The sequence below is a fragment of the Moschus berezovskii genome, chromosome 2 (assembly GCF_049115385.1).
Source record: "Moschus berezovskii isolate FMDL1 chromosome 2, NW_MosBer_1.0, whole genome shotgun sequence".
NCBI classification, from domain to species: domain Eukaryota; kingdom Metazoa; phylum Chordata; class Mammalia; order Artiodactyla; family Moschidae; genus Moschus; species Moschus berezovskii.
In genome coordinates this window covers 118,814,709-118,886,797 of record NC_142461.1, presented here as the reverse complement: position 1 = coordinate 118,886,797, position 72,089 = coordinate 118,814,709, and positions in this window count along the sequence as shown.

Genomic DNA, 72,089 nt, shown 5'->3' with positions numbered 1-72,089 from the left:
ATGCTCTAAGACAAATAAATCTAATTTGACTTATAAGTTGATCATAGTATTGTATTTGTCTCTGAATCCCTTGATACGCCCCTGACTCCATTAATTGTTTCATAGCAATATTAAGAGGAGGATTAGCAGCTGTATTTCTTTGAGCCTGTTGAGAGGCTTCATCTTACCATCATGTTCGGAACTGTAAAAATTCTGAAGTGGATAAGCAAGTTCTAGCAATCATTTCCAATCATATGGAATAAGTCGTTCAGACTGAGCCAACCCTTGATTAAAACCTGTGGTATAAGGGGATGTAGTTCCATATTGTGTGCATGCTTGTTTAATCTCCTTAATAGTTTTTTAAAATAGAGAAATATGTTCAAATTGTATCCCACCTTATGGAAGTTGAGCATTAGGGGGCACCTCAGTCATGATAACAGGCAAAACCGAAGCATCAAAGTCACCTTCTGACCTCAATGCTCGTACAGCTTGTTGGAAAGATGAGAGAGCAAGTGCAAACGTCTTTGGTATTGTGACTGTGGCTCTAAATACCCCATAATCCCATGGTGTATCGGGATCTAGTGCAGGGGTTCCTGAACTATAGAGGGCTCTGGCCAAGGAGCCGAAGGCTGTGAGACTGGTAATAGAGGGAAAGCTTCAGGATGTCGCTCAGTACCATAGTTAACATGGGATTTAAGACTCAAAAACTGAGCCTCTCTCTCCCCTTCCAAAGGATTATATTTCCCTTTATCCAGATGTCATAAATATAAGGCAGCCGGACAGACAATTCCTAAGATGCAGGAGGAGCAGGAGTATCAGATTCTGAATCAGAAGATTCAGATTGTAAAGGAGCCAACGTAGTATAAATAAGATTACAGAAAGACCACACACTTATAGGAATGGGTTCCCCAGACTAATATGCTCTACGCAAACAATGCATCACTCCGTTCCAATCATTAAGATGCAAAGTCCGTTTTTCCTGGCTCCAGCAAGTGACAGTGCTTATGAATTGCTTGAAATAATTTTTGAAAATTCTCTTCCTTCACTTTCACTCCAGAGCTAAGTAGTAAGGTTTTCAGCATGCTTACAAGGAGATTACCCATTGTGTCCCTGATTGACAAATCCACAGGAGTGTACTCATGAAGTACCTTCACTGTCCTCTGATCTCTCAGCTGGAATGCCCTGCATCTTCTGGCACTGTCAAAAAAGAGCCTCGAAAGCTACTTGCACCCTCACGTCCCTGTTCAGGCGCCAAATGTCAGGACAAGCCCAACAACGAACTGACCCGAGGGAGCAGTGCCTCAGAAGAATAAAGAAAGAAGACTCAGAGATAAAGTGGGGAGCAGGGGGCTGATGCCATTCGCAGGCAAAAGCCCAGATCCTAATCCTCACATGCCTTTTATTGTTAACTTCTACTTCCTTATTCGTGCTCTAGAGATAGCTGTTCTTTACAATCTCAGAATTAGGGATAAAGATACACAATGCACAGTCCTCAATGTCAAACCTTCAGGCCTTTCATGACTTTGTTTAGCCTTTTGGTTAGTGACACCCTTTCTCAGGCTCTGGTTACAGGAACAGTCACTAAAGGTTTTCCATCAGTCACATCAGTACTTCAATGTCTTGTTTTCAAGATGTCTTTCCACAATGTACTTTTTACTGCTCCCAGCCCTTTGCCTGGGGGTGATGAGAAAGTCATTCTTATTTTTCAAAGAAGTCCCATTAATTATGGTACAGGCCTGTGCATAGCATATTCCCTTCAACTAATCACAGCACAGCACAGATTTTATGAACAGGTCCACATTACCTTCAGCATGAGAGCATTAATGTGATTAGAGACAATGTTGACTTTACTGAATAATTTTCCCAACTTGTAAACTTAAATTTTCTAAATATATCTCACTCTCACCTTCCACTTCCTCACCCCTGCATCTTTACTCTCTCCTTTCTATCCACAGGGATTGTGTTCCTGTTCATCCTCATCTGTGAAATCATACCAATACTAACATCTTACTGTGCTGTGCTGTTCTTAGTAGTTCAGTCATGTCCGACTCTTCACGACTGGGCTGTAGCCTGCCAGGCTCCTCTGTCCATGGGGATTCTCCAGGCAAGGATACTGGAGTGGGTTGCCATGCCCTCCTCCAGGGGATCTTCCTGACCCAGGGATCAAAGACAGGTCTCCCGCATTACAGGTGGATTTTTTTTTACTATCTGAGCCATGAGGGAAGCCTAGTAGTACTGGAGTATGTAGCCTGTCCCTTCTCCAGGGGATCTTCTGGACCCAGAAATTGAACTGGGGTCTCTCTGCATTGCAGATTCTTTACCAGCTGAGCTACTAGGCCTAGCTTATTGCCACATTGTCTGTGAGCACCCCTAACAAAGAAGAAATCACTGCTAAAACATGTAGACCTCTGGGTTTGGAAAGCTGATGTTACTCTCATCTAGAATCTGACAATGAATGCTATTTCAGAACATAGTGGGTTTTTTTGGCAGGACTGCAAAGGCCCTCACCTCCTCTGTACCCTCCCCCTCCCCACCCCTTAGGCCCAGCCTGACCATGATGGAGCTCAATAAGAACTAGGTCTCCTTTGTACATGGAGACAAGTAAGAGCATGACCCAGAACTAGTTGGGAGGCCTACTCTTGTTAGACTCTGAGTGAATGGGGACTCAGGTTCCTTCATATCCTGTTTTGTGGGCTGGCTCTTTGTTGGGCCTTCTGCCCTGGTATTTGGTTTCTTACAGGATGCTTGCAAAGATCACAGTCTAGGGTTGGCTGCTGACTGAACAGGACCCTCTACCTCTTCCTACTTCCTGCCATTGTCTTCAGTTCAGCATGGATACCAAGCAGGCAGAACACTAACTGTAGTGGCCAAGGTTCTCCAGAGAAACAGAGCCAATAAGATATATTTATGTATGTATATACAGATGGCCTCACATGATTATGGAGGCTGAGAAGCAGAATGGGAAATACTAGAGATTTCTTCTAGAAAATTAGAGATGCCAAGGGAATATTTCATGCAAAGATGGGCTCAATAAAGAACAGAAATGGTTTGGACCTATCAGAAGAAGACATTAAGTAGAGGTGGCAAGAATGCAAAGAAGAACTATATAAAAAAGATCTTCATGACCCAGATAACCATGATGGTGTGATCACTCACCTAGAGCCAGACATCCTGGAATGCAAAGTCAAGTGGGTCTTAGGAATAATTACCATGAACAAAGCTAGTGGAGGTGATGGAATTCCAGTTGAGCTATTTCAAATCATGAAAGATGATGCTGTGAAAGTGCAGCATTCAATACTCCAGCAGATTTGAAAACTCAGCAGTGGCCACAGGGCTGGAAAAGATCAGTTTTCATTCCAATCCCAAAGAAAGGCAATACCAAAGAATGCTCAAACAACTGCACAATTGCACTCATCTCACACGCCTGTAAAGCAATGCTCAAAATTCTCCAAGCCAGGCTTCAACAGTATGTGAACTGTGAACTTCCATATGTTCAAGCTGGATTTAGAAAAAGCAGAGGAACCAGAGATCAAATTGCGAACATCTGTTGGATCATCGAAAAAGCAAGAGTGTTCCAGAAAAACATCAACTTCTGCTTTATTGACTATGTCAAAGCCTTTGACTGTGTGGATCACAACAAACTGGAAAATTCTTAAAGAGATAGGAATATCAGACTAGCTTACCTGCCTCCTGAAAAATCTGTATGGAGGTCAAAAAGCAACAGTTAGAACTGGATATGGAACAGCAGACTGGTTCCAAATCAGGAAAGGAGTATGTCAAGGCTGTATATTGTCACCCTGCTTATTTAACTTATATGCAGAATGCATCATTGCAAAATGCTGGGCTGGATGAAGCACAAGCTGGAATCAAGATTGCTGGGAGAAATAGCAATAATCTCAGATATACAGATGACACCACCCTTATGGCAGAAAGAGAAGAGGAACTAAAGAGTCTCTCTTGATGAAAGTGAAAGAGGAGAGTGAAAAAGTTCGCTTAAAACTCAGTATTCAGAAGACTAATATCATGGCATCCGGTCCCATCATTTCACAGCAATTAGACAGGGAAACAATGGAAACAGTAAGAGACTTTTATTTTGGGGGCCTCCAAAATCACTGCAGATTATGATTGCAGCCATGAAGTTAAAAGACGCTTGCTCCTTGGGAGAAAAGCTATGACCAACCTAGACAGCATATTAAAAGGCAGAGACATTACTTTGCCAACAAAGGTCCATCTAGTCAAAGCTATGATTTTTCCAGTAGTCATGTATGGATGTGAGAGTTGGACTAGAAAGAAAGCTGAGCACTGAAGAATTGATGCTTTTGAACTGTGGTGTTGGAGAAGACTCTTGAGAGTCCCTTGGACTGCAAGGAGATCCAACCAGTCCATCCTAAAGGAGATCAGTCCTGGGTGTTCATTGGAAGGACTGATGTTGAAGCTGAAACTCCAATCCTTTGGCCACCTGATGCGAAGAACTGACTCATTGGAAAAGACCCTGATCCTGGGAAAGATTAAAAGTGGGAGGAAAAGGGGACAGCAGAGGATGAGATGGTTGGATGGCATCACTGACTCAATGGGCATGAGCTTGAGCAAGCTCTGGGAGCTGGTGATGGACAGGGAAGCCTGGTGTGCTGCAGTCCATGGGGTCACAAAAAAAAATCAGGCATGACTGAGCAACTGAACTTAACTGTACTGAAAAGTCCTCTAATCCACCTCTGCAAGAACGGCTAGTGGTGTGGCTCTGGTCTGAGTCCCAATATGAGAACCAGGAGAACCAGTGATATAAGTTCTGGTCCAAATCTAAGGGTCTGAGAACTGGAGAGGCTATGAAGAGTATAAGTCCCATACTGAAGGCAGAAGGCTGATCGCCCAGCTCAGTCAGAGAGAGCATGCATTTTTCCTGCTTTCCTCTTTTTATTCTGTTCAGTCCCTCAGTGGGTTGGACAAGGCTCATCCACATTAGAGACAGCAATCTGCTTTACTTAGTTTATCACTCAGATGCTAAGGTCTTCTGGAAATACCTTCACATACACACCAGAAATAATGTTTTTCCAGATTTCTGGGCCTCCTGTGGCCCAGCCAAGTTGACAACTAAAATTAACCTTCACACCAACCATTAAGCAGGAGAGATGCTGGGTAAACATTGACCATCCCCTGACCTCAGCAGACCTCTGTGATTGACCCTAAAGCATCTTTCCATATCCGAAGAACTATCCCCTCCAGGAGTCCCCACTGTCAAATTCTGCCCCATCCCACCCCTTTTAACTCAGACTCCTAATCATATCTGTCCCTCTTGCACTGGGCAGACTAAACTGCTGATCCCCTAGGAAGGGGCCAGCCTGTAGAACTCTGGTGGCCCCCTTAGTGCCTAATACATCCCACATGCCCAAACGTATTCTCTCTTCCCCACTGGGGCCTCCTAACAAGCCACATGGCAAGGACGATGCCTTTTGTTTTGTTTTTGATCGACCTTAAGCTCCCTGAGGACAAAGACTGCACTATTCACCTGTTCTTGTCTAGCTGCACTGAGCACAGTTCTGACCCTAAAGGAGGGATAGCCTAGAGATGAAAGAAATTATAACATATCAGATGATAGTCAGTGTTTTAACAATGACATTCAAGTGAGTGACAGCCTCTGGGGATCATCTAAAAGGAGTAAGGGATTAATGGGACGCAATCAAGCAACATGTTACCTGAAATGGTAGGAAATGGCAAGAGGCAGACGGTTTGCACTTTATTTAATAAACACTCAAAATGTTTACTAGGTGCCAGGCATGGTTCTAAGCACTTTTAAGATCATAACTCAATTACTCTTGAGGATACAGAGAGGTTAAATAACTTGCCTGAGGTCAAACAGTTGAGTTGTACAGTCAAGTGTTCTGGGAGCAGCATCTAGCTATTAAACAGGATGTGATGCTGCTTCATGAACCAGGAAGTTATGAGGGAGGCCTGAAGTTGGGCCAACTGGGCAGAATCAAGCTTGGGGAAGTACTTAAGAGCCTGGAGCCAAGGAGGCAGAGTGCTGGAGAAGCCAGGAGTGACCAGGACAAAGCAGCGATCAAGACACAACAGTGTCCCGGGACAGAGCAGTGACCACGACAGATGGTAGGCTGTCCTCAGCGGACATTGGGGCAGCTGGGCTCAACAGGGGCAGAGTCAAGGGAAGCAGTTGCATCATGCCAGTCCCAATCTCTTTAGAGAGTAAAAGGCAATTTGTCTATCCTTGGCATGTAGCCTGATGGCCAGGGGCATGCTCTGGAGGCAGAGAACCCTGGAATAGACCTCATTTCGACCACTGAACACCTATTGACCTTGGACGAGTGATCTAACCTTGCTGACCCTCTTGTTTCCACACTGAGGACAAAATCAGAGCTCCTCCCTCTCGAGATTTTTATGGACTATGAGATAATGTACACAGAGGGCCATGCACTTGGTAAGCACTTACTACCTGTTGGTTAATATTATTATGAATGTTGTTGTTGTTACTAATTTCAAATCCCATTTGGCTTTCTATGCCGACAAAGCCAATTGAGGATTTATAAACTGCTCCTAAATTATGTCTGGTGCTGTTCTTGGGCCAAGTATATCTTCATTATGAGGAATTAACTCATTCTCAAAAGTTTGTGTGTTCCTACCATGTGAATGTGCCAAGAACTATCTTAGATACTCAAGAGACAAAGATGAATAAGACACTGTGCTTTAAGGTAAGAAAAGAGGTTAAAAAAAAAAAAAGAACCTGAAAATTTATTGTAATAGGTATCCTAGTGGTATGAATGGGCTTTCCTGGTGGCTCAGATGGTAAAGAATCTTCCTGCAATGCAGAAGATACAGGTTCAATCCCTGGAAAAGGGAATGGCTACCCACTCCAGTATTCTTGCCTGGAAAATTCCATGGACTAAGGAGCCTGGCGGGCTACAGTCCCATGGGGTCACAAAGAATTGGACATGACTGAGCAACTTTCACTTTTTACTTTTATAGTGGTATGAATAAGCTGCTATGTGAGAGTGGAGCCTGGAGTATCGGCTGCTTGGGCAAGACCTGGAGCTTTCATATTTGAGCCGAGCCTTGAGGGTCGAGGACGAGCTTATGGTGGCAGAAGTGGCTGGCATTCCAACCACTTCCTGCCAAGGAAGGTACAGAATGGGCAAAGGCACAGAGGTGAAACAGAACAAATTTTTCTGCTGGGTTGTGAGTGGGGCTGTAGAAGGAGATGTATTTGGAAAAGGAGGCAGGCATCAGATCCTGTAGACAGTGGAACAGTACTAAGGAATTTTATGTAGAGGAAAGGATGGGATTTAATTTGATTTTAGAAAGATTATTCTGGCAATAGTTTTTAAAATTGATTAATAGTTTCAGCTTTGGCAAAAACTTGAATGATTTCCATATGCTGATCATAATTTTTGCCCTAACCATGCTCCTCCTGTACTCTAAGTTCCTTAATATTTTTCTTTAAATTAGCTTTTTTCCTTTAAGCTATTTTAAGAGAATATCATAAGCATAAATGGAAAGTCAGTGTCATTTGCCTTAAAAAATGAACACAATAAATATAATAAATATAAAATAAAACAATAAATATAAAACAAAACAACATTACAACATTTGATCCAGAAAATTTTCTTATCAAAACGGTTGAATCTAATTTTGTTAAAAACAATAAGAATGAAAAGTAGGAGGTATCAGTGAGTGCTAAGAATAGCTAGCACCAACCTGAGACGTTCTTCTTGATCCAATTAGATAGACTGGATAGAGAAATTAGATAGACTGGAAGAGAAACAGCAACAGTATTGTCATCACATGATCCAGTATCAACAGCCCAAATTGCCTGGAAGCATTTTACACTTTGGGAAGCATGGATTAGAGCAGAAGTTTTCAAACTTTTATTTTTTGTCAGAACCAACAGAAGAACCACATTTTACATCTGGAACCAATGAGAGTAGGAGTGTGCAGACACACACGTGTGCACACACACATAGTTGTCACACACACACGTGCATACACTCACAGGGCTGAAGAAGAGTGCCAGGCAAAACACTTGCCCTTTCTTTGCGCGATGTGATGCAATGTGCTTTGTCTCATTCTGCTCTGTTTCTTTTTTTTAATGTTAATAGGGGAACACTAAATTGATTTCACCATCACTAGTGGGTTGTGGAAATCTCCTACTCTGAAAAAAATCTCTGAATTAAAGGAAGCTGGACTGGAGGTAAGAACACAATAGAAGAGGTTATTGTAATAGTCTAGTTAAGGAATGATGGGTCTTAATGGACTCCAGGGCACTAGAAATGAAACAGAGGTAAACTGACATGATTGTTGTACTCACCTTGAAAAGTTGTAACATGTCACACAGGGAGGTAGCATTTATAAATTTGTTTCTTTTAAGTTGGCTTAATGTGACTCAAGCTCCCTTGCAAACAGTTAATTTGGGGGTGACTCCTGATGTGGAAGCCTCACTTCCTGGAAAACTGGCTGCTGGCATTAAGATGTCAAGCAACACATTCAATAAGCATCAAATCTGACCATGTTGGTTTTTTTCCCACATTGGAAAGTATCCTGCCTTGCAAATTCTATTCATATTATACTCTTCAGGAAATCTCCAACTATGGACACACTTGGGTTTTTAAGTCTGCACTGCAATTGTTGTCTTGGTGGTTAGCTTGTTCTGTAACCCTCTGGTAACTGAGTGTGACAGTGATGGAATTAAAATCATAATTACATTGTGCTCACATTATTTGTTCAAGCGAAGTTTAATAATTGGGTTCCCTTGAGCAAATGCAAAATATGAAAACGAATCAAGTTTATAGGACTGGGAAAAAATAGATTTTTCTGGAATGGCTCTATTTACAAGTGTGGCTGTAAAATAAACATTCTTCATCTTTAATTTACCTTTGCAACTTCACCAAGATGCCTAGGTGTTAAGAAAGGAGGCCTGTACAGCAATGTATTTGCCAGACAAAAAGCTTTCCCCATTATTAATGACTGGTGGTGCCCCAGTGTAATCAAAGGGCACGGCTGCAGTGATATACAGCAGTGACAAACCTCAGGATCTTTCCTTCTCAATGCTAACCTAACAGCTAGCAGCTGAGAACTTCTAGCACTGTATATCTACAAGATAAATTGCACAAGATACGAATATACGTAATGCTTACAGTCTTGAAAAGTATTGTTATATCCTGCCTCCACAATCATTCTAAATATGACGCACATACATTTTTCACCATTTCAGTACAATGCTTGTTGTTCATAAATGGCAATAGTTTTCTAGTGGAGATTTAAAACCCTCCAACTCTACCAGTTACTGCAGTCTGATTTGAAAACCGGTGCCAGCGCTGCTGATGGTGTCAGTAAAGCAGGCTTCCAGAGATTCATAACCTCTTTTACGCTGACAGGTGGCATCAAAAGAAGGAATCACTTCAAGAATATACCAGAAATCATTTTTATTTTTGCTCCGCGATCTTGCCAAGATGATCTAAAGAGAAAACTCATAGTCACTCATGATATGAATTTGACATGAAAGAATCCATAAGAAAAATTCACTGGTGTTTTTATTTTCAGCTATTAAGCCATTTCCCCCCTCTCTCTCCTGCTTTGAGCTTGTGACCAGTAAGTGCCATATTTTGCTTTGTTAAGGGTACAAGAAATGCGTTTAATTGGGGGTTACGGCCAAGGTAAAACACAGGCTAAATAACCAGCATGAAAAGAGCTTAGCTTTCTGCACTTAGTCAGGTGTGAATTCCGGTGGAAAAATTCTATAATTACTGATCAGGTTTCCATTAAAAATAATGTGAACAAAACCACTGAATGGACAAAGCCAGGTCTTTTCCCAGATCAATAGCAAAGACACGTCCATGCACACACAGAGGAAGTCAGTGCAGCTCCATGACCTTTTCATGAACTTTCTGGGAGACGGAAAGATCATTCAAAGGGCAGAGGTCAGCATTCATGCTGGTCACAAACAAAAATCAGATTTAGGCTTGTAATGAAGGATTCAGGGTTCTCACCTACTGGTGCAAATTAAATACTATTATTGCACATTTTCTTGCATTATCAATTGCAGAAGAAATTGCTTTTGTATTTGAAGTATATATTAACATTTACTTATCAATTCATATTGTTTTACTACCTTTATCAAGCATCACAAGATTAAAGATGAGGTTGAAAAACCAGAAACCTTCAGTTAAGATGGGCGTCTTAAGCTTATCACAAAGGACAGACACTCAAGATGGTCCTCTCTGAGTGATCTCCGCCACTGCATACACACACCAGCCCCAGCACATGCGGCACAAAGGGAAGGGTAGGATTCTTGAAAAACAAGACAACAGTGAGTTAAGGAGAGTGCTTCAGCTAGAAATAAGTGATTCAGGTCACGAGGGGAAACCTAAGCATTGCTCCTCTGTGGATCCAGACCCACCTCACCAAGAAATAGAGCAGCTCAAAACCTTAGGGATGTGCAGGGTGGAAGAGACAGAAGAATAACTAGGAATCCAGAGCATTTTACAAAAGAACTTCATTTCCAGTAGCCCGGACTCAGGTCATCATCAAGTGTGAAACTGAAAACTAGAGACGTTTCCTGGACTAGTGTTCACACAGAGGTGCCAACTGCTAGCTTTTTTTATTCTCTGACACACGGGAGCCCAAACAAAGCAAAGTCTGTTAGAATCAATTAGTGATGAGGTGTCTTTGGGGCTTTGAAGAATCACAGAAGTATCAAAATAAAGGAATCTTTCTATTCTGAAAATCCAATATCTTACCTCTCAATTAAAAAGAAAAAGCATTTACAGAGCAACTGATGAAACAATTACAGGTCACAAATGGCTCTGCTTCCCTCTCTGGTTGCTGCACAGTAGTTCAAATATCAGAGAATTCTAAAGTCTTTAATAAACGCACATGAAACATATAGTGAAATTTGGACACAAGTTTTCTTGTGTTTCAACATGTGTCTTAAGGACACTCATTATTCCTGTCTGGCCATATTCTGGGGCTTCTCGGCTGGCTCAGCAGGTAAAGCATCTGTCTGCAGTGCAGGAAACGCAGGAGACAGAGGCCCGTGTTCTACCTTCCTGGGTATCCTATTTAATTCTCTTAGTTACTTGACATGTGACATGAGCAAATTTCAATGTGTCCTGAAGCCATTCCCACCAGTTGCTTTGTGAAACTTTAGTTCTCCATATTGTGCACTAAATTGGAAATTAGCTCTTAGTGAAACAAGTATATCTACACGGGCATGTGAAGAGTGGGGTGGGCCTGGGAGGGCGGCGGATGCCCACAAAGCCTGCAAAACTTAAAATTTAGAAGGAGTCTTGGGAAGGGCATTCCAGAAAAGGAACCTGTGCTTAGTGATGGGGATGGGTGTGTGTGTGTGTGTGTGAGTGTGTACCCATGCATGTGTAGCACTAACCAATCAGAACAGAGAGGCCTTGACGAATCACAATGGATTGTGGGTCTGTGCTGGGGCAGGATCCTGAAAATCTTTTGCAGTTCCTAGCCAAATTGTTTGGCTGTGGAACAGTGGGTAAGTCGAGTATATACTAAGAAAAGGATTATTAGCTCAGGTAATAAATGACTTATAGCATTGTCCTGGGAGAAAGATGAAAGATGGTGTTTGGTTAAATACCCATCTGCCTGGGTTAGAATCCAGACTCTATCACTTGCAGGATAAATATCCTTGGACAAGTTATCTGATTTCTTTAGGCCTCAGTTTATTCATCTGTACAATGGAGCTAATAATAGTAACCTCATAGGATTATAGAGAGAAGCATATATAATGCTGCACTAAATGTTTTTAAAGCACTATATATCTACCCTCAGTGATCCCCTGAGATGGACACCTTTTATTATTTGTTCTTTACAGATGAAGGAATTGAGGCTCTGGCAGGATAACTAACCTGCCACCATCTTACATCTGGTAAGAGACAGAATAAGTGCTCAAGTCAGGAAGTCCTCCATGGAGCTCTGTGTCAACTGCACAGATTGACCCAAAAAGCTCTATTCAATGTTGGTCTTAATGGCTCTGCTTAAATTCTTCCTACTGAAAATTGTAGTATTTACTTAAATAAGGTGCTTATAAAGGGACTTAAGGTAATACATTTCTGCCTAGCTTTTTCCAGAGAGATTAGCTTGCCCACATTTGCACAACTAATTTGCACAAAATCGCATTGAGAGCCTGTCCTTTGGCCTTAGTTAGTGCTATGTTCTTTCCACTTGCACACAGCCTTGAATATAACTTTCAAAACAGGTTGTAAGACCATTCTCTGAACATGGCATAGTGGACAAAAATGTGACCTCTTGAGTCAAACTGCCTGAATTAGAATCCTGGCTCTACTGATATGACCTATGACCTTACAAAAAATTCAATGACCTCTTTGGGCCTTACCTTCCTCATCTGGAAAATGGGTATAATAATAATAACATGACTTGTCTCTTCTGTGGAGATTAAGTGAGCAATGCCCAGAGAGCAATTAGAATGATGCCAAGACATTAAAACTACTCAATAAATTAAAACTACTCAATAAACTACTCAAAAAAAAATTTTTTTTCATTCATGCAGGTAGGCTCTGTATAATCAGATCAACAGCTGAATTTCAGAAATGTCACCTTGTACTTTTCAGTTCTATGCTGGGTCAGGAGGACTGAAGTGGGTATGTAGTAGGCTGAAGTACTAAAATAGAAGACTAGGAGTGATTTTAAGTGTCCTGAAGAGGAATGGTTAAGCCTTAGCTCTGAAATCAGATAACACTTCAAAGAATCTTGGTAACACTATAGAGAAGGAGGTCTGAGAAAATATTTTAGTTAAAAAAGGAAAAAAACAGAGGGCAAATCATGAAAGCATACCATATCCTAGTGACAGTGAATTTCATAAAGGGAAGAACTGGGCTTGCAAGGATCATGGTATTATTCAAGTCAAAAGGGAGAGAGAACTCAGCTAAATAATTAGTGTGAAATATTTTATTTTAAATGTCTATTTTTTTAAAGAAAATATGACAGGGGACATAACATAGTTGCATATTGGAATGAATGGCCAATTACAATAAGCCTGAAATAAGTAGCAAATGCAACTTTTTAGGGAGAGGGAACAAAGATTTTTAAGAATCTATTTCCCTTTCATCTACTCTCATTAAAAAAAAATTTAATTCTTCACAGAGCACAGTGAGTAGATTCCTGCCTCTTCTCTCTTTAAACATGTTCAATTTGGTTGTAAGCACACATCAGAAAGCAGCTCACAAAGAAAACCTTTCGTTGTCCATAGACAAAACGTCAGAAGCTGAGTCCTGGCCAGCCCAAGGTATGAAAGAATCCCCCTTCATGCCGTCTGTCCTTCAAGGTCAAACCCCACACAGCTGCCCACTGGGGATGGTGTGGGGTCACCTGGGTAACCTCCGGGTGATGTTTGTATTTGAGATGTGACCTAGGATAGAGAAGAAGGGGAGAAATAGCAACATGATACATAACAGATTCTGGTCCCAATGCTCACACATTTGGCTTCCTGCAAGGCGTAAATCCATTATCTTCAAAACCAGGCTGCTCATAGTGCAGGCTGGAGAAGGCAACGGCAACCCACTCCAGTACTCTTGCCTGAAAAATCCCATGAGCGGAAGAGCCTGGCTGCAGTCCATGGGGTCGCAAAGAGTCAGACACTACTGAAGCGACTTAGCAGCAGTAGCATAATGCCAGCATTCCTCCTAAACAGCTGCAAATGATAAGCCTCCCTCCACATAATTTTCTTTAAAGCACCTTAGAGATGTGATTACTTATACACATAGATATGATGGACTCTATCTTCCCTGTTTCAGTATAAAAGATCTAGAGATTTCAGTGCCCCCCTCCATTTGTAATCGACCCTATAAATGGGTCCTTCAAAACCACCTCATTCTATAGAAATTCAGATTCCAATAATGATGCCATGCCTTAAAAAAATAAACTTTTAAAAATTACAGAGCTAGATCACCATTATAATCTACCATTCTATTTTTCGTCATGTAGGCAATTGTTTTCCTACAAGATTTTGTTAAACAGGGTGATTGTAACCAAGAGCTTCTGGGAAAAGACATGTGTTGGCACTGGTTTCTTGCAGTGCTTGATTAAGGTCATCACATATTAATACCTGGGGGCATGAGACACAATTGTTTTCATAGCTTCTGGATAAAAAAAATTTTAACCAATGGAGCTGTCCTTTTCCAATCTGTCAAATAATCATAGAAACATAGTGGTGTAACTTGGAGGGGTTAACAGGAATGTGTGGAAACCAGCTTATAGCTGGCTGGCAAAAGTCATTCATGCATGCATGTTCAGTCAAGTCCAATCTTTTTGCGACCCTATGGAATGTAGTCTGCCAGGCTCCTCTGTCCATGGGATTTTACAGGCAAAAACACTGGAATGAGTTGCCATGACCTCCTCCAGGGGATCTTCCCCAGGGATCAAACCCATGTCACCTGCGTCTCCTGCATTGCAGGCAGATTCTTTACCACTGAGCCACCCAAGAAGCCCCAGTCATGTGTACGTCTTCCCAAATCTTGTGAAAGTATTTACACCTTGGACACTAGCAAATGCTTCTTCTTCTACAGCCCTAGGAGTCAGTTGTTAAATACTTACCAGCACACCACAGATTTCACAGAATCCTGCTTTCAGTATTGAACCCTAAACCTGGGGAAGATTGTTTATGTGGACACCAGTTCATTAAGATACATTAGATTCTTGAATGGTGTCTATTGAATTCACGTCTTAAACAGATATCAAAGGACGATATGATGCAGAGGAGAGGGAAAATGCAAATAATGATGCTTATTTAACTAGTTTTAATAAAACTTTATTGTTATTGTTTAGTCTCTTAAGTTGTGTCCAGTTTTTTGTGATCCCATGGACTGTAGCCTGCCAGGCTCCTCTGTCCATGGGATTTCCCAGGCAAAAACACTGGAATGGGTTGCCATGACCTCCTCCAGGGGATCTTCCCAACCCAGGGGTCGAACTCAGGTCTCCTGCATTGCAGGTGGATTCTTTACCACTGAGCCACCAGAGGAGCTCTTAATAAAACCATCTTTCAATATATTAAAAAACTGCCATTCAATCTTTATATTTATTGATTGATATGGCCATGATTGTCAGCCAGATCCTGTAAAAGTGTAGAAAAGTTGAGGGTCATGAGTCTGCTAAAAACAGCCTTTGTTAATCAAAAGAAAAATATTTCTACTAAATGTTCTTTTCTTCCCCTAAATAAAAATATTTACCTCATGTATTAAAAAACTGCAGCAGCAGAGAGAGCAAGATGGCGGAGGAATAGGATGGCGAGACCACTTTCTCCCCCACAAATTCATCAAAAGGACATTTGAACGCTGAGTAAATTCCACAAAACAACTTCTGAATGCCGGCAGAGGACATCAGGCACCCAGAAAAGCAGCCCATTGTCTTCGAAAGGAGGTAGGAAAAAACATAAAAAGAGAGACAAAAGAGGTAGGGATGGAGCTCTGTCCCGGGAAGGTAGGCTTAAAAAAGAGAGAAGTTTCCAAACACCAGGAAACATTCTCACTGGCAAGTCTGTGGTGAGTCTTGGAACCTCTGAGAGCCACATAACTGGGAGGAAAAAGAAAGAAATAATTAAAACCCACAGATTACCTGCCAAAGGGTAACTCTCAGCGGAGAAGCAGAGCAGACACCCGCATCCACCATTAACAAGCGGGGCCTGGACAGGGAGGAGCCAACTGAACTGCTTAGAGAGAGGACCAGGCCTGAATGCCGCAAGGGCAGTCTGGGGGAGCTGACTGGAGATAGCAAAGCAGACTGTGAAGTAGCTACCCTGCAAAAAGGCAAAAAGCCCTAACCTAAGACTCCGCCAGCCCTGCTCACAGAACAAAGGACTGAGCAGAGCTAGCCGGCTGCGTACAGCCCATCCCCTGCTGAGACAGGCAGGGGAAGGCAGCCAGAGCCAGACGGGGGCAATTGTGGCCCCAGAAAGGTATCCAATACCAAACTGCAGGCAGGCTTCGTTGGGTTTCTGACTGGTCAACATCTGCCTGAGAAGATGCCCTGGCTGTACACCCAGAAAACCGAGTGGGAGGGACCGGGGAGGCGATAAGTCCCAACGACTGCACTCTCCAAACGCCTGGTCACCTGAGCTGCTCAGACAGGGGAAGGCACAAAACGCAGGCCCAACCGAGCCTGAGCCTTTGTGGAGTACCCGAGTGCCTGAACCTGAGCCACTCAGACCTGAGAAGTGCATGCAACCCAGCGCCGGCCTCGGACAGTTCGCGGCAGAGCAACCTACAGCCTGTGCAGTGTAGACTTGGACAGCACACACGCCTTGAGCGGGGGCAAACCCAGTGTGGCCAAGACACTGTGAGCACTCCCCACAGACTCCAGAGATATTTGTCTGCAGCGTTCCGCCCTTCCCAGAACAAGACTGAACAACTGAGCCTTAAAAAGTGTCCACCTGCACCCTAGTGTCAGGGTGGAAATTAGACACTGAAGAGACCAGCAAACAGAAGCTAAAACAGAGGGAACCACCTTGGAAATGACAGATAGAGACGTCTAGAGGCTACTCCAAGAATAAGACCAAAAACCAGAGGCAAGAGGCTTAAGCCTGAATCCTGAGAACACCAGAGAACTCCTGACTCCAGGGAACATTAGTCGATAGGAGCTGATCAAACGCCTCCATACCTACACTGAAACCAAGCACCATCCAAGGGTCAACAAGTCCCAGAGCAAGCCATACCATGCAAATTCTCTAGCAACACAGGAAAATAGCCCTGAGCGTCAATATACAGGCTGCCCAAAGTCACTCCAAACCCACTGACATCTCACTAACTCATTACTTGCACTCCAGAGAAAAGAAATCCAGCTCCACCCACCAGAACACCGACACAAGCTTCCCTAACCAGGGAACCCTGACAAGCCACCCGTCCAACCCCACACACAGCGAGGAAACTACATAATAAACAGAACTCCACAAACTGCCAGAAGACGGAAAGGCCACCCCAGCACAGCAATATAAGTAAGATGAAGAGGCAGAGAAATACTCAGTGTGTAAAGGAACAGGATAAAAGCCCACCAACACAAACAAAAGAGGAAGCTATAGGGAATCTACCTGATAAAGAATTTCAAATTTTGATGGTGAAAATGATTCAAAATCTTGAAAGCAAAATGGAGTTACAGATAAATAACCTAGAGAAAAGGATTGAGAAGATGGAAGAAAGGTTTAATAAGGATTTAGAGGAAATAAAAAAGAGTCAATATACAATGAATAATGCAATAGATGAGATCAGAAACACTCTGGAGGGAACAAACAGTAGAATAACGGATGCAGAAGATAGGATAAGTGAGCTAGAAGATAGAATTGTAGAAATAAATGAAACAGAGAGGAAAAAAGAAAAACGAATTAAAAGAAATGAGGACAATATTAGAGACCTCTGGGACAATGTTAAATGTCCCAACATTCGAATCATAGGAGTCCCAGAAGAAGACAAAAAGAAAGACCATGAGAGAATACTTGAGGAGATAATAGTTGAAAACTTCCCTAAAATGGGGAAGGAAATAGTCACCCAAGTCCAAGAAACCCAGAGAGTCCCTAACAGGATAAATCCAAGGCGAAATACTCCAAGACACATATTAATCAAATTAACAAAGATCAAACACAAAGAACAAATATTAAAACAGCAAGGGAAAAGCAACAAATAACACACAAGGGGATTCCCATAAGGATAACAGCTGATCTTTCAACAGAAACTCTTCAGGCCAGGAGGGAATGGCAAGACATACTTAAAGTGATGAAAGAAAATAACCTACCACCCAGATTACTGTACCCAGCAAGGATCTCATTCAAATATGAAGGAGAAATCAAAAGCTTTACAGACAAGCAAAAGCTGAGAGAATTCAGCATCACCAAACCAGCTCTTCAAAAAATGCTAAGGGATCTTCTCTAGACAGGAAACACAGAAAGGGTGTATAAACTCGAACCCAAAACAATAAAGAAAATGGCAATGGGATCATACTTATCAATAATCACCTTAAACATAAATGGGTTGAATGCCCCAACCAAAAGACAAAGGCTGGCTGAATGGATACAAAAACAAGACCCCCATATAGGTTGTCTACAAGAAACCCACCTCAAAACGAGGGACACATACAGACTGAAAGTGAAGGGCTAGAAAAAGATATTCCATGCAGAGACCAAAAGAAAGCAGGAGTAGCAATACTCATATCAGATAAAATAGATTTTAAAACAAAGGCTGTGAAAAGAGACAAAGAAAGAAACTACATAATGATCAAAGGATCAATCCAAGAAGAAGATATAACAATTATAAATATTTATGCACCCAACATAGGAGCACAGCAATATGTAAGACAATTACTAACAAGTATGAAAGGGGAAATTAACAACAATGCAATAATAGTGGGAGACTTTAATACCCCACTCACACAGATCAACTAAACAGAAAATTAACAAGGAAACACAAACTTTAAATGATACAAAAGACCAGTTAGACCTAATAGATCTCTATAGGACATTTCACCCCAAAACAATGAATTTCACCTTTTTCTCAAGTGCACACGGAACATTTTCCAGGATAGATCACATCCTGGGCCATAAATCTAGCCTTAGTAAATTCAAAAAAATTGAAATCATTCCAAGCATCTTTTCTGACCACAATGCAGTAAGATTAGATCTCAATTACAGGAGAAAAACTATTAAAAATGCCAACATATGGAGGCTGAACAACACGCTGCTGAATAACGAACAAATCATAGAAGAAATCAAAAGAGAAATTAAAATATGCATAGAAATGAATGAAAATGAAAACATGACAACCCAAAACCTCTGGGACACTGTAAAAGAAGTGCTAAGGGGAAGGTTCATAGCAATACAGGCACACCTCAAGAAATAAGAAAAAAGTCAACAAAATAACCTAACTCTACACCTACAGTAACTAGAAAAGGAAGAAATGAAGAACCCCAGGGTTAGTAGAAGGAAAGAAATTGTAAAAATTAGGGCAGAAATAAATGCAAAAGAAACAAAAGAGACCATAGCAAAAATCAGCAAAGCCAAAAGCTGGTTCTTTGAGAGGGTAAATAAAATTGACAGACCACTAGCCAGACTCATCAAGAAACAAAGGGAGAAGAACCAAATCAATAAAATTAGAAATGAAAATGGAGAGATCACAACCGACAACACAGAAATACAAAGGATCATTAGAGATTACTATCAGCAATCATATGGCAATAAAATGGACAATTTGGAAGAAATGGACAAATTCTTAGAAAAGTACAACTTTCCAAAACTGAACCAGGAAGAAATAGAAAATCTTAATAGACCCATCACAAGCAAGGAAATAGAAGCTGTAATCAAAAATCTTCCAGCAAACAAAAGCCCAGGTCCAGACGGCTTCACAGCTGAATTCTTCAAAAAATTTAGAGAAGAGCTAACACCTATTCTACTCAAACTCTTCCAGAAAATTTCTCAGGAAGGGAAACTTCCAAACTCATTCTATGAGGCCACCATCACCCTAATCCCAAAACCTGGTAAAGATCCCACAAAAAAAAGAAAACTATAGGCCAATATCACTGATGAACATAGATGCAAAAATCCTTAACAAAATTTTAGCAATCAGAATCCAACAACACATTAAGAAAATCATACATCATGACCAAGTGGGCTTTATCCCAGGGATGCAAGGATTCTTCAATATCTTCAATATCTGCAAATCAATCAATGTAATATACCACATTAACAAACTGAAAAATAAAAATCATATGATTATCTCAATAGATGCAGAGAAAGCCTTCAACAAAATTCAACATCCATTTAGGATAAAAACCTTCCAGAAGGTGGGAATAGAAGGAACATACCTCAACATAATAAAAGCTATATATGACAAACCCACAGCAAACATTATCCTCAATGGTGAAAAACTGAAAGCATTTCCCCTAAAGTCAGGAACAAGACAAGGGTGCCCACTCTCACCACTACTATTCAACATAGTTCTGGAAGTTTTGGCCACAGCAATCAGAGCAGAAAAAGACATAAAAGGAATACAAATTGGAAAAGAAGAAATAAAACTTTCACTGTTCGCTGATGACATGATCCTCTACACAGAAAACCCTAAAGACTCTACCAAAAAACTAGTAGAGCTAATCAATGAATACAGTAAAGTTGCAGGATATAAAATCAACACACAGAAATCCCTTGCATTCCTATACACTAATAATGAGAAAATAGAAAGAAAAATTAAGGAAACTATTCCATTCACTGTTGCAATGAAAAGAATAAAATACTTAGGAATATATCTACCTAAAGAAACAAAAGACCTGTACATAGAAAACTATAAAACACTGGTGAAAGTAATCAAAGAGGATACTAATAGATGGAGAAATATACTGTGTTCATGGATTGGAAGAATAAATATTGTCAAAATGAGTATACTACCCAAAGTAATGTATACATTCAATGCAATCCCTATCAAGCTACTAACGATATTTTTCACAGAGCTAGAACAAAAAATCTCACAATTTGTATGGAAATACCAAAAACCTCGAATAGCCAAAGCAATCTTGAGGAAGAAGAATGTAACTGGGGGAATCAACCTGCTGGACTTCAGGCTCTACTACAAAGCCACAGTCATCAAGACAGTATGGTACTGGCATAAAGACAGAAATATAGATCAATGGAACAAAATAGAAAGCCCAGAGATAAATCCACGCACCTATGGACACCTTATCTTTGACAAAGGATGCAAGAATATAAAATGGAGAAAAGAGTCTCTTTAACAAGTGATGCCGGGAAAACTGGTCAGCCACTTGTAAAAGAATGAAACTAGAACACTTCCTAACACCATACACCAAAATAAACTCAAAATGGATTAAAGATCTAAATGTAAGACCAGAAACTATAAAACTCCTAGAGGAGAACATAGGCAAAACACTCTCTGACATAAATCACAGCAGGATCCTCCATGACCCATCTCCCAGAATATTGGAAATAAAAGCAAAAATAAACAAATGGGACCTAATTAAAATTAAAAGCTTCTGCACAGCAAAGGAAACTATAAGCAAGGTGAAAAGACAGCCTTCAGAATGGGAGAAAATAATAGCAAATGAAACAACTGATAAAGGATTAATCTCCAAAATATACAAGCAGCTCCTGCAGCTCAATTCCAGAAAACTAAATGACCTAATCAAAAAATGGGCCAAAGAACTAAACAGACATTTCTCCAAAGAAGACATAAAGATGGCTAACAAACACATGAAAAAATGCTCAATATCCCTCATAATCAGAGAAATGCAAATCAAACCCACAATGAGATACCATTTCACACCAGTCAGAATGGCTGCTATCCAAAAGTCTACATTCAATAAATGCTGAAGAGAGTGTAGAGAAAAGGGAGCCCTCTTACACTGTTGGTGGGAATGCAAACTAGTACAGCTACTATGGAGAACAGTGTGGAGATTCCTTAAAAAACTGGAAATAGAACTGCCATATGACCCAGCAATCTCACTCCTGGGCAGACAGACCGAGGAAACCAGAATTGAAAGAGACACATGTGCTCCAATGTTCATCGCAGCACTGTTTATAGTAGCGAGGACATGGAAGCAACGTAGATGTCCATCTGCAGACGAATGGATAAGAAAGCTTTGGTACATATACACAATGGAGTATTACTCAGCCATTAAAAAGAATGCATTTGATTCAGTGCTAATGAGGTGGATGAAACTGGAGCCTATCATACAGAGTGAAGTAAGCCAGAAAGAAAAATTCCAATACAGGATACTAACGCATATATATGGAATTTAGAAAGATGGTAATAATAACCTTGTATGCTGCTGCTGCCAAGTCACTTTAGTCGTGTCCGACTGTGCGACCCCATAGACAGCAGCCCACCAAGCTCGCCCGTCCCTGGGATTCTCCAGGCAAGAACATTGGAGTGGGTTGCCATTTCCTTCTCCAATAACCCTGTATACAAGACAGCAAAAGGGACACGGGTGTATAGAACAGTCTTTTGGACTCTGTGGGAGAGGGCGAGGGTGGGATGATTTGGGAGAATAGCATTGAAACATGTATATTATCATATGTGAAACAAATCACCAGTCCAGGTTCAACGCATGATACAGGGTGATCGGGGCTGGTGCATGGGGATGACCCAGAGGGAGGATAAGGGGAGGAGGGAGGTGGGAGGGGGGTTCAGGAGGGGGAACTCATGTACACCCGGGGCGGATTCATGTCAATGTATGGCAAAACCAATCAATATAATATTGTAAAATAATTAGCCTCCAATAAAAAATTTAAAAAAAAACAGCAGCAACAAAATGAGAATCTTTCCATATGCGTTACATTAATAAAGCAAGTTCTGCTCAGAGAGAGGTTAAGCAAAGTGGATTTAACTCTAACACATCATTAGTTCTGCCTCCTTCCTTGCTCTGGCTTTCTTGACTTTCAGGACTATACATCCTTCCAGGAGAGTTTAGTAGTAAAACCATAGAGGGAGTTTAACTTTTATTGATTCTGAAAGAACAATATAACAAGATACTGACAATAATAAACAGATACAAAGTTGTTTCAGCCTAGAAACAATTGCATCCATATAAGCCTTGGTGGCCTCCTTTATATGAACCATTATCTTCCTCTGTACAATGACTAACAGGGGAACTATCACCCACCCAATCAAGCAGATTCTGGTTGCTCAGGAAATGGTTAAACTAGTGCAGGTCAGTCCTGCAACCTCATGGAAATCCTTTGATTTGTCTCCCACATAAAACCAATTTGAGTCACTTATTTTACTAACAGTTCCCAGCAGAATCAAGTCACTGCACTTCTGCTCTTCAGAAAAATTTACCCTCACACATGACTTTGGCAAGAAAGTTTCTTCTGAGAAAGACACAGACGTCATGGATTTTCATGAAGTGTCTGCTGAGCCTTTACTTAATATTAAGGAATTGCACAAACTGGCAATATTTATAAGCAACTGCACAATTTCCATCTAGTTTAATCAGATTCTATTTCTGTTACATAAAACAAAAGTGCGACTCAGGAATTCTCTGGGGGAAACAGTTCAAATGCAATAATTCTTCCAAGTGTTCCTAGTCACAGAAGAGAAGAATGCGGGTCTCTGATGAACCTGGGGGTTGTTCAGTCAGTCAACAAATACATACCTAGTATCCTCTGGATACACGATTTTGTAATAGGTACATGTAAAAGTTATTCTTGTTTGGGAATTCCAAATATCTCTACATCTTGTCTTCCAAAACAGAATCTTCAAGGGACAACATCAAACAGTTAGCAATGCACGTCTCAAATATCAAGTCTTATTTCAAAATGGGTGATTCATAACAGAGTCAGCTTGTCCCTGCTTGAAGGTCACTGGAGGCGCAGCCAGGAGGGAGGGTGACATTCTCCTGTGATGTCATGACCCCTAGAGGGTCATCCTACAGCTAACAAATCACGGGCTTCAACCCATATCCACCTGAGTAAGATTTTGGGTGATGCTTAAAGAGAAGAAGAAAAAAAGAGAAAGAGGACCAAGAAATTCCTGGACTTTGAGATAGAAAATATAATCTCTCTTTAATATTCCAATTTCAAAGTGAGCCAAGTTCCACACATGCCACCCTCAAACAGTAGAGCTTAAGAACACCAGCCTGCATCAAGTCGTTAACCTTTTAGGACCTATTCAAAGCAGTGTAGTGTGACTTTATTAATGAAAGCTTTAATGTGGTCCATAAAAGCTAACAAATACAGACACTTGCTATGATTCATCAAATTTAATATTCCATCAAACCTTTCAGTTTAAAGACCAATGATTTTTTTAATACCAAAACCTCAGAATGGAAGTCCTATGCTCCAATTAAATGTAATGCATCAAAAATTAAAACCATAAGAATTTAATACCAGGTCAAATTTTTAGATAAATTAACAACAAAAGAAATAAATGCTGTGCAACAAGAATTAACAACTCCAGAAAATGTTTTACTAAAACCACAGACAACCAAGACATGTAGCCCTTGAAAACAGACTAGCTCTTTAAGGCACACATTGTGTTGCTAGGAGGCAAAAGACCCTATTGTAAGACAGCTGGGCTTTTCACTCCAGGCAAAGGCAATTTCTACAGTCAAAAACTTAATGAGCAATTTATAGAATTTTTGTACTGCTTTACTCAATGATCTTTATAGTTTGGAAACCCATACTTATGTGCCTGACTATACAATCCCTTCTTGTATAGTTACAATACACTGTATACATTTTCCCATTGATATTTTATAATCTGTTCTACAGAAGAACAGTTCACCTTGCTTGTTTCAGTGTTCATCTGCAAGAGTTCTTTGACAAAGTTTTCAAAATGTCATTTTGCTTTAAAGACACTTTGATGTCTCTCTTTGTAGAAGTTTTGTGACATGCTGTGGCATTTGTCAGAAGAAAAATGAAGCAGGAGAACTTTGGTGGTCAAATTTGGCCTTCTTGATCTTGTGTTCAAAATCTAGGTCACGGTCAGTGCCTGATAGGTGTCAAAAATAAGTATGGTCCTAGGGAAACACAATCTCAGATCCTGAGGAAGCTTTGTGAACAAAGAAAAGGGCTTATAAATTATGTCACCAGGACAATCCACCATGTTATCAAAGAAAAATCCAAGTGGATTATCATCTTTTTCTCTTCAAATCATCCTATAGAGGTCTTCAGTGTTTTGAGAGCTTTATTCCTACTTACCTGGTTGTCAGATAGGTTATCTCTCATTTTACTCATGAAGGCAAGGCACCTTGACATTAACTGATGAGATCAGGTGCCAATAAAACTAAACAAGAGGCTACGGACATCAGAATCTTACCCTCATTCAGAATGCCATTTCTTACCTCCTGGAACAGAGAATGTCAGATTATGTGAATTTTACCCAGTTAAATTCATTTCTCTCGGACACTTTTCTCATAGTGCAAACTTCAGAAGCACACTCCAAAACAGAGAACGTGTGCATGTGCACTAGGTTTTTTTTTTTTTAATGCAAACATAGAATCCAGGAGATATTTTACTGACATGGGAAATGAAAAGCTACTATGTTTCTATTATGAAATGTGAATAATTCACTCACATCATCTGAGATTTGTGTGCAAATTGACTCATGAATCATAGGGTAATCATTAAAAAAAAAGAGTGTCCATATGACAAAAAGTGGAACAATTTAACAATTTCAGCTATATGTCAATCCCTCTTAGAAATAAATGAGGCTACATTCTTAGTCAGAATTAAACTTACGTGCAGGAAAAGATCTTGGTATGATTCAAAACCACAGAATTTATGCCTAACCGGGACTTTCAAAGATATACTCCAAACCACTCATCTGAGAGATGAGGATGCTAAGGTCTGAGAACTTCTCTCCTGTAGCCCTAGTCAGGGACACAGTTGACACTGTCAAGTTCAGCTCTCTCTCTCTCATTTCAACCATAAACTGGGCCTCTGTGAAAAGAAAGGCTTGTATTAGCCATGGTTCGAGCTCCCTTCCAGCTAATCATTACCTCTTCTCAAGGAATATTCAGGGCCCCTGCTTTTCATTTGGTGCTCTACTCATTCCTATTTAATTCCCTGAACTTTGAAAAACAGATGTATGATATTGTGAAACTACATCACAAGTCACTTTATTATGAATTCTTGGATTTGTTGGTGAGGACAGTTGGTAGCAGGCTTCCCTGGTGACTCAGACGGTGAAGAGTCTGCCTGCAATTCAAGAGACCCAGGTTCAATCCCTGGGTTGGGAAGATGCCCCAGGAAGGGAATGGTAACCCACTCCAGTATTCTTGCCTGGAAAATTCCACGGACAGAGGAGCCTGGCAGGCTACAGTCCATGGGGTTGCATAGAGTCAGACATGACCAGGTGACTTACAGACACAAACCCATGTTGTTGGTAGCAGAGACCAGTGAAATCCTAGAAGTTTGGAACATGGCTCTGGTACCCTTTAGGAAACAAGAGGAACAAAGGCTTGTCCAAAGGAGCAGCTGATGGATGGTGCTGTGGAGCCTGGGTGACAGGGAGGTGAAAGCTCTCAATCTATGCAATTGGGCTAGGTAAGGGCAAGTGCTGACACTCAGTCCCCAACTTGGTCCTAGGATAGCCCTCACTAGCTCCATCCACACCTCTAGGTCTTAATCCCCACAGATACACCCAAGAATTTGACTTTTTTAGCAGTAGAAGGAAGGATAGGGCAGCCACATTTAGCCAGGAACATGGTGGTAGAGGGGGATGAGACTACACCCTCTACAGAAGCTATAGAAGACTTTGTTTTAGGAGCTGACTGAGCATGTTCTCTTATGCAGCTGGAAGTCCTCATCAAATATAATGTAACATGAAGGACAAGAAATTAGAAGCCCACAGGGCTAACATTCCCTTCATTTAACCATCATGTGATGCAGCACTATCCTGAGTACTGCAGACTTCACAGTGAGCAAAAACACAACACAGGGTCACTGAAGTCTGGCCACATGCCTTTGCTGGTCAAAGCTGCTTCATACAATAAACTCATTCAGCACACACAGCATCAGACTCTATCAGGAGTGTTTTGTCATGAGCTCATCTCTGCCCAGTTTCCAAGAACCGTCTACTCCCTTTAACTCCTATCTTCCAGAAAAACTGAATTAATAACTATTCTCCAGAGCCTCCATGGGATCTCTCATCTATGCTTCTTTCACTTCACTTTCTCACTGCAATTATCTTCCCACTACCACTTTGAGTTCCTTTGAATCTCCTCTAAAATACCCAGGAATATTTCTCTTTTCCTCCAACCCCATCCCAGATTGAACTGGGTCCTTTCATGTCTTCTCTCACAGTGCGCTATACACCTCCTATCCGAGTTTTCAATTGCCTTTTGCTTTGTTGTCACTTCCACCAGGCTCTAAGCTCTAGGAGCCCGATGTTCCCTTCATTCCTGTTATTTTATGTCCTAGTATCCAGCATAGGATCTGTGGCAGATTTTTTCCTCCTGGGCTTCAAAGTAACTGTGAGTGGTGACTGCAGCCAAGAAATTTAAAAAGGCTTGCTCCTTGGAAGAAAAGCTATGACAAACCTGTGCTTAATCACTCAGTCATATCTGACTCTTTGCAACCCCATGCACTGTAGCCTGCCAGGCACCTCTGTCCATGGAGATTCTCCAGGCAAGAATACTGGAGTAGGTTGCCATGCCCTCTTTCAAGGGATTTTCTTAACCCAGGGATCGAACCCTAGTCTCCCGTACTGCAGACAGATTCTTTACCATCTGAGCCACCAGGGAAGCCCATGACAAACCTAGATAGTGTGTTAAAAAGCAGAGACATCACTTTTCCAACAAAGGTCCATATAGTCAAAGCTATTGTTTTTCCCGTAGTCATGTATGGATGTGAGAGCTGGACCATAAAGAAGGCTGAATGCCAAAGAAATGATGCTTTTGAACTGTGGTGCTGGAGAAGACTCTTGAGAGTCCCTTGGACAGCAAGGAGACCAAACCAGTCAATCCTAAAGGAAATCAACCCTGAATGCTCATTGGAAGGACTGATGCTGAAGCTCTGATACTTTGGCCACCTGATGTGAAGAGCCGATTCACTGGAAAAGACCCTGATGCTAGGGAAGATTGAGGGTAGGAGGAGAAGGGGGCAACAGAGGATGAGATGGTTGGATGGCATCACTGACTCAATGGACATGAGTCTGAGCAAACTCTGGGAGACAGTGAAGGACAGGGAAGCCTGGTGTGCTGCAGTCGGTGGGGTTGCAAAGAGTCAGACATGACTGAGCAACTGAACAACAACAACCTGGCATAGAATCTATTCACGGCATGCAAAGATTAACTGCATTTCAATTAAATTGGTTTCTTTTATAATTCTGTGTATTTTAAGTGCTTTTTCAAACTTCATTCTGCGAAGACATCTGTAGGTTTCATCTGACTGCCAAAAGAGTCCGTGGCATAAAATCTAAGAATATCTCCTGAAGTAAAGTGAAGTGAAAGTTGCTCAGTCGTGTCCGACTCTTCATGACACTGTGGACTATAGCTTGCCAGGCTCCTCTGTTCATGGAATTCTCCAAGCCAGAATACTGGAATGGGTAGCCATTCACCTCTCCAGGGACTCTTCCCAACCCAGGGACTGAACCCAGGTCTCCCACCTGTGGGAAGATTCTTCACCATCTGAGCCACCAAGGAAGCCCAAGAATACTTGAGTGGGTAGCCTATCCCTTCTCCAGGGGATCTGCTGGACCCAGAATCAAACTGGGGTCTCCTGAATTGCAGGCAGATTCTTTACCAGCTGAGCTACCAGAATGATCAATAAACATATGATGAATTAGTTGGGCAAATAAATGAATGAATTAATTAATTGAAAGAAAAGTTCCCCATCATCCAGCAAAGAAAGGAGGCTTAAATCCAAGTGTGATAGTCATGAGAATCTGCTCCTCATGAACATGATTTTATTTCATAATGTAGAAACATGAAAGTTGCAGAAAAGATTTAGAATTTCCTGGATACCCTATACATGTGTGGTCTGTGGAAAACCTTTTTGATTGTCTACTCTACCACCAATCCCTCCTCTTTCTTCCATGCTAGCAAAGCCTGCCTCCAATACCAGTGCTAAACCAGCTGGATACAACTCTGCTGCTATTCCTGGCCATGTGGCCTCTTTCTGGTCAAAGAGCAATAAGGGTGAGTCTGCTGGAGCTTCTGGGAAACAGATCCTTCTCTGACAGACATGGAGGGATATTGAGAGAAGCTTGCTTATACCCTGCCTTTGAGCACAGCTCTGTGAAGCTGTGGCATCTGAGCTGTGGTGGGCCTATGATGTCCAAGATTATGAAAAGAAAACAAACTGAGTAAGGTAGATTGAAATGTATGACCCTGGACCCTCAGTGCAGGTAGAAATGGAAGAGTCCAGTCCTCCGTGATATAGTTAAGCCTCTAAATCATCTGTGAGACCATCTAGCCCGAACATCTTTATCTGTGAGATCATTAAATATCTTTACTGTTTAGCTCACTTATCCTTCAGCAGGTCTAATATTCAATGCCTGCCCCTTCTCATGTAGCCATACAACCCAGTGGCAAATTTGTCTGACATAAGAAATGGGGCTGTGGTCCCAAGCTAGCTAAAGACTCCACTCCCTGATTTCAGTTATTGGTTAACATTTCCCTGTGCAAAGTTCAGATTCATTAAATAATTATTTTACCCCAGAATACACCGACTGAAGCGACTTAGCAGCAGCAGCAGAATACACCAGACAGAAGAGGAACATTGGCTCTGTAGTAAGGATTGCTTCATGGTCCTATAATCCAGTTCAACAGCAGACCTTCCTGAAAATCTTTTATTTAACTTTCCTGTGCCCTGACCTAACGTGCCAGTCCTGGATGGAAGGCAGAATACACAGGAGGCTAAGGCCCAATATGAAATGGGAGGCTGCGATTCACACCCAGCCTCCCTACATCATTGTTCCCAACCCCAGCGCATCCCCTAACATACCTCCTGACAGCCTTCACTTCCTAATTCTCTCTGGTGATTGACATGCCTCCCTACCAGACTATCAGCTCCTTCAAAGTGAAGAAGTGTATCCCAGGGATAACTGTATCCTTCCTCAGTATCCAAACAGGGCGTCGATCAATGTTTATTTGATGATACTTGATCAACTCAATAGACATGGGTTTGAGTAAACTCCAGGAGTTGGTGATGGACAGGGAGGCCTGGCGTGCTGCAATCCATGGGGTTGCAAAGAGTCAGACACGACTGAGCAACTGAACTGACTGAACTATAAAAAGCTTAAGATCATTTGTAAGCTGGAGTTGAGAGTATTTAACAATGTCCCAGCAGAGAAAACACAGGTATGAAAAGATAATTTGGATTCCAAGCAGCAGGCACTATAACACTGCATGAAGGAGAAAGCCAAGGTCACTTGGGCCTGAGACGGTAAAGAAAAGCTCCACAGAAGAGCTATACTTCAAACGAGTCCTGAAAGTGGATAAAGATTTAGACAGAAGAGGAATAGAGGGCGTGCAGCGCAGGACACGTGATGTGAACAATGTCAGGAGCCGAAGGACTGTTTCCAGAGAGTAAAGGATCAATGAAGAGAAATTAGGAAATAAAATGGGGAAAGGTGGTTTGATGGTAGATGGTAGACAGCCTTTATTGCCAAGTTCAGGAGTTCTGACTTTACATTACAGGAAATAGGAAGCTATTGAAAGTTCTAGAGGAGAGTTACAAGTATGTAACTTACAAATACCATTTACTATGAAATCTGAGTCACTCACTGATAACAATCCCAGGGTCTGTACTGTCTGTTAGACCAAAAAATAGAAACGTCTGGACCAAAGTTTCCATCTTCCTGGTGAATAGGTTGTATGGGACAGACACAAATGCCTTCTCATCTATAAACTATGGCTTCCTGCTAAAAATCATACCTTATTTGAAGGCAAATATTTCCATTACATTCTCAGAGACAAACTAAAATTATAGTCACTCTTTATCTTTCATTTTTGACCTCAGGAGCAGAGGTCCGCAATAATTCCACACTTCCTTTGACAGCACACCATCTCATCATTCCAGTAGGATGCTTCTCTTATTTCATTATTTTCTCCTCCTTTCCCCAGAGTCCACATCACCTTTCCTCACCCCCACTTAGGCATTCTCATGTTGTCATCTTGCATATATGTTTGTATGTCTAGTGTTACACTGTATTTAGCAAATTTGAATTAATTTTTAAAATTTGGATAAAAGACATTATGCTTTAAATCTTGCTTCTCTTTACTTTTTCACAATTTTGCTTTTAAAATGTTTCCACTAATGAGAACCTACTGCATAGCACAAGGAACTCTACTCAGTGCTTTGTAGTGACCTAAATAGGAAGGAATTCAAAAAAGAGGGGATATATGTATATGTATAGCTGATTCACTTTGCTGTACAGAAGAAACTAACAGAACATTGTAAAGGAACTATTCTTCAATAAAATTTTCAAAAGTAATAAAAATAAGAAAATTTATTCACAGTGCATAGCCATTTGTCATTGTTCAGTGGCTCAGTCTTGTCTAACTCTTTGCAACCCAACGACTGCAGTGCAGCAGGCTTCCCTGTCCTTCACTGTCTCCCAGAATTTGTTCAAACACATGTCCATTGAGTCAGAGATGCCATCCAACCATCTCATCCTCTGAAACCTCCTTCTCCTCCCGCCTTCAGTCTTTCCCAGCATCATGGTTTTTTCCCAGGGAGTTGGCTCTTCACATCAAGTGGCTAAAGTATAGGAGCTTCAGCTTCAGCACAGTCCTTCCAATGAATATTCAGGGTTGATTTCCTTTAGGATTGACTGGTTTAATATCCTTGCTGTCGCAGGGACTCTCAAGAGTTTTCTCCAACACCACAATTTGAAGGCATCAATTCTTCACCACCCAGCCTTCTATGTGGTCCAATTCTCACATCCATACTTGACTACTAGAAAAACCATAGCTCTATATGAACCTTTGTCGGCAAAGTGCTATCTCTGCTTTTTAATACACTGTCTAGGTTTGTCATAACTTTTCTTCCAAAGAGCAACTGTCTTTTAATTCCATGGTTGCAGTTACCATCCACAGTAGCATAGACATCTAAAATATTGCCTCTACTTGCTACACAGTATTCCACAGAATGTAAGCACCTAGCTTACTTATTCACCACCCTAGTGAAGGGCCTCCATGTTAATTCCAACTCTCAGTCACCACAAACAATGCTGAAACGACATCCTTGTACATGGTGCCTTTCTGAAAATTTCTCTGGGATACGTCTTCAGCAGTGGGCTTGCAGAAGCAGGGCAACTATACAATTTATCGTCTTTCCTTAAACAAGTATTTTGGGATGTGGAAAAGGGGCATGGATTACACGACCTGCTATCCTGGGTACATGGGACCTGTCGTCACCTACACCTTGCTTAATCTCACTAAGATTGTCAGATCACTACAGTCATCTACTCTTCACCCAGCAAGCAAATAGAGCTCCCATCACCCCATGTGTTTGCAAACACCTGGCATTTTCCTCATTTCAACATTCTGATGCCTTCAGTGGTCCTTGTTGTCTGATTGCTAGTGACACTGGGTACCCCTGCTGATGCCAGCTCCTCATTTGAGCTTCCTCTCTGGTGAATGGATTCTTCATACCCTTTGTGCATTTGTCTCTGGGTTTTCCTGTGTTTTTCTGGTCAATTTTCAGGTGACTTCTGTGTATTCTGGGCTTCCCAGTGGTGCTAGTGATAAAGAACCTGCCTGCCAATGCAGGAGACATCAGAATGACACATCAGACTGTTGAAATGAGAAAGCTGGAAAATGCCAGGGTTTTACAAACATATGGGGTGATGGGAGCTCTGTTTGGTTGCTGGGTGAAGAGTAAATGACTGTAGTGATCTGACAATCTTAGTGAGATTAAGCAAGGTGTAGGTGACAACAGGTCCCGTGTACCTATGTCCAATGTAAGGGACACAGGTTCAATTCCTGGGTCAGAAAGTTCCCCTGGAGGAGGGCATGGCAACCCACTCCAGTATTCTAGCCTGGAGAATCCCATGGATGAGGAGTGTGGTGGGTTATAGTCCATAGGGTTGCAAAGAGTTGGACGTGATTGAGCACTCTGTATATTCTAGGTATTAGTAGAGTCAGTTTTAAGCATTGCAAATATCTTCTCCCAGTCTGTCATCCGTCCATTAACATTGTTGATGAGGCTTATAGTTTATGGTGGTCAAGATCACCACCATTTTGTCTTTAAAAATGAAAAGCTATTATTATCTTCTTCCCCAGTCTCTGGCTGCCTCTCCAGCTCTTTGCATATTCTCTACAAAACAAAAGAAGGTCCACAGTGACTTCAGCCAAGTCACTGACATCTCTCATGACAGCAGTGCTTAAACTTCACTGTGCACCCAACCACATGCATGGCACCTGGACTCAGCATCTTTAAGCAGCTCTTTGGAGAGGTTGATGCCAAAGTCCAAGGGCCACCCACGAGGAAACACGGCCCAGGATAGAAGACACTGGGGCTTGCAGAATGGGATAAAGGAACTAAAGGGACCTTGGCAGTGACCTAGTTCACACCCTTCACTCTGCAGCTACAACATTCAGAATTACCAGAGAACAAGCAACTTGACTGAGGGGCCGAAGGCACCATCTCCCACCTGGTTCCAGGTCAGGGCTCTTGTTAGCACTGCAGGCAGGTGAGTCTCCTATTTAATCAAATCATCCAGCAGGCCCAACCCTCCCATTTCACACAATGTGGAGTAAGCCTTGTTTTTACTTGACAGTTGACTTCTTATCCTGGGGCTTGGAGTGGGAAAATGATGAAATGCTTTCATTTTAGGATGTCATTATCATCAGCACATGTATATTTTTGCATTTTCAACATTTTCAGAGTAAAGCAAAAGACAGATAACCCCACCTTGCTGTGGGTAACATTTCTGAAAACGGTCCACCAAACCTCCTCGAGACTGATGCAAACAGAACTCAGCTCCATGGCTTCCCTGTTTCGTATTCACATGATGCAAAACACATGGGCCAAATTTATGTCACTGCAATTTGCCTGGCAGCCTGCGTTTAAATCACCAGGGTTTGCGGCTCCATGTTTTAGGGTGTCGTTTGCAGTCCTGTAGCCAAGAGCTCTGGAGGAACAAGCTCACATGAGGCATTGTTAGCCAGCTGACTGTGATAGGGCCCTTCTAACAGAACTAATTAGTATGCTGCAACGTATCTGCATATCTCTCAAACAGACATTGTTTGTGTCTTTCCTCAGTGACAGGGGAGATTGTTCAGTAGGACACCTTACCTTTTAATATGCAGGGTTTGTTAGAAGAACAGCTCAATTCATATTTCCCCTGCTTTGATGGTAAGTGAACAGCAGTGGCAATATTAATCTGTAGTAACCTGTCAGTGAACTCTACAGCTAATATGATGTAGTTATGATTTTACCATCAATCAGGACTGAACAGGCTCTGGGCAATCCTTACAGCACAGCCTCAAAAAAATCTAATTGTGCAAAAGCTTCATTGGTTTCCAACATTTCTTTTTTATCTGTCACAGGCTTTAGGCCTAGTACACAACCTTGTATTATTGGCCTTATTGCATTAGCTTGTCGGACAAAGAAGAAAAGGCTAGAGCAGAGGGTTCCCCTGCATTCCATCATTTGTTTGCATGCAGGATTTTATTTGACAGTCCTGTATTGTTTTAGATGTAGATAAAAATGATTAGGACATACGGCATCATATGAACTTTTGAACTGCCAATTGCCAATGTATCTTAGAGGACTAAAGGCATTTAAAAATTCTGCTCTACCTACAGAGATGGAGATGCTCCACGGACGAGCAAATAAGGTCTCCCTGGAGAATTGCATTTTAGAGTCAACATAATCTTGCAGGTTCTCCTTGACCAATTTTTATTCAGGGGAGGAGTAAACTCACTAGGAGATGGAACATTAGCAACTGATATGATTTTTAGCCAAAATGAAGGTTGAATATTTGTGATATGATCATAAAAGCAGTTTCCTGTCTCCACGAACCTGCACAACCAGTGAGAAGTAGCATGTGGCCACATGGCCTCCATTCATGTGGAGAATGTCTTTCTGGGTGTCTGAGATGCAAATTCTGTTGCAATGAAAGCATGTGCTTAAAACATAGATCCACATCAAAGGAGCTCCCGCCCTTGAGTCCACGGGGTTGGGAGGGACTCTAAGCCCTAAAACATGTAAAAGCATTTAGGAAGATGAACTATTAACTATATCTATTTAGGCATTTTAATCTTTTGCATCTTAAATGCAATAGGGCTTTTTGGATCTGGGAAATTGCTAATCAGCATATTGGATAACTGTTTCTATTTTGAAACTGTGCACATTTAGAAATAACAGCTGGCCATAAAGTATATATTTATGCTTGTGATTTAATGTATCACAAACTTTATATTTTATTTCACTTAGCTTCACAAAGAGACCACACTATTTTTTTTGCAAGCATTATATAACTTTTACAACAGCTTTATGACTCAAAAACACATATGGTTGTAAATCAGACATGTACACAATGCCCAAGATTTTTTTCAAATTCAGAATGCCTTTTAAGAAAAAAAAAAATTAAGGATTACATTCACTACTTATACTGTTCTTATTTAAAAATTCAATTGAAAATTCCTCAATCATCAATCAGGAAAAATCTGCATAGAATTAGAGCAATTGTCTTTTGAAACACTGCACCCTTGCTTCAAAGGAAACATATTTGTGACTAAGGGCACATCCACAGCACAGCTGAGTGTTAACCCTTCATGAACCTGTGTGCACATTGTCCACAACCTAATGAAAACATCGGCACAAAATAAGGAAATGGCTGTGGCATCCTGCACTGAGCATGCAGAAACATGCCTGGGAACGACTGCAGCAGCTGCTGGAGCAGAAAGACAAAAACAGGATGTGACAATGGTTGCAGCATGGTGGTGATTTTAAGAGTTCTCTGGCTGCCGCGCTGTCATCTAGGGCATTTGTTTTAGGGGAAAAAAAAGTCTCTGTATGGTCTTGGCAAATATCCAAATCTCAGTGATCTTGAGGAAGATCGCCTGGAATCATCTCCACATTGCAGCCCCCTTAAATATTTACAGCTCCCAGTGTAAGCGTTCTTGACAATGTGGTCAGCACAGCAGTGGCAGTGGTCATTGTCAGGATAGGGAAAGGTTTGCATTTGTCTTGTCGGAGCAAGTTTAGTTCCAAAGTAAAGTAATAGGTAAAACTTACTATTAGGTCCTGTTGTGTTGCTGTTAACAAGCAAAACATGACATAGAACGTTCATGTGAGCAGGTTAAAAGTGATAAACTAACCTGCCCCCCATCAATAAAACTGTTTATAACCACCGGCAAAAAATAAAATAAAAAAAGTGATAAACTAGGAAAGATCCCCAAACTGGATTATGACCACCAAACAGAAAATCTAGACAGCTTAACTCAGACATTGCTGGATACTCACACTTCTTTTTAATTAAAAAAGTGTCTACAGAGACAATGGTACAAAGACAGATACAATTCAAATGATAATGACAATGGAAGTTCTCTCCAAAAGTAAACAGTGCTAAACCAGTGAAGAGTGCTATTTCACCAACATTTTCCTTGGCTAAACTGGGGGAAAAAGATAGCTGGATTCACCATGTTAATGTCTCAGTTGAGAAAATCATCTTTCAAAAGAGTTTGCTTATAACAAAGGCAAAAGGTTTATGAGGGCAGAGAAAGGGTGGAATTCCTTTAAGAGAACTGTTAGGGGAAGCACCCTGACTGAAACTGCTCACCCTGACCAGGCACCTTAGTTACTATTTGCACGAGTTGTTTTACGACAGGAGGTCCTGGTAAGGAACACGGAAATAATAAACCACCACCAACCGGAAGAGTTCAGGAAAGGTCAAAAGGTGACACCACGTGTCCAACCACCTCCCAGAATACTCGCTGGCATCCATCTTGGCTGAACAATGAGTGTGCCAATAGAAAGGACTCTGAATTAGGATGATTGACCAGAGACAACCCGGAAACTAATCCCATCACCATAAAATCCGAGACCATGAGCCATGTGACAGAGCAGTTCTCCTGGGTTCCCTTACCCTACTGCTTTCTGCCTGGGTGCCCCTTCCGAATAAAATCTCTTGCTGTGTCAGACATGTCTTCTTTGACAATTCATTTCTAAGTGTTAGACAAGAGCCCACTTTCTGGCCCTGGAAAGGGTCCTCCTTCCTGCAACAGGACTATCTGATCATAGTGATAAAGATACAGAGTTATGAAGGAGGAAGGGAGAAAAACTTACAAAACCCAATATTCAGTTCAGTTCAGTTCAGTCCCTCAGTCGTGTCCGACTCTTTGCGACCCCATGATTCACAGCACTCCAGGCCTCCCTGTCCATCACCAGTTCCCGGAGTTCACTATTAATCAACTGTAAATCTAAAGTATAGATAATAAAAATGATTGTGTAAATTGTGTTTTCAAACCTTCATCTCAATATGTATATGCTGCTGCTGCTGCTAAGTCACTTCAGTCATGTCCGACTCTGTGTGACCCCATAGATGGCAGCCCACCAGGCTCCCCCGTCCCTGGGATTCTCCAGGCAAGAACACTGGAGTGGGTTGCCATTTCCTTCTCCAATGTGTGAAAGCGAAAAGTGAAAGTGAAGTTGCTCAGCCATGTCTGACTCGTAGAGACCCCATAGACTGCAGCCTACCAGGCTCCTCAGTCCATGGGATTTTCCAGGTAAGAGTACTGGAGTGGCTTGCCATTGCCTTCTCCACAATATGTATATATTACATGTAAATGTAAAATATACATTTTCATGCCATCATAATGGTTTCTAGTAAAATGTCAACTAAAATGCATCAATTCAGTTCAGTTCAGTCACTCAGTCATGTCCAACTCTTTGTGACCCCATGAACCGCAGCACACCAGGCTTCCCTTTACATCACCAACTCCCAGAGTTCACTCAAACTCATGTCCATCGAGTCAGTGATGCCATTCAACCATCTCATCCTCTGTTGTCCCCTTCTCTTCCTGCCCTCAATCTTTCCCAGCATCAGGGTCTTTTCCAATGAGTCAGCTCTTTGCATCAGGTGGCCAAAGTATTGGAGTTTCAGCTTCAACATCAGTCCTTCCAATGAACACCCAGGACTGCATCACCAGTACATTTTGGTGGATTTTGTCCTTTTTGAGGATATTTTCTAGATCCCAGAGAATCTAATGCAGTTTCATATAATTTAGATATTGTAAATTATACTCCTGCTTGAAGGTATTGTTGTTGTTATTTAGTCGCTAAGTCGTGTCTGACTCTTTTATGACCCATGGACTGTAGTCCACTAGGCTCAAAGAGCAATAATCACTCAGGCAATATTGAGGAACTGGGCATGGAAAGAACTGAGAAGCAGTATAAAAATCATAATGGCAAAATGAGTGAAGTTCAGCAGCCAAGGAGAGGGAAATACAATTATAAGCTCAGTTGGTCAGAATGCAATAAAGCTGATTAAAAAAATACAAAGATTAATTTCAAAATTATTAGAAAAATGTCAAGAAGTGTGTGAATCATTAAGGTAGGATCAGTCAGGTACTCTGGTATTTTGCCACAGAAAAATTAGAGGAGCTGAATTAGTCTTCAAATATAATCACATTTACTTGCATTCCTTTTTGAGTAATTTTATGGCAACAATATAAAATTTCAGATTAAATCTATAGTTCAAATGAAATATATGTTGTGGGTCAAATGAAGTATTTGGCTGAGCCATATGACTATGACATTTTGTAGGCCAAAATTTTTTGAACTTTATCAATTTCATGTGATTCATGTATTGTAATATATCTTGCAATGTAGACAATTTAGGACAGTTTTTGGAGTCAAATGGGACATGTATGGAATCCATCTCAGTTCTACCCCCACTTTGCTGGCCGTGAACCCTTAGGCAAGTAATATGCTTTTATCTTTCCCATGGTGTCCCCACCTAGATAACAGGCATCTGGTGTCCATTCTTGGAGCGCTGTGTGAATTTGTGTGGATTAGATGAGTGACCTACGTAAGTACCTCGCACAGGGCTTTGTCCCCATCTAATGAAAACGCAGTCCTTCAAACATTTATGTTTAAAATCAGCAGTTTAGAACTCAGTAAGGAGAGACCTTTCCTGGGCTTTAATGAATATTCTCAGATGTCCCAAGATTTTAAGTGTCCCGGACTTCTGGTCACCTTCCAGAAAAGCCACACCTAACACAAGCCAGCTGTCCATATAGGTGAGAGCATCCCACCAGAACATCTGCTTTGAATGAATGTCAGCTTCATGTCCGGAAGATATCTCGAATCTTGTTTCTATACCTCACTCTGCCAGGGACAGTAGAATTTAAAATAACCAGGAAGACACAAAGAATAATGCTTTAAAATCCACAGCTGTTAAACTGTGAAGTAGGGTGGGTGGGGAGCTTATGTCAAGCCCCTCACACTTCATTAGCAATTTGATGACTCCTGAATGCCTGATGGTACTATTCCAATTGGCCTGACAAGTTTTGGTTAATTTCCTTCAGGGTAAGCTTTCTCACCCCTGGTCCAACCCGAGAAGTAGGTGCTGGGCAAACTCTGGAGGGCACTAGGGCCTTTATTTTTTTCTTTCTCAGTGGAGTCCTGATCTCAGCATCCACTCTGCTTTCCTCAAGTCAGCCTGCAAAGTGAATCCACTGCCAATAAGCATTCTGGCTGAAGAACACTGAGCCCCGAGAGTGAGTAACGATGAGCCCAAGGCTGTGATAGGTGATTTCCATGTACTGTTTCATCCCATTCTAACAAGTCTGCAGGAGTATCACTGCCAGGTATAGAAAAGGAAATAAGTGCAACCCCAGCAAAGTGACACTACTAAGTAGGAAGGAATTCTGGAATCTGACATCTCTTCTAATATACCCTAGTGCTTCTGAAGACCAAGAATAGCTTAAGAATAGGCATGACAGAGAGGGCCTTTTTAAAAGTAGAATTTCTGCATCAAATGATCACTGAGATTATATTTCTTCATTACATCCTCCAACTCATTCCCATTACCCTTCAAAATGGGTCAAAACACCACCCTGACTTCATTAATATGACTGAAAGGGTACTCTTTCTTCTATATGAGTTCCATTGTTTTAACGCTAAACGGGACTCTCTCAATGAACTGATGGATTGTTTACAATCTCAGCTTTCCTTCCAATCCTTGTCATGGGTATTTTTCAACTTCAGCAACAATGCCCCATACCACAGCTTCTTCTGGTGTTAAAAATATCAGACTTCGCCCATTTGCACCTTTAGAATTTGTGCGGGTCCAGGTTACAGGGCACAAATCAATATTCTGCATTAGAGAAATGCAGGAGTGAGCCAATAGAGTTAGCAGTCATTTGCTTTGCCCTAGCTACAGCTGGCAGGGACCTTGGAGGGAAGCTAGCAGATGTTTGTTTGCTAACGGTGGCTCCTCAAGCAGTCAGAGCCAAGGCCCCGTAACTTCATCACCCAATCTGTCCAGCTTAACACAAAAGGATAAGGGACATTCGGGCTTCCTCAGTTCCTGAAACCAAGTGAGTTCTCCTTCTACTACTATTCACTGTAAATTTCCATGTTTTTTCATGGTTATAATATGAAATAATATTGTATGAAGACTTAGATTTATAGTTCAAAGGGGAAAGGATTTTGATGTGGGACAAGCCAGAAACTGATAGCAGGGTCATAATTTCTTACATCAATAATTATAGGAACTTCCTATAATTTGAGTGTTCAGAAAATCATGGCCAATGAAGCCCCAATAAAGTGGCAGCAAGAGGCACTTGGAAGAACATGTGGGCTTCCCTTTGTTACAGTGATATAGTAATTTACAGACCTTTTCTTTTATCTCCCTAAAAAATGAATAAACATGTAACAATAAAACATAGAGCCAAGAAAAACCCTGTTTCCTTTGGATTAATCTCTGTCCTTGCCTGCATGAACACCCTCCTGGGAGGAAAACCAAGACTTCAGGTGTAGCAGTGCCCTCGTTTACAAGACTGCTGAGGAGATACAACACTGTGAAGCTGGTATCTATTTTGGGTTTTGTTTCCTCTTCTGGATTTTATGTATTATACTGAGATTTTTATCTATCAAAAATATTACCCTGAGATACGTTTTCTGAAGATTACAATGGCTAGGTCTGAGTCAGGTTCATGGGGGGGACAATCTCTCAAATGGGAGAATGGTAAATGTACAAATGAATAATAAAACCAGAAATTGGTATAAACTTTGGGGGATGAGGTCAAGGGGTGGGGGCGGGATCTCTCAGCCTGACCTGCCCAATCAGTTCTGTTATTCAAGGTCATTTGTCATCAATGTGTAGGTTGAATTTGAGGGTACAGACTAGTAGGAAATTAGGGAAAAACGGAGGTGTGAACTAAGGTGGTGATATGGGAACGAAATGGAAGCTAAGGTGAGGATTAAATGTTAAAGGGCTAGAAAATGCAGACCTCCCCAAATGACTCAGTGATCCGCTAAGAGTAGGGTGGTTTAAGAGGTAGGAAGAGCCAGTAGCAACTGACCCGAGAGAGGCTAGGCTCCTGGGTTCCATTTTGGCTTCAACCTGGCTTAAGTTGTCCTTTGATGAGAGGGTTCTCCTACTAGCAAAACCAGCATGTTCTGTTCCATCTTAAGAGAAAGGCATGTTTTCAGACATGTTTAATTTTAAGAGCAAATAAGACAGGTGGAGGTGTCCAAAGGTTAAATATGAAGAGTTGATCTTAGGGATGAACATACAAGTTCAAGAGCACGTCTGTGGAAGAAACTGGTGAAAGGAAATGCCTAGTTCCATGCCAAGATTAGCTTTCTAGGGTAAGAGATCACATTCTGGTATTTCTAATATTAGTAAATCAAGCTTAACTGTCCCATGATGAAAGGGCTACATGTTCCCAGTTTTCCTTTGATGCTGGGTGCCCCTCTCTCAAGCATCTACATACCTCTGCTCCCACCAACTGAGTGTTCAAGAGCTCTTGGGTTTATTCCCAACCCAGATCTTGCCGGCTGCCATTTATTTTTGTAATTCATCATTTTATTGAAAAATGTGTAAACCAGAGCAATATGAATGCAAAAGAAAACAAAAAATTTTCCTTGAAAACTAAGTGGAAATTATTTGGAAGGAACAAGCAAATTATTCCAACTTCAAATGAAGTTAGAATGAGCCTGTTGTAAAATATTGGGGGAAAGCCATAAAAATCTAGACAAATTCTGGGCTTAGATTGTTTTTCAAGTGTCTTTAAATTCTTAGAGCATGAAGAAACACTGGAAGCTGTAGGTGACACATTATAGGTACAGTTTATACAACAAGAAAGTTGACTGGGCTTTCAAGCACCGGATCTTGGCTCTGTAACAAAAGAGTGGGAGATTGAAATATATTTGTAAGTTTCAAGTGAAAATAAAATGTTACATGAGTTTGTGCATATCACTTTTTATGATGCTTCGCTTTAAATAACCCCTTTATTAACCTACAACAACTAGTCCTAGCCAAATCTCGTAAGAATAGGTGGGTCCATCAATTCAATAGGTATTGAACTGGAAAAAAAAAACTCGTTCGGATTTTTCTGTAACATCCTATGGAAAAACCCAAACAAACTTTTTGGCCAATCCAATATTTCTAGTCCTTGAACAGAAAGGGGATTTTTACTACTTGAGCATAGGTCAGTCACTTGACTCTCGAAATCTTTAGGTCTAATCAACTAGGCCATGTGGCCAGAAACAAAAAATTATGAATTGGGCTAAAGCTTCCTTGACCTCAGGGGGGTGAGAGTTTAGATTTTAAATGACTTAGTTACAATTTCCATTTAGCAAATCATGTGGAAAGAAATTCCTTCTTACTTTGTATGTAAGTTCCTTCATTGCTAATAGGCATAAGTCTGCCAATCTCCATGGTAATAGGAAAGAGGGTTTCCGGCTAGGCTAGCAGGAGATGGACTGTTGTAAAGCATTTCTCACAGCATGTGCAAGGTTGGATTTTACTGGGCCGCCCTGGAGAAATACGAGGAGCTGGAGCAAGGAGAAGGAGAGGCAGCCTTGCTCCCCAACAGCTGCTGCATTGTGACCCGGAAGCCCCACGAGTTCAGCACCAGCCATGAGGCCTGTGTCTCTAATTGGCACTGCAGCAGTTGAGACTCCTCCCTTTGTGTGCCCTAGACTGCCAGAGCCAGAGAGAGGGGGGAGAATAATACGCGTGTGTGGTGGGCGATCATCTGCTTCCCTTCTCTTGTTGCTATGGGTTACAGAGCCCAGAGCTGGAGAGTAGGGCCAAGCGCTCAGGGTGGAAATAACTGCGTCAGCCTCTGGGAAAAAAAAAAGAAAAAAAATTAGAAATAGGGAGCAGGGAAACAATGGGCAAAAGAACAAGAATCAACATCCCAAGGCGGCCCAACTGTGAGCAAGGAAGCCAGACAGGCAAATAAATCTCACTCCCACCAGACACACTGGTTTAATCAGTGATGAAGAGAAAAGAATACATGCAAATCTGTACAGCAATCCTTTGCCTCCGCCCACTGGGGCCTTAGGTGCCTGTGTGGGATCCACCTTGGAGATAAACAAACAATGTCTGTTAAGAGTTAAGTCAACAGCTGTCAGGGAGTCCATGCTTTGCATCCCATTATGGAGCACCAGGCGCTGAGCAGAGAGATACACCAACAGGAAGGAGGCTGTGACCTTGGGGAGGCCATCATTTAATTAGGCGGCTTGAGTCTGTAAGTCAGGCTTATTGTGAACCCTGCACCCAAATACTCATTACTCTTGTTATTTGATGGCCCATCAGGGAAAAGAATGTGTTTCCTCCTCTTTCCTATAGTCTCTGACTATTTTGAATGAAACATCATAGACTTTAGGAATAGTGGGGAATTTTCACCCAGTTTAATCCCTTTGTTTTGCAACTGAAAAAACAAGCTCAGAGAGGGTTTTTGCCTTGATCAAGATAACCCAGCTTGTTTAGGGCTGTTTGGTTCAGTTTTGATTTTGTTTGGTTGCTTGCTTGCTCTTTGTGGAGGGACGAAAAAGGGAAAAAAGAATGAAATTGATGCAGCAAATGTTGAGTTGTGTGAATCTCAGACTGGACGGCTAGGAGGTTAGATCCCGCATCTCTTCCTAGTGAACGATCAAGAAATGACTAAGACCTCAGCTTTGGGATAGGGCCCCGCACTGCCTCTGGACGTGAGGTCAAGGGCTGCATCTTGCTAGTGTTGCTTGGTTCACGTCTCACGGCAGGGCATTTGGAGGGACATGGTCATGCGTGTGTGATCTACAAGCCTTTCTAATTCAGACCTGGACACCGCCACGAGCTTCCAGGAGCAATTTCTTCCTTCTGTGACCCCGGTCAAAGGAGATAGTCCTCAGGATCTTGCAGGTGCTTGTAGACTTCAGCCTTTCTCTCCTTCCTGGTTTCCTGCACTCTCCTCTGGTCACCATCTGCTACTGCAGGAAACTGATGCTATGAGAGGCCATGGCTGATCTGTGCTAAGGAGAATGTGTTTCTCTATGCAGAGCGACCGACTTGCCCTTTGCCATCTCCCTTTCCTGCTCTGTCTCCCACTTGCTAAATACCATGAGGTGCCTGTCCTCTTCTTGGTTTCCAGTGTATTTAGCCTCAAGGATTTAGCCCGTCACATTAAAACATGTGGGAAATGGTGTCACTTGCATGCTCTGGCAGCTATTCAGAAGACGTAATATCTAGCCAATGCCAACAGAGTAGCAATAACAACCATGGCAGCCTGCCTCCAGGCCCCTCCTAGAGAAGGCTGTCGTCAGAGAGGGGCGAGCGTGACCCCCTCATAGAAGTGTGTCAGGCATGTCTAGCTCGTCTCTCTCCCCCTAGCTCCCCATGGGGTGGGGTGGGCAGAACACAAGGAGCAGAGCCTAGCCCAGGTTTCTTAAAGGGCAAAGAAACTATTCCACAAACTTCTGAGAACCGTTACGAGGAAGAAGTAGAAATCGCTGGACTTGGGGAACACATAGGGAGCTGTAAGCCACATTTCTGAATGCAGGTTGTTCCAGGAAACAGACGTCATCTAGGTCCATCCCATCTGAAGCACCACAGCTATTCCAAATGCTTTAGGAGGGAGTTGGACCCTTTTCTCTGGTAAAGAAATTAATCCAGAGTCTAAATCCTACTTGTTGTTAATGGGTAGATATCCTTAAGATAGATTCCCCGGCGAAGTCCATTGATCTTGGCCAGCCCTCTGCGGGCTGCATATTTCTCTCAGTAGCCAAAGTCCACAGGTCTTTTTGCTTCCTTCAAAGGTCCATCATACTCCATGTGCTTTTCAAAATCCTCATACTGTGTCCTCTACCTCACTTCATCACTTAATCACGTAATCAGTGGAAAAGATTGAAGGCAGGAGGAGAAGGGAACAATAGAGGACGAGATGGTAGGATCGCATCACCTACTCAATGGACATGAGCTTGAGCAGGCTCTGGGAACTGGTGATGGACAGGAAAGCCTGGCGTGCTGCAGCCCATGGGGTCGCAGAGTCGAACACGACTGAGCGACAGCAATGACCCAACTTCACTCTATTTCTCTCATCCTTTCTCTAAATCACTCTTTCACTCTTTGAGTTCCATCCAGAAATGATGGCTTCTTGGGGTTCTAGGATTCAGCAGCCTGCTCACAAGAAGTGTTTACAGAACACCTAGCTTGTGCAGTTCCGGTCCAAAGGGTTAGGGGCAAGGTGGTAACTGCAAACACAGTCGATGTGCTCCCTGTCCCCACCAGATAACCTAGGGAGTCAGAAAAGTCAGAGGAAGTGAAGTTTCTGCTGAGGAGAGGGAACTAACGATGGGCAAAGGGAGAAGCAGGTACAAAGTCTCCGAGGCAAGAGAGAACACAGCAGGTGTGAGAAACAGGCAGGGGTTCAGTTGAGAAGAGCTTGAAGTAGGGATGGGAGAGATGATCGGGGAGGAGGCTGGCAGGGAGCAGGTCATGGAATACTTTAAACCTTCTGATGCTGGGAAGGATTGGGGGCTGGAGGAGACGGGGACAACAGAGAGTGAGATGGCTGGATGGCATCACCGACTCGATGGACATGAGTTTGAGTGAACTCCAGGAGTTGGTGATGGACAGGGAGGCCTGGCGTGCTGTGATTCATGGGGTCGCAGAGAGTTGGACATGACTGAGCAACTGAACTGAACTGAACTGAAACCACACCAAGGACTTAAGACTTTCCCCTTTGGGTGATGAGGAGCCACTGAATATTATAAGCAGGGTGTGGTGTGATCAGGTTTGAACTGTATAGAGATTGATGGAGACTAGAGGAGCATGGCAGTGTTAGCAGAGCCTTACAGAGAAATCAGGTAGGGGTAGGTATGACCTGAGCAAGGCTAGTGGCTGTGAGGATGGGAAAACCTGAACAGATTAGAGACTTCTTTAGAAGCAGAACATACTTCTGATAGCTGTGCCGGCTGGTACAGAACAGCATGGGTTGCTCTGAGGAACCTCACTAATTATGGAATGGGAATACAACAGTGACCTCAGATGTTAACCACTGCGCTTGTCCAATCACCACCCTGCTGAAGGGACAGATCCAGAGGAGCCTGTGTTAAACAATGTAACTCCTCTCCACTTGTCCAAATGGATAAAGCCAGGGGTAAGCACCTGACCCAAAGGCAGGCCACACACAGGCTGGCCAGCAAACCACGATGTAGCCTGGCCCATAACTATAATCTGGACCAGTTAAACTTGCTCTCTTGGAAATATGGACTATGAAAATGAAAAAAAAAAAGTGAGTCAATTCATCCTTTTAATTGACTTTTAATTTAATCCTGTTTAATTCATCCTTTCTGAACTTCACAGAGGGTGGAACAAGAGGGAACCTGTGCTTGTGAACTCATAAGAGGGGGGGGATGTTATGAGCAAGCAAGGAAGCCAGTCCGCAAAGAGGACAGGATGGAGCGGATAACAAAATAAGCAGTTAAACCCATAGAGGCATCCCTGTAGCTCCTGAGAGCAACAGAGAGCGCAGGTGGTTTTTAGAACTATCTCGAACCCTGAGCATTTTCTATTTCTAGTGCTCTTCCACAAGTGTCCTTGAAATAAATCACTCCTGCAACTTGAGAGTCTCTGTTCATTGCAACGAAGGAGCGTTACCAAAACACTCACCTAATGTTTTGCCCAGCGTCACATGCCCATCTTGCAGCTTGTCTCTGGTATGGTCCAGAGATGCTTGCCTGCGTTGGATCCCTCAGGAGAAATTCTTCCATCCCTGAGACTTTCCAAGAGCTGCCTTTGGCACACTCCATAGGTACATTAAAATCAGAAAGAAAGAAAGTAAAGTTTCATTCCAGAGATTCTGCTCTACGGCAGAATTTTAAACCCATGACGTGTTTCAGTGGGTTGAAAATGTCTTTGAACGTGTGCACCCATCTCAGAGCTATGATTAATTACTGGCGGTTGCTGCTGGTTATGCCTGCAGCTCTCAACCAGAAAAAAAAGTATTTGAGCTTTTACATTCTCTGAAAAAGAGTCTCGAAAAAAAGAATGAAAGAAAATAAAAAGCTGGGGATAACTTGTAACAAGGTCTCTGTATTTTCCAGGGAGCTTTGGCCCAGCCAACACCTGTCCTAAGATGAGATATGATGAAGGCAGGTGAGGTATGCGGCTCTTCCCCACACACCAAGTTATCCTCATCATGCTCTGTGCACATTTCTGAATTAGTTCCAGCTAGTTAGTGTCACTGCAGGACAATTTAGACTGCCACTGTTTGACTATTCAACATATTCTTCGATGATGGATTCTCAGAAAAGGCAAAATCCATTATTTACACACAGTAGGAAAATAAACCTTCTCCCCAGCCTAAGACAGGAAGATACAGAAAGCTTTTCATTTTAGACAGTTGGAAAATTTGCTTTCAAGTGGCATTGTCAACTCTTTTAATCAATGTCCTTTGGAAAAACAAATTTAGCTATTCGGCTCCCTTATTCAGTAGGCGTGAGGTGTAACTAAGTGTATTAGCTATCAGTGGTTCATGGTCTGTTAGCCAGCACTGGCTTTATAATAAAGTGCTGCTAACTGACAGCTATGCCTTGAAGAAGCATCACAGTAAAAAAAAAAAAAATAGTAATAATGCAAACAAACCTCCAGATTTGACAAGTACAATGAAGGGAAATAGGGAGAAAAGGGTATTTCTCCCCAGCTAGCAGAAAAATACTCTTCCCGGTGCATCAGAGCTGTTCTATAGCATAGTCACGAAAGTTTTCAGGTCTTATAGCTGGTTGTTGATGTTCTCTGAGCTATATTTCATCAGATGCCAAATGTCCTCAGGGTCAGGATGGGAATGGTGATCTTTCCTCCTGTGGATGGGGGGTCAGGAGGCGGGGAAAGGTCTGCTCCCTAGCAAACACTCTGCAAGGCACCACCTTTGTGGCTAGGAAGGCTTCAGGTGGGTAGTCACTGTATTATAATTAGACTGGGAGAAAGAGCTATAAAAGGGTTTTTCCCAAAGGGTGTTTCTAGGAATGTATTAGATATAATGTAAGGAGATCCAAAGAGTCGGACACGACTGAGCGACTGAACTGAACTGAACTGAAGGAGATCCAACCAGTCCATTCTAAAGGAGATCAGTCCTGGGTGTTCATTGGAAGGACTGATGCTAAAGCTGAAACTCCAATACTTTGGCCACTTCATGCGAAGAGCTGACTCACTGGAAAAGACTCTCATGCTGGGAGGGATTGGCAGCGGGAGGAGACGGGGATGACAGAGAATGAGATGGCTGGATGGAATCACGAACTCAATGGACATGAGTTTGAGTGAACTCCGGGAGTTGGTGATGGACAGGGAGGCCTGGTGTGCCCTGATTCATGGGGTCGCAAAGAGTCGGACACGACTGAGTGACTGAACTGAACTGAACTGAACTGAAGATTAAGAGCCAAGGTCCAATTAATTGGGAAATGATGGGTTAAGCAGGTCTATTTGTTGTAGGACTTCTCGAACCACTCAATAGGCTGATGACTCTGTAAGAAGAATGTAGTTTGCAGTCTTCTCAGTCTCGTTTTTGGTGGGGTGGGGAGCATGGGAGACTTTCCTAGAGAAGCTCATCTCACCGAACCAGCACACTATGAGAAAAGTCTTTGGGAGAGTTTCTGTACTCACAGACTCCCTCCTAATCCCCTCCCCACATCCTATTCACAAGGTCTTTTGTACCCAGCTTTAGTTCCAAGAGCCTTCCTCACAGCTTAGTTGGTAAAGAATCTGCCTGCAATGCAGGAGACCTGGGCTCGATCTCTGGGTCAGGAAGATCCCCTGGAGAAGGAAATGGCAACCCACTCCAGTATTCTTGCCTGGAGAATCCCATGGGCAGAGGAGCCTGGCAGGCTACAGTCCATGGGGTCACAGACTCCACTTGGCCCCTGCTCCATCCTGTTTTCTCCTCCTTCTTCGAGCTTGACCACACCACACCCATCTCACTCTGAATAGGTTCTCCTAGATTATATCCTGAGAACACTCTCTGCAGCCGCCTTGAACAAATAACCCCCCCCACCCCGCTTTCCCTTTGCACTGGACCACAGGGCCAGGCTCACTGGTGAGTCCTGCTCAGCCCCCCTTGCAAACTTGTGCTGATTATCCAGTGGCTGGATGCCCCAAAGAGCTGGGTTGGGTGCCTGCCTTCCCCCTCCTCCCTTCCAGGTGCCAGAAGGAGCCATACCCTGAGCTGCCTCCATGGTCTACAGGCCCTGTGGTGGCCTGAGGGGCTTGCAGGCTCCACGAGGCTTCCAGGGAAAGAAGCAGAGCTGATGTTGCTCCCTACTCCAGCACCTTCCCTTCCCAAGTCTGCCACCTTCTCCCTCTAATTTCAATCCTTTCCTGTCTTGCATGGGCTTCCCTGGTAGCTCAGATGGTAAAGAATCTGTCTGCAATACAGGAGACCTGGGTTTGATCCCTGGGTCAGGAAGATTCCCAGAGAAGGAAACAGCAACCCACTCCAGTATTCTTATCTGGAGAATTCCATGGACAGAGGAGTCTGAAGGGCTGCAGTCTATGGGGTTGCAAAGAGTCACACACGACAGAGCCACTAACACCTGTCTTGCATAACAGAACTGGCTTGGGGCATAGTCTCTGGCTTGTGTGTCCCTTCCCTCCCAGCACAATCTGCTCTTACCTAACATCAGTCATTTACACATAGGTATAATTTTAAGCCAGTTTTTACCTCTCTGAAGACATTTATTTTATATTAGGGAATGGAATGGGTGGCCTTAGGAAGTAGGATAGGGAGATGTATTCTCCGCATGCTAAAAGCAAGATTGTCTTTGCAGACATCTGATCCTGGTGATGATATTAAGCAGGAGAGCAAATTTGGGGACTAAATAATTTTGTGCCACTGGCTAGGCTCCCAGGTGTTGAGGGTGAATAAAAAGATCCCATATTTTGAAAAAGTTATACCTGGAGCTAACCATTCAATACCGTGATTATGGTTCTTACTGGCTGAACTTGCATGCCCTTTTAAAAATATTTTTATGTCTTATACAGAAAAATGGTTTTATTATTTGAATCTGAAATATGGGAAAGAAGACAAGAAAGTAAACAGAGTTCTAATAATACATTTTCCTTCTTAACTTCGATGGGTCAGTCATTCAACCCTGGAAACCTAAGACCTATGAACCTGAGAGATGGCAGATGGAAGCCAGAGAAGGCCTGTCTGACAGGGAACTACTCAGCCATTTACTGAGAATGGTGAGTGTATCTGCTAACAAGCAGGCAAGCAACCTGGCTAGTTAAGAGCAAGACAATTGCTGAGTTAGTGAGTATTCGATTCCCCACAACACTGCAGAAATCCCTCTCTCAGTTATAGGCCTTTATGGATTCCTTTGTCGGTGGTATCCGCCACTGATGCTCACAAGAGAAACCCATTTTAGCAACCCCTCTCAGCTGGCCAGCTTGGGCATGGTATGAGAAAGGACACTTAGGTTTTGTACCATCTCTTGAGTCCAGTTGTATAGACTTTTCTCAGGATGGAACTTTCTTGGTGTGGAAATGAAGCTGCATACTGAGATCCAGCAGCAGTCTCTGCTTTCCAGATTCATGTCCACGTCACAGAAGCCTTCCTAGACGACCTTCCATCCGTTTGTACCCTTTCCAAACACAAGTGCTCCCCACCCCAACAAAGCTTATTTCTCTCATGTATCACCTTCTAGTGAATTAAATACTCAGATCTTTTACTTTATCTATTTTTGTCTCCTCCACACATTCCTCGTTATGCAGGACCATCCAACCAGAGATCTTTTTACATGTTTTGTTCCCTGCCTAGAAAAGCTTCTGGCACATACTATATGTTCAATAAAAATATGTTGATAAGGAACTATATAAATTAAAATTATTAACTCTCTGGAAATGGACAGTACCCTCCCTTAAACTATGAAGTCTATTGTTCTACCTGTACAACTTTAATTTCATGCATATTTTTGAAAATGCATTATGTCCAAAATAGGGTACGACCAGTCCTAATATTTAGAAGTGAAACTGTTAAAGGTGATTTTTTTCATGTGTAATAAGGCATGTCTGAGTTATTTCTTCCTAATATATATTGTTGAGGTAGTACCTTACTTGACCTGTTTTCCCACATCTTCAACTTCAGTAACTTTCCCAAAAGATACCTAAGAAAATTTAATATATAAAGAGCAACCTGAGGAAAAGAAATGTGACTTACAAAGGTCAAGAGCTTTCCCGAAGACCACACAGCTGGAAACAGACAAGTTTAAATCAGGAATTTGGCATCACAACTTCCTCATCACTGAGATTTCTGTTTATCATAAATGTTGTAGTAGAATAGTACCAAGCATTTGCACATTATTTACTAATAAATATAGTTCATTCGATTTTCAAGATTAAAAGTGAATTCCACAGGAAAATTTGAGCAAAGACCCTAAAGGTTATGTTTACAAGATCCATAGCTTCTAAAGCATCCATTTTGAGCTGGAAGTCTATTTTAAGCCATATGGAATATTTCTAATTAATTTGTCACCTACGCCAGAATTAGGTTTCCCTGGCAGTTCAGCTGATAAGGAATCCTCCTGCATTGCAGGAGACCCTGGTTTGATTCCTGGGTCAGAAAGATCTGCTGGAGAAGGGATAGGCTACCCACTCCAGTGTTCTTGGGCTTCCCTGGTACCTCAACTGGTAAAGAATCCGCCTGCAATGAGGGAGACTTGGGTTCAGTCCCTAGGTTGGGAAGATTCCCTGGAGAAGGGAACAGCTACCCACTCCAGTATTCTGGCCTGGAGAATTCCATGGACTGTATAATCCATGGGGTTGCAGAGTCAGACACAACTGAGCGACTTTCACTTTCACCCAAAAATTAGAAGCCTGTACCACCAAGAAACCCTTTCAACATTTGCTTTATAAAGATAGCACTGGAAAGGACCTTGATCGCTGTCTTTGTCCATTTGGACTGCTCTAAAAAAAGGCCATAGACTGAGTGGCTTGAACCACAAACCTTTTTTTTTTTTTTTTCATGGTCCTGGAGGCCGAGAAGTTCAAGATTAAGGCACCAGCAGATTTGGTGTCTGCTTTGTAAACAGCTGTCTCTTCACTCTCCTTTCAGGGTGGAAGGGGTGAGGAGCTCTCTGGGGTCTCTTTCCCAAGGGCAATAATCCCATGCATGAGAGCTCCACCCTCATGACTTAATCACAACTCAAAGGCCCACCTCCAAAAACCATCACATGGGGTATTAAGGTTTCAAAATATCAATTTGAGGGGGTACAAATATTCCATCCATGACAGCCATCATTGACTGAATCTTCTTGCCTTTATTTGAGAAATCTAAGACCCTTGGAAGTTCACATATCACACAGGGGTTAGTGGCAAAGCCAACAATACTAGGGGGGAGCTCTGACTCCCAGTCTAGTGTTCTTCTAGGTACTCCCTCTTCTCCAGTGGCCTGCTTGGACCAGTGAAAACAACCATTAAATTACCTGTCAGTTCTCCTTGTTCCAGGGTGGCTAATTCAAATCATGTAGGTATTTTTGTGATGGTTTAGTTACTAAATCGTGTCTGACTCTTGCAACCCCACGGACTGTAGCCCACCAGGCTCCTCTGTCCATGGGATTTTCCAGGCAAGAATACTGGAGTGGGTTGCCATTTCCTTCTCCAGGGGATCTCCCCAACCCAAGGATCAAACTCGTGTCTCCTGCATGGCAAGCGGATTCTTAACCACTGAGCCACCAGGTTGGTATTTTCCCTAGCATATCATGACTTTATGAACACTAAGGTATTTGAAAGTGTAAAATCTCAAAAACAAAACTAGAAAGGAAGAATTAAAATGATCAGGCCCTCCTAGTCCTGTCAGAGGTGACTCTGTGCCAAGTCATTCAGGAGGAGTGAATTTTGTCCCCAGGGCTCTGGAGGCTGGCTCTGGTAATTGGAGGATCTCAAGAGAAGACCTGACAGTGGGGGTGTGTGGACTCGTGCTGAGCAATGCACTTTGTCAGCACCTGTAATCCTTTCATCACCTAGCTCAGTGCTCAATATTTACTGAACTGAATCTGTATCAAATTTAAAACTGGGCTTGAAGCAAATATCTGATGTTTTAGAAGAAAGACATCAGGTGAATCATAAGTTTTCTTTGTTGAATTTTACCTTTGTTATCCTTTTAAATGAATGCAATTTTTTTTAAAAAAGTACCTGATAAGATTTTTTCAAAAACTAAATGAAATCATATGAAACAATGAACACAACCAGAGAATAGCGTTCAATAAATGCATGTGATGATAATGATGATACATACACATGCCTTCTCACCATAGATAAGACATTTGGGCTCAATAATTTATTTTAATATTATAAAGGGGTAGCATGAGGTATTTTTGTGGCAATGGGACAGTTCTTATCTTGATTGTGGTGGTGGTTTGTGCGTTTATACATGTGACAAAATTGCATAGAACTACACACATATATTGGAGAAGGCAATGGCAAGCCACTCCAGTACTCTTGCCTAGAAAATCCCATGGATGGAGGAGCCTGGTAGGCTGCAGTCCGTGGGGTCGCTAAGGGTCGGACACGATCTGAGCAACTTCACTTTCACTTTTCACTTTCATACCTTGGAGAAGGAAATGGCAACCCACTCCATTGTTCTTGCCTGGAGAATCCCAGGGACTGGGGAGCCTGGTGGGCTGCCGTCAGTGGGGTCGCACAGAGTCGGACACGACTGAAGTGACTTAGCAGCAGCACACACATATATAACTAAGTGCAAGTAAAGCAGATGAAATCTAAGTAAATTCTGTGAGTAGACCAATGTTAATTTCCAGGTTTTCATATTGTACCATAGTTACATAAGATGTTACCATGGAGGAAACTGGATGAAGGTACAGGGGACCTCGCTGTACTAGCTTTTCAGCTTCCTGTAAATTTAAAATTGTTTAAAAATAAAAAGTTTTTCAAATAACAGACGTCGGCAAGGATGTGGAGAAAAGGGAACCTTTGTACACTGTTGGTGAGAATGTAAACTGGTGCAGCTACTGTGGAAAACAGTATGGAGGTTTCTCAAACAGCTCAAAGTAGAACTACCATCAGTTCAGTTCAGTTCAGTCGCTCAGTCGTGTCCAACTCTCCGAGACCCCATGAATCACAGCACGCCAGGCCTCCCTGTCCATCACCAACTCCCGGAGTTCACTCAAACTCATGTCCACAGAGTTGGTGATGCCATCCAGCCATCTTATTCTCTGTCGTCCCCTTCTCCTCCAGCCCCCAACCTTTCCCAGCATCAGAGTCTTTTCCAGTGAGTCAACTCGTCACATGAGGTGGCCAAAGTATTGGAGTTTCAGCTTTAGCATCAGTCCTTCCAATGAACACCCAGGATTGATCTCCTTTAGAATGGACTGGTTGGATCTCCTTGCAGTCCAAGGGACTCTCAAGAGTCTTCTCCAGTACCACAGTTCAAAAGCATCAATTCTTCGGCGATCAGCTTTCTTCATAGTCCAACTCTCATATGACCCAGCGATTCCACTCCTAGGTATACATCTGTTTTAAAAAAAAAAAAACTACATCAAACAGATAAAGATACATGCATCTCAGTGTTCACAGTAGCATTATTTACAATTGCCAAGATATAGAAACAACCTAAGCGTTCATCAACAGATGAATGGATTTAAAAGTTGTATATATATATAATGGAATACTACTCAGCCATAAAGAGGAACGAAATTTTTCCATTTGCAGCACTATGGTTGGAGTAGGAGGGCATTAGGCTAAGTGAAATAAGACAGAGAAAGACAAATACAGTATGATATCACTTATATGTAGAATCTAAAACATATAACGAAAAAGGAAGTAGATTCACAGATACAGAGGTCAAGCTAATGGTTACCAGTGGGTGGAGGAGTGGGAGGCACAGACTACTTGTTTTAAGACATGCTCAAGGACATATTGTGCAACCTGTGGAATACAGCCAATATTTTGTAATAACTATAAATGAAAAGTAACCTTTCAAATAGTATTATAAATAAATAGTTTTTTTTAGAAGGATTCATGGTTTGGCCGTATTTTCGTAACCTCTTAAAGATTTCATTTAAAATGTAGATGTTTTTATGTTTCCTCATTTATTGGAAACATTCTTGAGAGAAAGAGTCTCACCTCTTACTGGACATTACTATCATTAAAATGGAAACTATTTTTACCCGTAAATGTGGTTCCAAGAGTTTGAGACAGATTTATGCAAATGGGTGATTTGTAATATCACTCATTTTAAAATATTTTAAGTATACATTATAGGTGTTGAAATTTAAAATATTGCTGAGCAGCTGCCAGCTTTTAAAGTTATAATAAAATCAAACTGCCCATTATCTAGGAAACCAAGCACAAGCCTGTAAAACTGTAAAGAAAATAGATAAAACAGCTCCAATATGTTCTTAAGAAGTAATTATACACTTGCCTTCTACCCCTAAATAATATATTTTAGCTATGCGTTATGAAGGATATATCTTCAAGGAAAGATGCATTCAGAGAAAGATATAAAGTTATCTTTCAGTTCAGTTCAGTTCAGTCGCTCAGTCGTGTCCGACTCTTTCCGACCCCATGAATCACAGCACGCCAGGCCTCCCTGTCCATCACCAACTCCCGGAGTTCACTCAAACTTATGTCCATCGAGTTGGTGATGCCATCCAGCCATCTTATTCTCTGTCGTCCCCTTCTCCTCCCGCCCCCAACCTTTCCCAGCATCAGAGTCTTTTCCAGTGAGTCAACTCGTCGCATGAGGTGGCCAAAGTATTAGAGTTTCAGCTTTAGCATCAGTCCTTCCAATGAACACCCAGGATTGATCTCCCTCAGAATGGACTGGTTGGATCTCCTTGCAGTCCAAGGGACTCTCTTTATTTGCTCCTAAAGGAAATTTTATTTTCTGTAAAAAGCTGCTTAACTCGGAATGAAAGGTCTAATTTATATTTGACCACTAGGTGTCACTGTTGCTGGTTGCGTGAACGGTAAGGAGGGGGAGGGGAAATTGAAAGCAATCTCAGAGGATTTGGGGGGTGTTGTGAGATCTTTTTTTTTTTTTTCCTAGAGCATAAAATTCTCACTTCATTGCCATTCTCCCTTTCTGTGTTCAAAGCGGTGACATGGAAAGGAAATGGAAAAGTATAAAGATACAGCTCATGGAGAGTTTCCATACTCAGAGGCCTTAGGAGGGCCTTGGTTATGGCCTTAGGGCCATACTCACACCACCTTAGGAGATGGGATAATAATACCCAACAAAAACTGACTATTAAAGACCAGTCCATTTTAATAGTTCCCTAACCACATAGCAGGAAAACAGAAAAAGGGCAGTTACTTCACATTCAGAGAAGGAGGCATTCCTCAGTTATGTTTGCCTGGTGCTGAAGAAATTAGATGAATAATTTATATCACAAAGCAGAGTGAGGGTCAGCGTGTGTGGAGGGGAGTTGAGGAAGGAGCTATCGCAGCACATCAGGAACATCGTCCGTGAGGCTGCAGACAAAGCCAGTCGGAAGAGCCTTAGCAAGTTGAATGGGATTTATTTTTCAGCAACTGTCAGCGAAGTCCAATTTAATTCTGGACTTGGCTATAAGAAATGGGAACTTTTTCAAAGCCCGTGGAAAAGCAAACAATGAAAAAGAGGTTTTCCTGGTGTTGTGCTTGGCACAGACTCCAACGATAGCAAGATGGGTGGTGCCTGTCTGGCCTCGGGAGGGGGGTTGTCCCTTTCTTCAGAACACCCCCGGGCCTGCCGCCAGGCCACAGGGTCAGGGGCCGGCTCCCAGGGCCCCAGCAGCACCTCCAGGCTGTGCGGTGGCTGGACTCGTCGGCAGAGAACTGCAAAGGAAGCTGCTGTGTGCCAGTGCTATTTCAAGCAAGCGTCTCTAGCTGGAGCTGTTATTCTTTGACTTTCCGAAGGGGGAAGAAACAGTTTAAGAAAACCAAGACGCTAAAGTGGGTTGAGAGGTTGGAGGGAAGAGCCCAAATGATAGGTAGAAGGGGAGAAATTTTTAAATGGGGAGGCGGAGAAGTTGAACCTCAAGGCCCCAAACTTTTCATACTTGAAAATATTTCCTTGTTATAAATTAATGCATGGAATGATCGTTTCTGTCCTTTGCTTTAGACATGTCTCGGGGCGGTGTTAGTGGTTTATTCTGAACTACATTCAGCGGAGGCAAGTTAGTGGGATAATCATTTACTTAGTGAAAGAAATGAAGAAAAGAAGGAAGGAACTAACAAAGAGTGCTAACCATATGCTAGGTTAGCACTCTCAGCGTTTGCGGGTATTAACTCATTTAATCATCAAACCACCCTGTGAAGCAGGTACTATTTTATTCCCATGATAGATAAGGAAACCAAGGCAGAGAGGTCAAGTATCCCACCCAAGATCACACGGCCAGTGAGCAGCAGTTGTCTCCTTGGTCACTCAGCAAGGCATGTATGAAATCAGGACCCAGATTGGAGGTCTGACTGGGATCATCCAGTCTCTTTATTAGACCTTTCTGCATCTTGTAACTGGTAGAATATCTCTGCTAAAGTCAAGACACTAACCCCTGAGACCCACAAAATGTTTGCATGGTAGGATTTCTCCACTTGCTACGGTCTGACAAAGTGCTGCACCAAAAGACGGACTGCACGCTAGAATGAAAGGCGTCAACCCTTGGCAGTCATGCTTGTCACGGCTGACAGCTCCAAACACTACCTGCAGCAACCCCTTGACACATCTCTCTTGACCAGCTTTTATTACATGTCCACATAATGCCTAGGGAGAGTCCACTGGCTGTATGAGACACCGTCGTTTCTTTATGATTTACATGAAGTTGACTTCCACAAAGTACAAGTCGTGGTACTTCTGTGTGAAAACACACGATGCCCACGATGCATCTACACACGAAGCTTTTGCCAAAAGAAGTTTCAGCCAGTTGTGTAATTATACTCACAACAGCTGAAGCAACAACAGCAGCAAGAAAAAACCAGCTTTGGGGCACTGACTCAGGGTGGGGAAAAGACAAAGGAAACACCACTGTGCTCTCTAAAAACCCTGCCGCACTGATTCTAATGGATAGTTTTCTAGTTCAGGAACAGTATTGCAACTTGTTATTAATGAATGCAAGGAAGCCAGTTTCCTTAGCTGGAACTAAACCATAACTATTAGTAGATAGTCTCCCCGCTTCCCCCACCCCTAGCTCCCGCGAGATAAAAATAAAAGCAAAAACACAGCACAAGAAGCAGAACCAGGAGATAAGCTCAGAGGAAGCATTTGCTAATATTAAAAATGAATATCAGAATACAGTCGAAAGATTTTGTGGAGTTTCTTCTTGTATTAATTTTAGGACAGATTCTAAGCCTGAAAAATGAGATCATCTGTCAGAGTTCTCATTCCTTTTGTGCTTCTAATGAGCCAGGGTCATGTGACAGCCAATGATTTGCCCAGGGAGCCAATTACACAACCAGAATTAGGGGATTTCAGAGTTAAACCATCTTCAATTTGAGTGACCAAAGAAACTTCACTTTCAGAATTCCCCCTAAGTTCTGATAGATTTTTGGAAAATGTTTTCTCTTTTATTTTGCCACATACATATCCAGATACCAATTCTACATTATTACTGGGGAAACTACAATAGGTAAGGAAAAATTAAAAATTAGAACACAAATGTCTGTTAAGAGAATCACACTCAAAAGCAAAGTTTCAGAAAGTTTAGTTCTTCCATATTTATGAAACCTAACTACAACAACCAACCAATTGTCAATCTGTTGGAAGTAATTTTTCATTAATGGCTGTATTTTATAGTCATATTTTCAACAAATATTCTTGGACTCTGCTGTGGACAGAATTGTGCCCTCCTCTAAAATTCATACATTGAAGTCCTAATCCCCAAGATAACTGTATTTGGAGACAGATCTTTTAAACTGTATTTGGAGACAGGTAATTAAAGTCAAGTGAAATCACAACAGGGTCCTATTATGATAAAATTGGTGGGCCTATAAGGTCTCTTTTTTTCTCTCTCTCCACACATGAACATACTTTGAGCCATGAACAACTAGTGCCCAGATGTGGTGTTTTCAGAAACGGGAAAGACTAGCCAAGGAGCAGACCTGGGAGGCGAGAGGCACTGTTTGGAATTGCCCTTGCGCTTGCTTCTGTCTAGGACACTGATCATCATACTGACCATGAGACTGTTCTCTGAGGTGAGACTGTGGATGTATCATAAGTATCAGATTCAGTTCCAGTGAGACACCTTGGATGTAGGTTAGTGCAGGCTGTGGCTGAGCTCCTCCTGCGGACCTCCTTCTGGAGTCAGTGGTATCTGTCGCTGGGCAGGTGTCAGGGGAGTATCAGGAAAGGAGAGCTTGTGAACTTTGTCCAATCCTCACCTCGCATGGAAGTGCTGGATCACAAATGAACTGAGGAAATTCTCTAACTGAGCCATTACATGACTCAAGAAATGAGGGTAAGGGGGTTTCTAGAGTGGATTTTGCCCTACTTGTTCCTTTCCCCCCACAGAGAGGGTGCCACCACCACTGTGGTCTGTTAAGACACAGGACTTAGGAATGCCCTTGCCAAAAACCTTGAAGAGACAAGATCCTTCCTTGGTCTTAAACGGTTACTCGGTTGTGTCCGACTTTTTGCGACCCCATGGACTATAGCCTGTCAGGCTCCTCTGTCCATTGAATTCTCCAGGCAAGAATAACAGAGTGGATAGTCATTCCCTTCTCCAGGAAATCTTCCTAACCCAAGGATCAAACCCAGATATCTTGCATTGCAAGCAGATTCTTTCCCATCTGAGAGCCACCAGGGAAGCCCCTTTAAATGGTCTAGTATTGAAGAATAAGATACAAACTTGGACATATATTTTTATTGACTGTTATCCTAACAGCAAAGGATACGGTTGGTTTCCTTCCAACTTCCCTTCTTTCCTCCCTCCATAGCTGTGGAACCTCAGTGCTTAGCGAGAGATGATGGAAATTTGCACTAGCATTGTGGTGTAGAGATGAAGAAATATGGTGAGCAGGAGAGCTGCCTAAAACCAGGTAAAACCAGAAGGAGTTGGTAGTTTATGGATATAGGGGATGAGGGAGGGAAAGGCCTCCAGCATAACCCCTAGGTGTCTGCCTTGCAAAAGAGAATAAATAATGATGCTGTTTCCAGGGAGGAGAGAGAGGAAAAAAGACCAGTTTGGGGAGGGGAGGTCATGAGCTCCATTTTGGATACGTTGATACCCATGAAGAGATCTGAAAGATGCAGCTGGATATACAAGTCTGGAGTTGAAAGAGGTCTCTGGACTGGAAATATATATTCGTCAGTCATCTGAGTATAGAAATGAAAGATCGCCTAGGGGAGAATTATTGAGGGGAAATGTAAGAGGGCCTTGTGAACATCAATATCTCTTTATTGGGTAGTAAAGATGAGCCTGCAAATAAGGCTGAAGAGAAAATGTAAAAGATGAAGAAAACTAGGAGAGTGTGGTATCTTGGAAACCACAGGAAGAAAGTATTTCAAGTAGGAGGGCTGGCTTATGGCATAAAATACGTCTGAGAGTCTAAGTTAAATGTGGACTGAAAACTCACCCTTAAATTTAGCCATATGGAGGCCTGGTGACTTTGGGAAGAATTCTTTCCAATGAGAGAAGGCAAATTAGACTGAGTGGAAGTGAATAGCATGTGCGAAATGGAGCCAACAAGGATGGGCCCCTCCTCATTTCCTTGCCAGCTGCCCTCTGCTGGTAACAATTATTCACAAGTAGTGGTCAGCAGCTCCCCTCATGAAAGTCTTTTCTGTAAAGATCATTATTACCATCAAGAGTCACACTGATCAGGGCACTGTTGTAGGCTCTTCATTGGCTTTTGAAGATGTTCACCTTTGATGGAAGAAGAGTCTGAATGGCTTTGATGTCAGTGATGATAGATGTGGATGCTGACTTGTCCACCTTCTTGCACTCAATCCCCATTGTAAGAAGGTTGAACACAGGGTAGGAGTGCAGTCCATGGCCATGGAAGTGACTAAAGCTTCAGTTGGGATTTGATGTCTGACCCTCCTTGTTCTCCTATCAGCAGACAACCCACAGAAATCTCCTATTGTGAGTAGTAAGTAAATAAGGAACCAGGCAACAGTATCCCTCTTCTGTGAGCCATCTGACATAAGGGGACAGGGAAAAGCAAGTGTGTCCTCCAAGGACAGATCAAGGAAGCATTCTTTCACCCAAGGCCAGCAATATAAATCTATTCATAGTGCAGATACAAGATCCGACTCCCGGGGAAAGGAGTAATAAAAGATGGGGGCCATTAACTAGAGAATGGAATGTACGTACCAAGGGGAGAATCCTCGAGAAATGATTTTCAAGTGAGAATTCTGTAGTTTGGCACAGATTAGAAAGGATATTTATAGCCAAGGAGAATGGAATACTTGGAAATGGCTTAGACATCAGAGGAACAGAAACAAAGGATAAGCAGTCAATTCTAGCTCCAGGGTTCCTACAGGTCCATGATCTCTAATTGGTAACCTCAAATTTGAGAAAGCTCTGAAAATGGAAAGATTTTCCTTAACTCATTTGGCAGTTAATTCTGACTTGACCCGAACACATTTGCTTGCTAAACCTAATCTGAAAATATGGGAATATAGTCATAATTATCTCACTTCAAGGTGAATAGTCATCCATGTCACTGCAGAAATACTAATGATTCCTGAGGGCCACCTGGACCCCATGGGGGTGTCAAGCAGTATAAAGCAGACAGCACTGAGTTGTCTTTCTGAAATATGGAGAATTCTGAAATGCATCTGGCCCTGGAGATCTGGATAAAGCCTTGTGGACCTGTAGTGGGAGGGGCCAAGAGGACTCTATTCCTGACAGTGTGAGAGCCATTAACACAGAACAGATGTGGCGCTCACAGCCTGGGCCGTCCACCTTCGTGGAGCACATGTGGGGCCTGCGGTCACGGCAAGGGGCTGTGAATCGGCCTGGGACCGTGTTCTTGTAAGAGGAGGGTCGAAGGGGCCCTGATGGCTTCTAGTTAGGAAACCCGTGTTCTTTGAGAGCCTGAAGCATGCCAGGCACAACTTATTACCTCATTTGGTTCCTCACGCCAGTGCTCAGAAGGGAAAATAAGGCTCAGAGAGCAAGGTCACAGAGTAAATGGCACGGTTGGGGATCATACCAGGTCTGAGTGACTCTAAACCCCATTCATTGCCCATTACGCCGTGCAGATAGCTTGTGGAACGTAAGTCAATGGGGCTCTGGGCTAGAGAGAGCAATTACAGCTAATTGTTTGTAATCTGCATGCAAGCACCTTGTTTAATTCTCAAAACAACCAAGCTGGGTTGGCGTACTATGACCCCATTTCTTTCTACAAGAAGAAACCAAGATTTAGAGAGGAGAAGTAATTTGTCCAAGACCTTACCAACCTAGTAAGTGGTGGAACTGGATTTCAAACAAACATGGAGATATCTGCAGAGCTGGCCCTGTTCCCCTGTATGCTACGTGTCCTCCTGAATGTAGATTGCTGGTGCCAGTGGCTGAATATTTACATACACAGACAAATATAAACATACAGTCCCTTTCTTAAGAGCCACGTGATTACCCCGAGTTAAGTGTCAGTGGCCTTCTGGGATCCCTCTGACAGTGAAAGGATAAAGGTTATAGTGATGGCCACAGAAACCTGGTTATTATCAGGAGATAACATTTCCTGTCACTTTAAATGAGTCAGAGACCTCCAGACACTCCAGCCAGTCTGCCATTACACAGGAGAACCGCTTTAACATCAAAAGGGAAAGAGATATGGGCAAAAGATGGGAAGACGTGCTTTTCTTCAGCTGCTGATGGTTGGTCAAGAGAGTCTAATGGCTTATTAATAAGAAGCAATTAATTGTGTAGCCAGCCCAGTAGTTCTAAGAAATGAAATCCCTAATCTGATACATGAAGGGCATCAGGGATTGAATAACTGTTAAAAAGTAGTTTCTGGCACTGCTTTGCATCAATAAAGATGTAAAGAACAAAAGAACAGTGTGCAACAGCTGCACAATCGATAGACACCTGAAATACAAAAGCTGAAAAAGCCAAGAAGCGTGGAACCTAGTAAAACATTACTATTTGCCTTCCAGAGAGAGAATCAGAATCATGGAGACGCAGAGTTGGAAGAGACTTCAAGAGGTCATCCTGTCCCATGCTTAAATTCTCCCTGGCCGAGGACAGTCTCTTAATTGAAGACATCCAGAGGATTACAGACTGTATTCCAGAGAAATGGGAGAATGTGCATTTACTTATTGTGGGCGCTGAACATCTAGTCCTCTAGGAGCAGTAAATCAGAGTCCAAAACAATGAAATACAAGGAATTTCTGGATTCATAAGACCTCTTCTGATGAACAAGACTGACATCTGCCTGCATTGCAAGAGAAATCTTACAAAATCAAAATTTCAGCCAGAAGAGGTCTGGAGCCTGCATCCTGGTAATTCTTATCACCCTAAAGCCAGAACTCCTAAGTTTCAGCCACTTAAATGAAAGGATGCAGAGACCGGCTGGGGGAAGCCTGTGGTCAATGTGACAACTTGTACTACTTGGCAGGAAATAATACCCATAAGAAGTGATATTCATAGTTTGTAATCATAACCTAAGAGAATCCCAATGCCAGACTGAAATTAAAAGACAAGCACACATACCCATCTATACACATTTGGAGACTCCAGGAACATGAGAGCAGAGGATAATAGCATTTGTACAACAACACCAATTTATTGGGCTTCCCCAAGTGGCTCAGTGATAAACAGTGTGCCTGCCAATGCAGAAGACCCTGGAGACACAGGTTTGATCCCTGGGTTGGGAAGATTCCCTGGAGGAGGAAATGGCAACCTACTCTAGTGTTCTTGCCTGAAAAATCCCATGGACAGAGAAGCCTGGCTGGCTTCAGTCCATAGGGTCACAAAGAGTCAGACACAACTGAGTGACAAATGTTAAAATTGCCACTTTAAGTGAATTTACACCAGCAATGTGCCTGCATCCTAAATGTCCTCAGTTCCTATTAATAAAGGTAAAAGAAGATTCTTAGTGAAATGTTTGGCATGGTTTAAGATCTTTGAAGCCCTTGGAAACACTAGTCAAAATAATGAAACAGATCTAATGATTTCTGTATCATGCAAAACTGGTTGCCTAGAAACATATCCCAAAGATTAGTAGATGCTGTTTTTGTCCGCAGTCTGTATTTCCAAGCCTTTTTCACTTGTCCTTTTAATCAGAGAGAAGATATGTACAATTTATATCTAACCAGACATTATTTCATTTCTAGGTGCTTTTTAGGGAAGTGTCGAAGAACTCAGGGTACCAAGAGAACTGTTTCACTGGCTGTCAGAGCATTTCTGAGAGGTTAAATACATTTGGTGGTTCAGTATTGCCATATCAGTGCTGTAACTGATGAAACGGAATCAAAGACGCAGGATTGAGAACTACATTTGTAACAGTGATCTCTTTTTTCAGTCTAAGAGACTACCTTGGTCAGAACAATCCCCTTTAAGGGCTTGAAGCTGACACGCAAAGGCCATTTGTAATGAGACCTTTCCTTTAGTTATAAGATTATCTTCTAAATTAGTCAAATTCCACGGACCTTAAATACAAAAGTGGTGTAACCTAATTTTAATATGGCAGTGCACCATACTATGTTTGAAATACGTGCAAGTGATGGGAAGTTAGCCCTGTTCTTTAAGAGAGTTGGATAGCTATTTGTGCCTAGGCAGCCTAGCCCCTAAAAGACTGATCACTCTCTACAAGTCAGGGCTCCACCCTGCTGACTCCATAAAAGAGGACCTGGTGACTGTCTCTGGGATGCAGGAGACAACAACAGGATATGCACTGCCCATGTTGTGACTGCCACACCTTCTGAGATCCAAAGTTCTTCCATCCTGGAGTATAAAAGGAAAGGCCTGGCTTCTCTGGAGACACGTAGTTGGAATAACTCATCAAGACACATAGTACTCTGCCTAGCTGGTGAGACATCCTTCACATTTCTCTTTAACTATGCATTCTCCACTTTCTCCACTGGGTCATGGTAGGGAAGGGTGTGGCATTAAAACATGCTTTGAGCTTTATCATGTCTGTGAGTCTGTGGCTTGGGGTAAAGGCTCACTCATTAAGAGGAAGAAAAACCTGTTTCAAATTCCAAATCCAGACTAGAAAGTTAATCCTCGATTAGACAAATGGTAAGACCAGTAACAATTAGAACTCATACCCAGAATCCTACCAAATTACAAGGTCTTGTGAACCATTGTGTCTCTTAAGGGGAAAGGAATGAAGGACTGACTCACTTCCATTTGGCTTCTCGAGAAGGATTGAAAACAATACAGTGAATTCTTTCTACAGAGTTGTTTCCCCCCCTCTATTACTCTTCTTGTTTGGTGTTTATGTGAAATTGCAGGAAAGAGCCACTATTAATGAATATACACTGAGGGTCATAGATGTGCTAAGGGGATTTTGAAGTACAGCAGCATGACACTGTGAGCCAACAGATCAGTGCAGGCACACACTTTCTTCACATGTAGGCTCTGATGTTTTTACGCATTGAGCCCATCCCACAAATCAAATAAATAAACAAATACAATAGCTCATGTACATCTGTGGATTATACAGACAATTGCAAGTGGAAATGAATTTTTTTCCATATTTCACCAAATTTGCTAATTTTATGATGTGGAATCCCTTCTTTTTCTGAGGGTTTAAATGTTAAAAGTCTCTAGATGAACACAGTGTAAATTAATTGAATGCTAGATTGGAGAAAGACTTGAAACCTTACACAATGGTTGTTTTTTTCCCCCGTTGAGTCACAGAATGCAAATAACATAAGCCACCTCTGATTTTTGAAAGTGTAAGTTGAAGTACTGAAAAGATGAGGAATCCTTCATTGCATCAGGCTTTAAAGTTAGAACCAGAGATAATGAACAATTAGAAAAAAAACAAGAGGAAAATTTATGAGACTATAACCTGAAACTACAGCCTTGAGAAAGGAAAAGGGATGAATCAGGCATACAAGCTATCAGGCAGTGTCTCCATGCAGTGCAACTCTGGTGTTCTGGCCTGCCCAGAATTTGCTTTTCCTTTTCCTTCTAACCATGCCTTTGATTTCTGGGAGGAAACTAGAACTCTCAGGGCACCCTGACAGGCATGCTGCCACTGTAGGCGTGCTATACAAGCTTTTATCATGAATGTATTTGCTATCCCTGGCAACAAAGATTAGCTCAAGGATAGGCACATGACTCTATTTTGACCAGTCATAACCAGGTCCAGAAGCTCTTTGCTGAATTCAACATGAACCCAGGAGGATATAAATCTGAAGGTGTTGGGGGTCATCATAAGAAGAGGATTTATCTAAGAGTGAAACCAACAAATGGGAAAGTAAGTGAGTGAGACTGAGTCCAAATACATTTGGACTCCAGGATCCAGCCATGCCTAAAATGTGCCTAGATGATGATAATGATTATGATGATACGATCTATTAAAAATTATTTTTAACCTAAGTCATCGTAGAGTGGGTTATCTTTCCCTTGAAACAGACAGTTCTGACTAATACACTACAAAATTGTAGTGAGTCAGTGAATATAAAGTCTGAGTCTGTTGTTCTGGTAGATGTCATGGAAGAGCTCCCATCTGTGCCCCAGATGAACCGAGATTCTTCACTTGCTAAGTCCATGTGCCAAACCCAGAGTCAGCTGGAGGTGGAAGGGTACCATGAAGGATTACAATCCTCATATTGGGGACAAACCATTTCCAGGCTAAGATGATTTGACTCAATTAAGAAACTGAAGTCTAAATTGACACAGGTAATCTCTCATTTATCCACTGCCAACAGCAAATGCAGAAAAGAGAAAATAGGAATGGAGACCAGCTGGTGGACATGTTTTGGATTTTCAGAGCATCAGCGCCATCTAAGATGAGGCAACATAATAGATTGTAGAGGTTCCAGGTCAGCAGACCAAGCACAAACTTTCAGGAAACTTTTGATAGGCAGGTTTCCCTGGGTTGTTTCCACCATTCCATCAAGTTTCCTCTGACCTCTGTCTGATATGATTGACAAGCATCCAGAATTTTACAGTGGAAAAGAAACAGAGAGAAGGAACTTCTTTCCTTTGATCAACTGGGTGCAGTTTTATAACAGCATATCAAGAAAGAGCTGCTCTGTAAAACAAAAATATAAGCCAAAGTTTTGTGTAGGAGGAATAGGAGGCCAGGACAAGTGCATCAAAGGGTGTTCTGTGCAGAGAATCTAAGATCTAATTGCTAACTGTTGACATTCTAAAAAGAAGACTGAAAAGAAGAACAGGCCACAGATGAAATACGCAGAGAAAGATTTTTAACCCAGGTGAAAAGTAATTCAAGTTTCAGAACATGATCTAGGATAATGATAAAAAGCAAAGTGTCAATAAAGGCTTAAAAATCCAGACAGATTCAGAAGACATCCCTGGATTTCACATATCCTATGAGAACCAGATATTCCCCAGGGAACTACTTACTCATCCATTTTCTTTATCCCATCTAGAAGAAGCATGGACTTTAAGCCAGCCTGGGAGTTTCTCAAAGGCAGAAGAGATTTCTTTTTTTTCCCCTAAACCCAGGACTTTTCATAATGGCTGTCAAATAATGTTGAATTAATTAATTAATTCCAAATGGAAGTGACAATGGCAGTCTGAACTAACTGCTAATTTTACTGATAAGAAACTAAGGATCAGAAAGGTAAGGCGTTTAGCTCAGTCACAGAACAAGTTAGAGGATCTTCTAAGACAACAGTTGGATATTCCCAGGCTTAGAGAAAAAATGTTTGTATGCCTAAGAATGTATCCTGGATGGTAGTGACTCTCCTAAAGGATTAGCAGAACATTATGGAAGAGGGTGATAGATGTCTCATTAATTACTGGGAATAGAAAATTCCTTTCTGTCTTGTTTTGCCCACAGACAATTGAAACAAGGACAGCATTGAGCTTTGGAACAGAGAACAGAGTGAGCAGGAATAAAAAGAGTCTTTTGTAGAAAGTTCATTTGGACAGAAGCTTCCATATATCAGCCTGCTGGTAAGCCAGTGGTGTTTATTAGTACCTTTACCTGTGGACCCTGGATTAGGGACAGAGGAGGAAGCCAGAGAGACAGACGACAGTCCAGGACAGTGGGAGACCTCATGTACAAACACTGATTTAATGCCATATGACGCGTTAGGTGGGAATTGTTAGACTGGGACTACTGCTGTCTTCAACATTATCTAAGTGTGCAGCCCTCTGCAGATGGTAGTTGCCACATCAGCCACTGAGGGCTGAGGATGGAATGATCTCAGAGATCCCTTCTGGCTCTAACATTACCAAATTCTGAGTACCATAAGGATGTGGCATAATGGCCTAATTAAATCCAGTTGAGGTTACTGGAATTGTCCACCCTGACTTCCTCTTCTGGCTTTCACTGACAAATGAGTGTAAACATGACATTCATTATGTTTCCAGAATGCCTGGGATGCTGAAATTATTCATATTTTAATAGACTTTTAACAAGAATGGGTAAAAAAGAAAATTAGGACAATTAAGAAATAATGAAGCCATTATAAAAACAGTAATGATTTAAAAGCGGGTAAGGGAATACTCTTATTGGAAATGTTGAATACCTGCAAATGAGAAGTAGGATGACAAGCACACGATGGGAATAAGGGATTTCACTAATGCACAACCAGAACCATTTATAATCATTTCTTCCCAAAACTGCGGATAATGCAAGTGTCCTGATTATTACTGGAAATATATATTCTCTTGAAAATTGACCATCCTGCAGAATGTTGGATGTTATCTCTGAAGATGTTGTTAGTGCTTTGCTCAAACGTATTCTTTTTAAAGAGAGCAACCTGCTAGAGTTGTTCTTGTAAATCACAACATACTTTTGAAAACTACTAGAGTCAGGATTGCTCTCTTAAAAATAATCATAATAAATAAGTCATGGTGTGATGCTAGCGGCTGTAACAAATCTCAGGCACTTGCTCACTCTGGACCTGTGTGAACAGCCCTGTCTGGGAAGTTACCAGGGGCCACTTCTTCTATGCCATGAGTCAAGGGTCCGGGCCCCTTCCTTCATGAAGATCCTCCATCTTCCAGGCCCTCTGATGATCTGAGTCTTAGCCCCAAGGACAGTGATTAGCAGAGAACAGAAGGTTCTATGGCCAGGCCTGGTGGTAGCCGATGTAGCCTCTGACAATGTTTCATCAGCCAGAACTCAGTCTCATGGTTTCACTTAGCTCTCTGGGGGTGGGAAGAAAAGCTTAGTTCTGTGCTCAGGAAGAGAAGAACTGGAGCCTGGGGAACACTAGCAATCTCTGCCACAATTCGGGAATTACCACACACACACAGAGAAGCTGTGGAGAGCTACAAGACAGGTAGGGTTTTTCATTGGTCGTTCAATACACGTGCAGGTCCACCCCCAGTCCAACAGTCTGCACATCTTCCGGATGGCTCTGTACGTGTGGCCCCGGTGCTCTAGGAAGAGGGACGGAGATGGGCAAATACACCCCAACTGAAACAAGGTCCTTGCCCTCATGAGTCTTATAGTATGATGAGGGGATATCATATGGAGGTAGAAATACCAAAATACCATGTAATAATATGAGACAATATTACCCTGAGCTTTAAGGATAGGGTTTTGGCTTCCTTTTCCACCCCTAGTAAGAGGCATAGAGCATAAGTTGGCACAGCATATATATATTTGATTTCAAATATACTATATTTGACTTTATCTATACTATATAAATATACTGAGACAGATAGTACAGAACAGTAGACTGACTGATAGTAGACATTGGTTTGTTGCTTCCATAGCATAGCCACTACTCCCATCTCCACCAAATAGTTTTCTAAAGGGGACTTTCCCCTTCTTAGGCATGTGGTTTATCCACCCTCAATTTCAGAGGTAGGCACCGGTTTAGCTTGGACTGAAATTCCTGATACACAGATTGGTGCAGGTCTAGACATGTGATCTGTTAAGGTTAAAGAGAGACACACAGAGAGAATGAATCTGGAAGCAGGTGCTACCACAAGAGATACTCCCTCTTTCCCTAGGGGAGAGGGAAGATGTCAGATCTGGGACAGCCAAGCCCGTCTGGTGTCCTAAGGGGAGATCTCCAAGCGGTGGGGTGGCTGCCACATGGAACCCAAAGACAGAGCTTCACCAGGGCCAGGGGTTCTCCAGCATCCCTTCCCCTTAATTCTGCTTAATTTCCTAGTTATTCTCAAAGGAAGTTACATACTCAGCTCCCTGCATGGTACACATTCTGGTGGGGCCATATATTGGTGTGTATTTGATTTACAACATTGTGTTCATTTCAGATGCATAGCAAAGTAATTCAGTTTTACATATACACACACACATATATATATAGTATTTTCAGATTCTTTTTATTCATAGGTTATTACAAGATATTGAATATAGTCCCTGTGCGTACAGTAGGTCCCTGTTATCTACTTGATATATAGTAGTGTGTATCTGTTACAAAGCCTCTGATCCTTAAAGAGTAAGGGAACAGAAAAATTGGAAATGGTCCCAAAGGAAGCCTCAGTGTCCATCTGCTAAGAATTGCAAGGCCAGGAGTGGCTATTTAGCCCTGGTTGGCAATTTAAAGAATTGGGATATGCCTAGAGCAAGAAGGAATCCTCAACACACGGCTGCCTGTTCTCTTTCCCAACTTCTTTCCGTCTTCTCCGTCTCTCTCTCTGTGTCTTTACACCACACATCACACACACACTAACACACACACACACACACTAACACACACACACACTCACCCTCTCACACGGAGGCTGTGAGAACTGAGAAACGTACAGACATAAAACAAATGGAACGGAAAGAAATCCAACACCACAACCCCTGGGAACGATAATGATGAAGAAAAGCTGCTGCCAGATGCATCTTGCGATGACGCCAATGATCTAATTCTCGTATTATCAAAAGATGCAGGTAAAGGCAGCCTTGACAGAAGGCTTTGAAAAATCAAAAGAGCACAGCATCACTGGAGCTGTTCTCTGATTTATGTCTTTTCAAAGACCAGGCTTGTGTCATATGCTGATAATAGACTCTAGCCATCAAAACATTATTTTATCTGGTATCTTGGTTTTAAAGAATTGTGGAAACTAGCAAATGGAACTGGGCTATTTATACAATGTTTGAAACTACATTAGTCCACTAGGGGAAAACAACAACACATACACAGCAAATTTCAAAACCCAAACTGGGTAATAATATAACAAAAAAGCAATTGCCTTGATTTCATAAATGGTCAATGATGTGGAATATAATTTTCAAATTAGAGCAGACATTTTGTTTCATAATTTCTTAATTAAAGTATGAAGGAGTGATCAGTTTGTGTATGGGTGCCCACCAGATGAGACCCTTACCCACAAGGGCTTGGGCACTACCAGATTTCAAAGCCAGCACTGCCAGCAGATGGAGACTTGTGCTAAAGAAGAATCCACATCAGGAAACAACCTCATCTTTTAAGTTACGCAGGGAAAGGAGGATCTTCTTGGAGCAGATGTAACACACACACAATTTTTTTTTAAGTTTTCAAAAAAGTTTAAGTAATTGAACATAAAAACTCTCCAGAAGCATGACCTAATCATTTCACATTTCATGCAACTTAGAGAAGACATCTTTTTCCTTAAATGACTAGACATTAATCAAATGGACCTCCACACTTGAGAAGATAAATGCTAAGCAAAGAAAAGGAAGCCTTCTGTATATTTACCTTTTAAAGCACAGACGTTAGAAATGAATGAGATTTTTTACCATTTATCATACAGCGAGACCAATTGTCTCACAGAAATTTTTATGTCAAACCACACCTGGCTATACATGTTTGTCTCTTGATTCATGAGCTCTAAATATCACGTTGCAACATTGTTGGGCTTAAGCCAAAAGTAATGTGTTTAAAACTCTTTCCTTGCAGTCTTAAATTAGCTGCACTACTAGAAGGAAAAAACTGCCTTGATGATCCAAAACTATGGATAATCTAAGTGTTATTTATTCAGTGTTTTAAACAGATTATTTAATGGGGCCAAGGCAGTATATTGACCTTCCTAATGAGGTTTGACTAAAGCCAATATTAAAATTAATGTGCCCTCCCTGAGCACCCGGTGACATGGTGTAAGAGGAGCTGTCTCAGAAGGGTCTGTGTGGCAGGGAGAAATCAACCTGGCAATAAAAATACAGCCTTGGACCATCCATACGCAGATGGTCAAGAACCGACTTCATCCCTGTTAGGGA